Source organism: Salmo salar, unplaced genomic scaffold (assembly GCF_905237065.1).
Source record: "Salmo salar unplaced genomic scaffold, Ssal_v3.1, whole genome shotgun sequence".
Lineage (NCBI taxonomy): Eukaryota > Metazoa > Chordata > Actinopteri > Salmoniformes > Salmonidae > Salmo > Salmo salar.
The window spans coordinates 88,120-152,744 of NW_025548016.1; the positions used below are offsets into that span (position 1 = coordinate 88,120).

General features: G+C 46.1%; 2 protein-coding genes across 2 annotated transcripts; both read left to right on the top strand.

Annotated features, from left to right (window-relative positions):
* The first annotated feature begins 8,239 nt into the window (after positions 1-8,239).
* Positions 8,240-8,656, top strand: LOC123732583 (repetitive proline-rich cell wall protein 1-like). The gene has a single exon (XM_045711848.1). It carries the CDS (start codon positions 8,240-8,242, stop codon positions 8,654-8,656), a length of 417 nt encoding a protein of 138 aa, XP_045567804.1.
* Positions 8,657-33,638: 24,982 nt separating this feature from the next.
* irx4a (iroquois homeobox 4a) lies at positions 33,639-42,826 on the top strand. The gene is given in 6 exon segments (XM_045711849.1): positions 33,639-33,985; positions 34,531-34,782; positions 36,614-36,720; positions 38,815-38,860; positions 38,862-39,114; positions 42,024-42,826. Coding segments are annotated over 6 exon segments (1,374 nt in total). The 5' UTR covers positions 33,639-33,940; the 3' UTR covers positions 42,695-42,826.
* The last annotated feature ends 21,799 nt before the right edge of the window (positions 42,827-64,625 follow it).

Sequence of the window (64,625 nt, forward strand, 5' to 3'; positions counted from 1 at the left end):
ATAGGCTACATTATACCTTGTAGTTCTATATCTCACTTTTTAAAATGGAGTCTTATTTGACAATGTCACGGAATATTGCTGCCTTTGAGACAACTGGGAACGTTGGTGGTGTCAAAGGAAGGAACTAAAAACTGTCAAAGACTTTAGCCAACTAAATCAGAGACTGTTCTCTCTGCTAATGCACGGCAAGATGTACCGGAACACAAAGTCTAGAGCCAACAGGACCCTGAACAGCTTCTTCCCCCAAACCATATTACTGCTACTAAATAGTTAACCAAATAGCTACCTTGACTATCTTTACTGACTCTTTTTGCACTAATTATTTTGACTGTATGCACACACACTGGAGCCACACCCACTGGACTCTAGCCACACCCACTCTACTGATTCGCCGACAGAGATGGTCGCCTCGCTTTAGTTTTTTTTATGTATGTCACGGCTGTCTGAAGAACGGGACCAAAGTGCAGCGTGTGTATCGTTCCACATTTTATTTTCACTGTGAAACTCTAAATAAAGATAAATAAATAAACTAAGGAACAAAAACAACAAACCGTGACGAAGAGGTGCAACATACACTAACACAAAAACAATCTCCCACAAACCCAGGTGGGAAAAACAACTACTTAAGTATGATCTCCAATTAGAGACAACGATGACCAGCTGCCTCTAATTGGAGATCATCGCCAAAAAAACATAGAAATACAGAAACAAGAACATGACAACATAGAAAATCTAAACTAGACACAACCCTGTCACGCGCTGACCTAATCTACCATAGAAAATAAAAGCTTCTATGGTCAGGATGTGACAGTACCCCCCCCAAAGGTGCGGACTCTGAACGCAAAAACATCTAGCAAAAAATTTTACAAAAAAGGGAGGGTTAGGGTGGGTGTCTACCCTAACCCTCTGGTGCAGGACGAAGAACCCTCTCATCCTGCTTATCCGCCTGCATAGGAGGCGGCTCCGGTTCGGGGCGTAGCCCCCGCTTCTCCCGCTGATCCCTTCGCATTTGTGTCACCGGACCGTGGTTCATCGCCAGAGGCTCTGGACTGTCTCAGGAGGCTCCGGACTGTGGGCCGTCTCAGGAGGTTCCGGACTGTGGGCCGTCTCAGGAGGAACCGGACCATGGTTCATCGCCAGAGGCTCAGGACTGCAGACCGCCGCCGGAGACTCCGGACTGGGGGACGTCTCAGGAGGCTCTGGACTGTGGGCCATCTGTGGGGAATGGCACAGGTGGCGCCAGACTGGTAACACGCACCTCAGGGCGAGTGCGGGGAGCAGGAACATGACACACCGGACTGGAGAGACTCACTGAAGGCCTAGTGCGTGGAGCCGGGACAGGTGGCCCCAGACTGGTGACACGCACTTCTGGGCGAGTGCGAGGAGCAGGAACAGGGCATTCTGGGCTGTGGAGGCGCAGTGGAGGTCTGGAGCTGGGCTGGCACAATCCGTCCTGGCTGGTATCTAACCCTAACCCTAACCCTTTATTAAGTCTTTATATAGGTACTAGGTACCTAACCCTAACCCTAACCCTTTATTAAGTCTATATATAGGTACTAGGTACCTAACCCTAACCCTAACCCTTTATTAAGTCCTTATATAGGTACTAGGTATCTACCCTAACCCTAACCCTTTATTAAGTCTATATATAGGTACTAGGTATCTAACCCTAACCCTAACCCTTTATTAAGTCCTTATATAGGTACTAGGTACCTAACCCTAACCCTAACCATTTATTAAGTCTTTATATAGGTACTAGGTACCTAACCCTAACCCTTTATTAAGTCCTTATATAGGTACTAGGTATCTAACCCTAACCCTTTATTAAGTCTATATATAGGTACTAGGTACCTAACCCTAACCATTTATTAAGTCTTTATATAGGTACTAGGTACCTAACCCTAACCCTAACCCTAACCATTTATTAAGTCCTTATATAGGTACTAGGTATCTAACCCTAACCCTTTATTAAGTCTATATATAGGTACTAGGTACCTAACCCTAACCCTAACCATTTATTAAATCGTTATATAGAGACTGGTGCACTTCACAAAATAGATGGCATCATGAGGATATATTGAAGCAACATCTCAAGACATCAGTCAGGAAGTTGGTCCCAAATGGGTCTTCCAAATGGACAATGACACCAAGCATACTTCCAAAGTTGTGGCAAAATGGCTTAAAGACAACAAAGTCAAGGTATTGGAGTGGCCATCACAAAGCCCTGGCCTCAATCCCATAGAAAATTTGTGGGCAGAACTGAAAAAGTTTGTGCGAGCAAGGAGGCCTACAAACCTGACTCAGTTACACCAGCTCTGTCAGGAGGAATGGGTCAAAATTCACACAACTTATTGTGGGAAGCTTGTGGAAGGCTACCCGAAACGTTTGACCCAAGTTGAGCAATTTAAAGGCAGTGCTACCAAATACACTCAATTAGTATGTAAACTTCTGACCCACTGGGAATGTGATGAAAGAACTAAAAGCTGAAATAAATCATTCTCTCTACTATTATTCTGAGATTTCACATTCTTAAAATAAAGTGGTGATCCTAACTGACCGAAGACAGGGAATTTTTACTAGGATAAAATGTCATGAATTGTGAAAAACGGAGTTTAAATTTATTTGGCTAAGGTGTATTTAAACTTCCGACTTCAACTCTAGGTACTTGTGTAGGTCCTTTCTTACCAGATAAGTTATAATATCTGTGTTTATATTGATAAAAGGACAAAGAAACCTTTATACGTAACAATGTCAAAATGGGTGAAAACACTCCAAGTTTAGAGTCGCTAAAACTGGACACCATAAACACCATAAAACAACACATTCTTAGTCGAAATCTAATCTAAACCCTCCGCAGGAATAAACAGATTTTCATATTAGTGTTGAAAAATAGATGGAGTTGGGGACAGTAAAGGTGTTGTATTCAATATATGGGCTTTCATGTGCTAAATGGAATGTTATTCATATCTGAGTGCACAGTGTTTTGGGGTTATTCTGCAGGAGTTGCTTCCTGTACCATGGGACCCCATTCCTTTTACCGAGAGCCGTTTGAGAAAATCTCAACAGACCTTGATACAATTACTGAACCTTCCTCTCTCCAGCTTGTCTCTCGTGCCCCCCTCTCGCCCCCTCTGGCACCACTACAGACCTCACGGGGGAATAGCAGCGACTATTCAGAAGAAGATTTGGTCAGTCAGGCATCAAATGTAGGCCTCTTCTCACACATTCGCTGCCGTGGCGGCAGCGTCGAGGGACCTGTATTGTGCCTTTTCACACACTCCTCTCAGCGGACTTAGAAACCCTCAGCCCGGGGAAGAGAGGAGGAGAGAGAGAGAGGAGATAGAGAGACAGAGAAAGAAAGAAAGAAAGAAACAGAGAGACAGAGAGAGGGAGACAGAGGGAGAGAAAAAGAGACACATAGAGAGGGAGAGAGAGACAGAGGGGGAGAGAGAGAGAGGGAGCAAGAGAGAGACAGAGAGGGAGAGAGAGAGACAGAGACAGAGAGGGAGAGAGAGAGACAGAGAGGGAGAGAGAGAGAGAGAGAGACAGAGGGAGAGAGAGAGACAGAGAGGGAGAGAGAGAGACAGAGAGGAAGAGAGAGAGAGACAGAGAGAGACATAGAGAGAGAGAGACAGAGAGAGGGGGGAGAGAGAGAGGGAGAGAGACAGAGAGGGAGAGAGAGAGACAGAGAGGAAGAGAGAGACATAGAGAGAGAGAGACGAGAGAGAGAGACAGCTCCTGGGCTAAAGGAGTGTGACCTCCGGTGACCTCCAGTCTCTGTGCTTCAGGGGGTTTTAACCTGATGCTTCTTGTCTAGCTCCTGGACCTGGTTCCACCTCGGAGAGAAGAGGAGATTTCTACTGTTGACCCTCAATGGACACATGATGTTAATGGACAGGGGAAGTAGAGTGGGGCTGTGGTAGAGGTGGGGTGGAGTGGAGTGGGGCTAGGGTAGAGGTGGGGTGGAGTGGGGCTCGGGTAGAGGTGGGGCGGAAGGGGACTGGCATAGAGGTGGAGAGGAGTGGTGTGGGGTTGGGAGAGAGGTGGGGAGGAGTGGTGTGGGGTTGGGAGAGAGGTGGGGTGGAGTGGGATAGAGGTGGGGTGGACTGGGACTGGGATAGAGGTGGGGTGGACTGGGACTGGGACTGGGATAGAGGTGGAGTGGGGCTGGGATAGAGGTGGAGTGGAGTGGGACTGGGATAGAGGTGTGGTGGAATGGGGCTGGGATAGAGGTGGGGTGGGGCTGGGATAGAGGTGGGGTGGAGTGGGGCTGGGATAGAGGTGGGTGGAGTGGGGCTGGGATAGAGGTGGGGTGGAGTGGGACTGGGATAGAGGTGGGGTGGAGTGGGGCTGGGATAGAGGTGGGGTGGAGTGGGACTGGGATAGAGTTGGGGTGGACTGGGACTGGGATAGAGGTGGGGTGGAGTGGGGCTGGGATAGAGGTGGGGTGGAGTGGGACTGGGATAGAGTTGGGGTGGACTGGGACTGGGATAGAGGTGGGGTGGAGTGGGACTGGGATAGAGTTGGGGTGGACTGGGACTGGGATAGAGGTGGGGTGGAGTGGGACTGGGATAGAGGTGGGGTGGAGTGGGACTGGGATACAGGTGGGGTGGAGTGGGGCTGGGATACAGGTGGGGTGGAGTGGGGCTGGGATAGAGGTGGGGTGGAGTGGGGCTGGGATAGAGGTGGGGTGGAGTGGGGCTGGGATAGAGGTGGGGTGGAGTGGGACTGGGATACAGGTGGGGTGGAGTGGGGCTGGGATAGAGGTGGGGTGGAGTGGGGCTGGGATAGAGGTGGGGTGGAGTGGTGTGGGGTTGGAATACAGGTGGGGTGGAGTGGGGCTGGGATAGAGGTGGGGTGGAGTGGGGCTGGGATAGAGGTGGGGTGGAGTGGGGCTGGGATAGAGGTGGGGTGGAGTGGGACTGGGATAGAGGTGGGGTGGAGTGGGGCTGGGATAGAGGTGGGGCGGAGTGGGGCTGGGAAAAGGTGGGGCGGAGTGGGGCTGGGATAGAGATGGGGTGGAGTGGGATAGAGGTGGGGTGGAGTGGGGCTGGGATAGAGGTGGGGTGGGGCTGGGATAGAGGTTGGGTGGAGTGGGATAGAGATGGGGTGGAGTAGGATAGAGGTGGGGTGGAGTGGGATAGAGGTGGGGTGGAGTGGGGCTGGGATAGAGGTGGGGTGGAGTGGGACTGAGATAGAGGTGGGTGGAGTGGGGCTGGGATAGAGGTGGGGTGGAGTGGGGCTGGGATAGAGGTGGGGTGGGTGTTGTGTGGGGTTGGGATACAGGTGGGGTGGAGTGGGGCTGGGATAGAGGTGGGGTGGAGTGGGGCTGGGATAGAGGTGGGGTGGAGTGGGGCTGGGATAGAGGTGGGGTGGAGTGGGGCTGGGATAGAGGTGGGGTTGGGTGGGACTCGGATAGAGGTGGGGTGGAGTGTGGCTGGGATAGAGGTGGGGTGGACTGGGACTGGGATAGAGGTGGGTGGAGTGGGGCTGGGATAGAGGTGGGGTGGAGTGGGGCTGGGATAGAGGTGGGGTGGACTGGGACTGGGATAGAGGTGGGTGGAGAGGGGCTGGGATAGAGGTGGGGCGGAGTGGGGCTGGGATAGAGGTGGGGCGGAGTGGGGCTGGGTTAGAGGTGGGGTGGAGTGAGATAGAGGTGGGGTGGAGTGGGGCTGGGATAGAGGTGGAGTGGTGCTGGGATAGAGGTGGGGTGGAGTGAGATAGAGGTGGGGTGGAGTGGCATAGAGGTGGGTGGATTGGGATAGAGGTGGGGTGGAGTGGGGCTGGGATAGAGGTGGGGTGAAGTGGGGCTGGGATAGAGGTGGGGTGGAGTGGGATAGAGTTGGGGTGGAGTGGGATAGAGGTGGGTGGATTGGGACCTGAATTGAGTTGGGGTGGAGTGGGGCTGGGATAGAGGTGGGGTGGAGTGGGATAGAGTTGGGGTGGAGTGGGATAGAGGTGGGTGGAGTGGGATAGAGGTGGGGTGGAGTGGGATAGAGGTGGGTGGATTGGGATAGAGGTGGGTGGATTGGGACCTGAATTGAGTTGGGGTGGAGTGGGGCTGGGATAGAGGTGGGGTGGACTGGGACTGGGATAGAGGTGGGTGGTGTGGGATTGAGGTGGGTGGAGGCTGACTGGGGTAGAGGTTGGTGGAGTGGGGCTGGGATAGAGGTGGGGTGGAGTGGGATAGAGGTGGGGTGGAGTGGGATAGAGGTGGGTGGAGGCTGACTGGGGTAGAGGTTGGTGGAGTGGGATAGAGGTGGGTGGAGTGGGATAGAGGTGGGTGGAGGCTGACTGGGATAGAGGTGGGGTGGAGTGGGATAGAGGTGGGGTGGAGTGGGATAGAGGTGGGTGGAGGCTGACTGGGGTAGAGGTTGGTGGAGTGGGATAGAGGTGGGGTGGAGTGGGATAGAGGTGGGTGGAGGCTGACTGGGGTAGAGGTTGGTGGAGTGGGGCTGGGATAGAGGTGGGTGGAGTGGGGCTGGGGTAGAGGTTGGTGGAGTGGGATAGAGGTGGGGTGGAGTGGGATAGAGGTGGGTGGAGGCTGACTGGGGTAGAGGTTGGTGGAGTGGGGCTGGGATAGAGGTGGGGTGGAGTGGGGCTGGGATAGAGGTGGGGTGGAGTGGGGCTGGGATAGAGGTGGGGTGGAGTGGGGCTGGGATAGAGGTGGGGTGGAGTGGGATAGAGGTGGGTGGAGTGGGATAGAGGTGGGTGGAGGCTGACTGGGATAGAGGTGGGGTGGAGTGGGATAGAGGTGGGGTGGAGTGGGGCTGGGATAGAGGTGGGTGGAGTGGGATAGAGGTGGGTGGAGGCTGACTGGGGTAGAGGTTGGTGGAGTGGGATAGAGGTGGGTGGAGTGGGGCTGGGGTAGAGGTTGGTGGAGTGGGATAGAGGTGGGTGGAGTGGGGCTGGGGTAGAGGTTGGTGGAGTGGGGCTGGGATAGAGGTGGGGTGGAGTGGGATAGAGGTGGGTGGAGGCTGACTGGGGTAGAGGTTGGTGGAGTGGGATAGAGGTGGGTGGAGGCTGACTGGGGTAGAGGTTGGTGGAGTGGGATAGAGGTGGGTGGAGGCTGACTGGGGTAGAGGTTGGTGGAGTGGGATAGAGGTGGGTGGAGGCTGGCTGGGGTAGAGGTTGGTGGAGTGGGGCTGGGGTAGAGGTGGGTGGAGGCTGACTGGGGTAGAGGTTGGTGGAGTGGGATATAGGTGGGTGGAGGCTGGCTGGGGTAGAGGTTGGTGGAGTGGGATAGAGGTGGGGTGGAGTGGGACTGGGGTAGAGGTTGGTGGAGTGGGATAGAGGTGGGGTGGACTGGGACTGGGGTAGAGGTGGGTGGAGTGGGATAGAGGTGGGTGGAGGCTGACTGGGGTAGAGGTTGGTGGAGTGGGTGGATGTTGAGAAAGTTAAAACATTTATTTTTTGACCCCCTTTTTCTCCCCAATTTCTTGATTCCGATCTTGTCACATCGCTGCAACTCAGCAGCGGGCGGTGAAGGTCAAGTCATGCGTCCTCTGAAACATGACCTGCCAAACCTCGCTTCTTAAAATCGATAGGACCCCTTTTTTTCAATTTTCACCTAAAATGACATACCAAAATATAACTGCCTATATCTCAGGACCTAAAGCAAGGATATGCATATTATTAATATCATTTGAAACATAACACTTTGAAGTTTGTGGAAATGTGAAATGAATGTAGGAGAGTATAACACATTAGATCTGATAAAAGATAATACATAGAAAAACAATGCAGTTTGTAACATCATCTTTGAAATGCAATCGAAAGGCAATAATGTATTATTCCTGCCCAGGAGCCATTTAGATCTTGGCCACTAGATGGCATCAGTGTGTGTGCAAAGTTTTAGACTGATCCAATAAACTTGGAGTTGCATTTCTGTTCAAAATGTTGTATCAAGACTACCCAAATGTGCCTAATTGGTTTATTAATGCATGTTCATGTTCATAAATGTGTACTCTACTCAAACAATAGCACGGTATTCTTTCACTGTAATAGCTACTGTAAATTGGACAGTGCAGTTAGATTAACAAGAACTAAAGCTTTCTGCCAATATCAGATATGTCTATGTCCTGGGAAATGTTCTTGTTACTTACAACCTCATGCTAATCACATTAGCCTACGTTAGCTTAAACATCCCACAGGGGACCCACCCTCTAGAGTTTATTAACACCCACCTGATTCACCTGGAAGCCAACCGCAACCTGCAGGTGTCCAGCCAGCCAGCACGATGAGCCAAGCAAAGCCCCCTACAGCCAAACCCTCTACAGCCAAACCCTCTACAGCCAAACCCTCTACAGCCAAACCCTCTACAGCCAAACCCTCTACAGCCAAGCCCCCTACAGCCAAGCCCCCTACAGCCAAGCCCCCTACAGCCAAGCCCCCCTACAGCCAAGCCCCCTACAGCCAAACCCCCTACAGCCAAACCCCTACAGCCAAACCCCCTACAGCCAAGCCCCCTACAGCCAAGCCCCCTACAGCCAAGCCCCCCTACAGCCAAACCCCCTACAGCCAAACCCCCTACAGCCAAACCCCCTACAGCCAAGCCCCCTACAGCCAAACCCCCTACAGCCAAACCCTCTACAGCCAAACCCTCTACAGCCAAACCCTCTACAGCCAAACCCTCTACAGCCAAACCCTCTCCTAAACCGGACAACACTGGGCACCGCCCTACGGTACTCCCGGTCACGCCGCCCTACGGTACTCCCGGTCACGCCGCCCTACGGTACTCCCGGTCACGCCGCCCTACGGTACTCCCGGTCACGCCGCCCTACGGTACTCCCGGATCGAACCCCAGGCTGTAGTGACGCCGCGATGCAGTGCCTTAGACCACTGCGCCACTCAGGAGGCCCCGAGGGCATATATTTCAATTCATGGTTTTAGGACAGGCAGTGTGTTGAAAGCTTTTTCTTCAGGATTGAAAGGTATAAAGGTGTAAAGCTCCGAGGATTTAACCTCCATCAGTATTTATCACAAACCCTCCTCTCCTTCCTTCTTTCTTTCCTTCTTTCCTTCCTTCCTGTACTGCAGCAGTTGGTTGCTATAGCCATCAGACCCTAAGACCAGTCAATGCACTAACACAGCGATATGGCTGTATTCAATTCACTTTAACCGTTTAATCAATACCCGATAGATCCATGTTCCAGTTGATTATCATTCTAAATGTCCCTAATTGAGATTCAAGGTGTAGAAAGTACTCTGTCTATTTGACAGATTACATAAACTCTACAGTATATTCCAGACAGTTCCATAAAGGCAACAGAGAGAGCGATGTGACCTGGACAACTCGTCTCTGGTGTCACTCAGACATGTTCCGGAATCCTCGGGAGGATTATGTTCCAGAACTCGTCAAGATAAACAGAATTCACTTTGATCATGTGACCTGCTCCATAGAAACGGTTCTACCTAATGAATGGATAAAGATAAGGAAATCATTTGCCATCCTTAGGCTGACTGGGTGTGTGTGTGTGTGTGTGTGTGTGTGTGTGTGTGTGTGTGTGTGTGTGTGTGTGTGTGTGTGTGTGTGTGTGTGTGCGTGCGTGCGTGCGTGCGTGCGTGCGTGCGCGTGTGTGTGTGGGTGCGTGCATGCCAAGAGTGTGTTTTCACAGGGCTTATCAAACTGTGTCAAAATGTGTCGAGGGGAGCAGTCAAACAACTGGTCAACCTCTGAACATGTATTGGAAAAGAGGTGGGTTGCATGGTAAGATATGATATATGTTGCATGGTAAGATATGATATATGTTGCGTGGTAAGATATGATATATGTTGCATGGTGAGATATGATATATGTTGCATGGTAAGATATGATATATGTTGCATGGTAAGATATGATATATGTTGCGTGGTAAGATATGATATATGTTGCGTGGTAAGATATGATATATGTTGCATGGTAAGATATGATATATGTTGCATGGTAAGATATGATATATGTTGCATGGTAAGATATTATATATGTTGCATGGTAAGATATTATATATGTTGCATGGTAAGATATGATATTGAGCCTAGACAAGAGGTAAACATCCTGTCTTTACATTGAGAGATGGACAGATTGAGCCTAGACAATAGTCTGGTAAATACCCTGTCTTTACATTGAGAGATGGACAGATTGAGTCTAGACAATAGTCTGGTAAATACCCTGTCTTTACATTGAGAGATGGACAGATTGAGCCTAGACAATAGTCTGGTAAATACCCTGTCTTTACTTTGAGAGATGGACAGATTGAGACCACACCATGACACACTTGACACATCAAATCAAATCAACGTTTATTTGTCACATGCGCTGAATGCAGCAGGTGTAGTAGACCTTGCAGTCAAACGTTTACTTACAGGCTGTAACCAATAGTGCAAAAAAGGTATTAGGTGAACAATAGGTAAGTAAAGAAATAAAACAACAGTAAAAAGACAGACTATATACAGTAGCAAGGCTATAAACAGTAGAGAGGCTATATACAGTAGAGAGGCTATAAACAGTAGAGAGGCTATATACAGTAGAGAGGCTATATACAGTAGAGAGGCTATAAACAGTAGAGAGGTTATAAACAGTAGAGAGGCTATATACAGTAGCAAGGCTATATACAGTAGAGAGGCTATAAACAGTAGAGAGGCTATAAACAGTAGAGAGGCTATATACAGTAGAGAGGCTATATACAGTAGAGAGGCTATAAACAGTAGAGAGGTTATAAACAGTAGAGAGGTTATATACAGTAGAGAGGCTATATACAGTAGAGAGGCTATATACAGTAGAGAGGCTATATACAGTAGCAAGGCTATATACAGTAGAGAGGCTATATACAGTAGAGAGGCTATATACAGTAGAGAGGCTATATACAGTAGCAAGGCTATATACAGTAGAGAGGCTATATACAGTAGCAAGGCTATATACAGTAGAGAGGCTATAAACAGTAGAGAGGTTATAAACAGTAGAGAGGTTATATACAGTAGAGAGGCTATATACAGTAGAGAGGCTATAAACAGTAGAGAGGTTATAAACAGTAGAGAGGTTATATACAGTAGAGAGGCTATATACAGTAGAGAGGCTATATACAGTAGAGAGGCTATAAACAGTAGAGAGGTTATAAACAGTAGAGAGGTTATAAACAGTAGAGAGGTTATATACAGTAGAGAGGCTATATACAGTAGAGAGGCTATAAACAGTAGAGAGTTTATAAACAGTAGAGAGGCTATATTCAGTAGCGAGGCTACATGCAGACACCGGTTAGTCAGGCTGATTGTGGTAGTATGTACATGTAGATATGGTTAAAGTGACTATGCATATATGATGAACAGAGTAGCAGCAGCGTAAAAGAGGGGTTGGGGGGCCACACAATGCAAATAGTCCGGGTAGCCATTTGATTACCTGTTCAGGAGTCTTATGGCTTGGGGGTAAAAACTGTTGAGAAGCCTTTTTGTCCAAGACTTGGCACTCCGGTACCGCTTGCCATGCGGTAGTAGAGAGAACAGTCTATGGCTGGGGTGGCTGGGGTCTTTGACAATTTCTAGGGCCTTCCTTTGACACCGCCTGGTGTAGAAATCCTGGATGGCAGGCAGCTTAGCCTCAGTGATGTACTGAGCCGTACGCACTACCCTCTGTAGTGCCTTGCGGTCGGAGGCTGAGCAGTTGCCGTACCAGGCAGTGATGCAACCGGTCAGGATGCTCTCGATGCTGCAGCTGTAGAACCTTTTGAGGATCTCAGGACCCAGGCCAAATCGTTTTAGTTTCCTGAGGGGGAATAGGCTTTGTCGTGCCCTCTTCATGACAAACAAAATGGCGCTGGAAGAAATGGCAACTATTTGTAACTTATTTTGTCCATAATGTTTCTGCCACCGTATCTTACGGCAAAAAAAAGAGCTTCTGGATATCAGGACAGCGATCACTCACCTCGGATTAGACAAAGATTTCTTCCTTCAACAAACAAGACGCACAAGACATCCTCCTAACACCCGGCAGGGCCGACATCCACGTTATTTGCAAGAGGAAGCGACGCAGGTACAGAGGACAAAGAGCCGGATGCCTGGTCAGGTCCCGGAGAAGACGAGTGGAAAAGCTGCCGTTACCATCAATACTACTCGCCAACGTGCAATCATTGGACAATAAACAATAAACTATTCTGAGAATAGATAGGAAAACACACATACAGACATGATCACTCCTGCAGTAAGAATTTTCTCTGACATCTAAAGAACAGACAGTCTGAACAATACAACCCACTAAAATCATCTCCCAATATGCACATTTATAGAGGAATAATGAAGTCAAACCAAAGTGTTTTCCCTCTGTGGTGTGAATATTATTTAGCTTTAGAATAGAGTCTTGGCGGTGGTTATTACTGTGAGAAGGACAGGCAGGTAATGTTTCAGAATAATGCATGGTAATGTGCATATCAGCACTCCTGAGAAACAGCTTAATGTGGTCAGTCAGCTGGAAAATAAGGAGGAGAGGAGAAGGGGACAACTTCTCCTTCTCTATAGTATGATATAATAACATCATATAGCTCCACTCATTCCTCTTCACTTTGTTTTTCAAAGTAACCCTGAACTAAAAGAATGGGCTTCTCAGTCAATCTACCATCACACAGATTCACAATACACCTCCTCAGTCAATCTACCATCACACAGAATCACAATAAACCTCCTCAGTCAATCTACCATCACACAGATTCACAATACACCTCCTCAGTCAATCTACCATCACACAGATTCACAATACACCTCCTCAGTCAATCTACCATCACACAGATTCACAATACACCTCCTCAGTCAATCTACCATCACACAGATTCACAATACACCTCCTCAGTCAATCTACCATCACAATACACCTCCTCAGTCAATCTACCATCACACAGAATCACAATAAAAATATAAAAATACAATGTAATGATGAGAAGCAAATCTAAAGCATTCGGACAAATTGAAAATTGAAGTGATCCATTGTCAGTCAACAAACGAGCCATTGCAATGCTCCCTAACACACACAGGAGAGAGGAGGAAAGACAGAACTTCCTGCTGCATAACAACGAGGCCTGTCAATCAGGGTGTGTTTCTATGTGTCCCTGCTCCTATTTAGCCTGTCCCACCGTCACCCCCCCAGCAGTGTCCCTCCCTGTCCCCTCATCACCCCCCCAGCAGTGTCCCTCCCTGTCCCACCCTCATCACCCCCCCAGCAGTGTCCCTCCCTGTCCCACCCTCATCACCCCCCCCAGCAGTGTCCCTCCCTGTCCCCTCATCACCCCCCAGCAGTGTCCCTCCCTGTCCCACCCTCATCACCCCCCAGCAGTGTCCCTCCCTGTCCCACCCTCATCACCCCCCCCAGCAGTGTCCCTCCCTGTCCCACCCTCAATACCCCCCAGCAGTGTCGCTCCCTGTCCCACCCTCCTCACCCCCCAGCAGTGTCCCTCCCTGTCCCACCCTCAATACCCCCCCAGCAGTGTCGCTCCCTGTCCCACCCTCCTCACCCCCCAGCAGTGTCCCTCCCTGTCCCACCCTCCTCACCCCCAGCAGTGTCGCTCCCTGTCCCACCCTCCTCACCCCCAGCAGTGTCCCTCCCTGTTCCAGGCCCACAGACAGCAGTGTCCCTCCCTGTTCCAGGTCCACAGACAGCAGTGTCCCTCCCTGTTCCAGGCCCACAGACAGCAGTGTCCCTCCCTGTTCCACCCCAGGCCCACAGACAGCAGTGTCCCTCCCTGTCCCACCATCACCCCCCCAGCAGTGTCCCTCCCTGTCCCCTCATCACCCCCCCAGCAGTGTCCCTCCCTGTTCCACCCTCATCACCCCCCCAGCAGTGTCCCTCCCTGTTCCACCCCAACACCGTGCAGGACGTTTGGCATTTACCAGAGAACACCAAGATTGGCAAATTCGCCACTGGCGCCCTGTGCTCTTCACAGATGAAAGCAGGTTCACACTGAGCACGTGACAGACGTGACAGAGTCTGGAGATGCCATGGAGAATGTTCTGCTGCCTGCAACATCCTCCAGCATGACCGGTTTGGCAGTGGGTCAGTCATGGTGTGGGGTGGCATTTCTTTGGGGGGCCGCACAGCCCTCCATGTGCTCGCCAGAGGTAGCCTGACTGCCATTAGGTACTGAGATGAGATCCTCAGACCCCTTGTGAGACCATATGCTGGTGCGGTTGGCCCTGGGTTCCTCCTAATGCAAGACAATGCTAAACCTCATGTGGCTGGAGTGTGTCAGCAGTTCCTGCAAGAGGAAGGCATTGATGCTATGGACTGGCCCGCCCGTTCCCCAGACCTGAATCCAATTGAGCACATCTGGGACATCATGTCTCGCTCCATCCACCAACGCCACGTTGCACCACACACTGTCCAGGAGTTGGCGGATGTTTTAGCCCAGGTCTGGGAGGCTGAATACAACAGCTGTAGAGCTTACCGTGAAATGCTGAATACAACAGCTGTAGAGCTTACCGTGAAATGCTGAATACAACAGCTGTAGAGCTTACCGTGAAATGCTGAATACAACAGCTGTAGAGCTTACCGTGAAATGCTGAATACAACAGCTGTAGAGCTTACCGTGAAATGCTGAATACAACAGCTGTAGAGCTTACCGTGAAATGCTGAATACAACAGCTGGAGAGCTTACCGTGAAATGCTGAATACAACAGCTGTAGAGCTTACCGTGAAATGCTGAATACAACAGCTGGAGAGCTTACCGTGAAATGCTGAATACAACAGCTGGAGAGCTTACCGTGAAATGCTGAATACAACAGCTGTAGAGCTTACCGTGAAATGCTGAATACAACAGCTGGAGAGCTTACCGTGAAATGCTGAATACAACAGCTGGAGAGCTTACCGTGAAATGCTTACTACAACAGCTGTAGAGCTTACCGTGAAATGCTGAATACAACAGCTGTAGAGCTTACCGTGAAATGCTGAATACAACAGCTGTAGAGCTTACCGTGAAATGCTGAATACAACAGCTGTAGAGCTTACCGTTAAATGCTGAATACAACAGCTGTAGAGCTTACCGTGAAATGCTGAATACAACAGCTGTAGAGCTTACCGTGAAATGCTGAATACAACAGCTGTAGAGCTTACCGTGAAATGCTGAATACAACAGCTGGAGAGCTTACCGTGAAATGCTGAATACAACAGCTGTAGAGCTTACCGTGAAATGCTGAATACAACAGCTGTAGAGCTTACCGTGAAATGCTGAATACAACAGCTTTAGAGCTTACCGTGAAATGCTGACTACAAGCCATTACCTAAAGGCTAGGGGCCCCGCTAGCAGGACAACTTCCGATGAAACTGGAGGGCGCGCAAATCAAATAAATAATCATACCACAGCAGGGCCATCACTAGACAGACCACAGCAGGGCCATCACTAGACAGACCACAGCAGGGCCATCACTAGACAGACCACAGCAGGGCCATCACTAGACAGACCACAGCAGGGCCATCACTAGACAGACCACAGCAGGGCCATCACTAGACAGACCACAGCAGGGCCATCACTAGACAGACCACAGCAGGGCCATCACTAGACAGACCACAGCAGGGCCATCACTAGACAGACCACAGCAGGGCCATCACTAGACAGACCACAGCAGGGCCATCACTAGACAGACCACAGCAGGGCCATCACTAGACAGACCACAGCAGGGCCATCACTAGACAGACCACAGCAGGGCCATCACTAGACAGACCACAGCAGGGCCATCACTAGACAGACCACAGCAGGGCCATCACTAGACAGACCACAGCAGGGCCATCACTAGACAGACCACAGCAGGGCCATCACTAGACAGACCACAGCAGGGCCATCACTAGACAGACCACAGCAGGGCCATCACCACACAGACCACAGCAGGGCCATCACTAGACAGACCACAGCAGGGCCATCACTAGACAGACAGCAGCAGGGCCATCACTAGACAGACTACAGCAGGGCCATCACTAGACAGACCACAGCAGGGCCATCACTAGACAGACTACAGCAGGGCCATCACTAGACAGACAGCAGCAGGGCCATCACTAGACAGACTACAGCAGGGCCATCACTAGACAGACCACAGCAGGGCCATCACTAGACAGACCACAGCAGGGCCATCACTAGACAGACCACAGCAGGGCCATCACTAGACAGACAGCAGCAGGGCCATCACTAGACAGACCACAGCAGGGCCATCACTAGACAGACCACAGCAGGGCCATCACTAGACAGACCACAGCAGGGCCATCACTAGACAGACCACAGCAGGGCCATCACTAGACAGACCACAGCAGGGCCATCACTAGACAGACTACAGCAGGGCCATCACTAGACAGACCACAGCAGGGCCATCACTAGACAGACCACAGCAGGGCCATCACTAGACAGACTACAGCAGGGCCATCACTAGACAGACCACAGCAGGGCCATCACTAGACAGACCACAGCAGGGCCATCACTAGACAGACCACAGCAGGGCCATCACTAGACAGACCACAGCAGGGCCATCACTAGACAGACCACAGCAGGGCCATCACTAGACAGACAGCAGCAGGGCCATCACTAGACAGACAGCAGCAGGGCCATCACTAGACAGACCACAGCCCGGCCATCACTAGACAGACCACAGCAGGGCCATCACTAGACAGACTACAGCAGGGCCATCACTAGACAGACTACAGCAGGGCCATCACTAGACAGACCACAGCAGGGCCATCACTAGACAGACCACAGCAGGGCCATCACTAGACAGACCACAGCAGGGCCATCACTAGACAGGTCGATGAAATGTATCACTTCACATTGTTCATGTTGCCTTCCAGACAGCCACACAACCAAAGAACAACATCCATAACCGACCTGCCCAATCAGCATCCACCCAAACATCTATCTAACCAATCAGCATCCACCCAGACATCTATCTAACCAATCAGCATCCACCCAGACATCCATCTAACCAACCAGCATCCACCCAGACATCCATCTAACCAATCAGCATCCACCCAGACATCTATCTAACCAATCAGCATCCAGTGAACCCAAGCATGTACCCAAACAGACTCAGCATCCACCCAGACATCTATCTAACCAATCAGCATCCAGTGAACCCAAGCATGTACCCAAACAGACTCAGCATCCACCCAGACATCTATCTAACCAATCAGCATCCAGTGAACCCAAGCATGTACCCAAACAGACTCAGCATCCACCCAGACATCTATCTAACCAATCAGCATCCAGTGAACCCAAGCATGTACCCAAACAGACTCAGCATCCACCCAGATATCTATCTAACCAATCAGCATCCAGTGAACCCAAGCATGTACCCAAACAGACTCAGCATCCACCCAACTCCACCATGGATCAAAACGAACCCCAGCCAGGAGCAGCCATGCAGTAGAGCCACATACACAGACCAGCCGGGTGCCATCCAGGGCCTGTAAACCCCAGCCCCAAACCTTCCAATCTACAGTACAAGACAGAACCAGACAGGATAGAGCTACAACCTTCCTATCTACAGTATAGTACAGTTCAGTACAGGACAAAACAAGACAGGACAGAACTAAAACATTCCTATCTACAGTACAGTACGGGACAGGACAGGACAGGACAGGACAGAACAGAACTAAAACAATCCTATCTACAGTACAGTACGGGACAGGACAGGACAGGACAGGACAAGATAGACCTAAAACAATCCTATCTACAGTACAGGACAAGACAGGATGGACCTAAAGCATTCCTATCTACAGTACAGGACAGCACAAGACAGGACTGAACTAAATCATTCCTATCTACAGTACAGGACAGCACAAGACAGGACTGAACTAAATCATTCCTATCTACAGTACAGTACGGGACAGGACAGGGCAGGACAGGACAGGACAGGACTGAACTAAATCATTCCTACCTACAGTACAGTACGGGACAGGACAGGATGGACCTAAAACAATCCTATCTACAGTACAGTACGGGACAGGACAGGGCAGGACAGCACAAGACAGGACTGAACTAAATCATTCCTATCTACAGTACAGTACGGGACAGGACAGGACAGGACAGGACAGGACAGAACTAAATCATTCCTATCTACAGTACGGGACAGGACAGGGCAGGACAGGACAGGACAGGACTGAACTAAATCATTCGTATCTACAGTACAGTACGGGACAGGACAGGATGGACCTAAATCATTCCTATCTACAGTACAGGACGGGACAGGACAGGACAGGGCAGGACAGGACAGGGCAGGACAGGACAGGGCAGGACAGGACAGGGCAGGACAGACCTAAATCATTCCTATCTACAGTACAGTACGGGACAGGGCAGGGCAGGACAGGACAGGGCAGGACAGGACAGGACAGGACAGGACAGACCTAAATCATTCCTATCTACAGTACAGTACGGGACAGGACAGGACAAAACAAGACAGGACAGAACTAAAACCTTCCTACCTACAGTACAGTCCAACTTTAAACCCTGTCTCTCCCACTGAACACAAAGTCTCCCTCTCTCTTTCCTTTGTCTAGAAATAGAGCCGCAGACAGACAGCGTGTTTCTCCTTCCATCAGCTGCATTATAAAGTCCTGATTCCATATTCCTCCCCATAATGCGGGAGATACACTGTGAGTGGGTGAGTTTGTGATTATCCCGGAAGATGTAGCCCAGGCACTTACAATTATTTATTCATAATGCACCTACTGAACACAAATGCACTTTATTGTCTCATTCTGCATCTTATTTTAGCGCTAAACCAGGAGAAGGTCTGCTTTAATGACAGAGCCATGTTAATATGACAGTGGTTCGGCCTGAGGATGAGATGGAGGCATGATGTGGAAACCCAATCACAAGTTCCTTCAATCACAGAGACAGAGAACAACCAAGCATTTGAATATTCTGACCTGAAAGTATTACACATTTAAAATGTTAATCTATTAACATGTAGTTTCTTTTTGTAGCTCTCCATTTTGGTAATTTCTGCATAAAAGCAGCCAGGGAACGAGTCAGTACCTCGAGCAGCTATAAGCAGAATATAATTCTTCAACCGGCCATCTCCCCCTTTACAGTCTGTCAATAGAGGATACATTATGCCTGCTTCCCTATCTATTCTCCTCTACATTATGCCTGCTTCCCTATCTATTCTCCTCTACATGATGCCTGCTTCCCTACCTCTTCTTCTCTACATTATGCCTGCTTCCCTATCTATTATCCTCTACATTATGCCTGCTTCCCTACCTCTTCTTCTCTACATGATGCCTGCTTCCCTACCTCTTCTCCTCTACATGATGCCTTCTTCCCTATCTATTATCCTCTACATTATGCCTGCTTCCCTACCTCTTCTTCTCTACATTATGCCTGCTTCCCTACCTCTTCTCCTCTACATTATGCCTGCTTCCCTACCTCTTCTCCTCTACATTATGCCTGCTTCCCTACCTCTTCTCCTCTACATTATGCCTGCTTCCCTACCTCTTCTCCTCTACATTATACCTGCTTCCCTACCTCTCCTCTGCATTATACCAAAACCCTGTGTCAAACATTTACATCAAAAGGTGCAAAGTTATCGGCAAAGACACAAAACAACCTCATTAAATATTTTTTCTTGATCAAATAACTTAAAAACAATCACTTTTTGTGCAGTATTGATTTACCATCCTTACAAACCACCTAATGTAAAAAACGAATGACTGTATTGTACATCGGCTGGTCATCTAGGTTTTTATTGTTTTTACATAAAAGGCTGTAAAAACACCAGGAAAACAGCTCCAAGTGATTTTTATTTATGAAGTCTGTTCGCAAATATTCCCACGTATATCAGAGAGACACGTGATCGTACGCGCGTGAATCGACACCTTTTTCCTCCCCTGAGTATTCATTACACCCAACCAGCCGCTCAGGAAACAATGGGCCCGCGGCTGGATCTAGTTGTTGATCCCTGCTGTTGACTTCTATCACCTTGAAGAACAACACTGACCAATACAGGAACTGAGTACATTGAAGAACAACACTGACCAATACAGGAACTGAGTACATTGAAGAACAACACTGACCAATACAGGAACTGAGTACATTGAAGAACAACACTGACCAATACAGGAACTGAGTACATTGAAGAACAACACTGACCAATACAGGAACTGAGTACATTGAAGAACAACACTGACCAATACAGGAACTGAGTACATTGAAGAACAACACTGACCAATACAGGAACTGAGTACATTGAGACATCAAGTGGTTTGTGATGATGTGGCTCAGTTGGTCGAGCACGGCGCATGTGATACTATAGTTGTTGGGGGACCTGTATGAAAATGAACGCAATCACTACTGTAAGGTGCTCTGGATAAGAGCGTCTATGGAAAAGAAATGAATAGACCGTTTCAGTTCTCACTTACAAATAAGTTGCATTTGCAAAGTATTTAAAGAAACTGGAAAACACATAGCAAACAACTATTATAAGATGAACTGTCTTGTACAGACAATTATCAGAATCATGTTGCAAATGTTGGTAAAGACTCAAATACATTTAGTTTAAAACTTTTCACACAAGTAGTACACTGGGCTTTTACGAGTTGTAACGGCCGTCGTCGGAATGAGACCAAAGCGCAGCGTGGAAAGTGTTCATGATGTTTTATTTTCACCAAAAACACTCAAACAAAAATGAAACGAAAGCGCACAGTTCTGTCAGGTAAGATACGAAACAGAAAACAACACAAAACACAGGAGGGAAACGGCTGCCTGAGTATGGTTCCCAATCAGAGACAACCATAGATAGCTGCCTAAGTATGGTTCCCAATCAGAGACAACCATAGATAGCTGCCTAAGTATGGTTCCCAATCAGAGACAACCATAGATAGCTGCCTGAGTATGGTTCCCAATCAGAGACAACCATAGATAGCTGCCTAAGTATGGTTCCCAATCAGAGACAACCATAGATAGCTGCCTAAGTATGGTTCCCAATCAGAGACAACCATAGATAGCTGCCTAAGTATGGTTCCCAATCAGAGACAACCATAGATAGCTGCCTAAGTATGGTTCCCAATCAGAGACAACCATAGATAGCTGCCTAAGTATGGTTCCCAATCAGAGACAACCATAGATAGCTGCCTAAGTATGGTTCCCAATCAGAGACAACGATAGATAGCTGCCTAAGTATGGTTCCCAATCAGAGACAACCATAGATAGCTGCCTAAGTATGGTTCCCAATCAGAGACAACCATAGACAGCTGCCTAAGTATGGTTCCCAATCAGAGACAACCATAGATAGCTGCCTAAGTATGGTTCCCAATCAGAGACAACCATAGATAGCTGCCTAAGTATGGTTCCCAATCAGAGACAACCATAGACAGCTGCCTAAGTATGGTTCCCAATCAGAGACAACCATAGACAGCTGCCTAAGTATGGTTCCCAATCAGAGACAACCATAGATAGCTGCCTAAGTATGGTTCCCAATCAGAGACAACCATAGATAGCTGCCTAAGTATGGTTCCCAATCAGAGACAACCATAGATAGCTGCCTAAGTATGGTTCCCAATCAGAGACAACCATAGATAGTTGCCTAAGTATGGTTCCCAATCAGAGACAACCATAGATAGCTGCCTAAGTATGGTTCCCAATCAGAGACAACCATAGATAGCTGCCTAAGTATGGTTCCCAATCAGAGACAACCATAGATAGCTGCCTAAGTATGGTTCCCAATCAGAGACAACCATAGATAGCTGCCTAAGTATGGTTCCCAATCAGAGACAACCATAGATAGCTGCCTAAGTATGGTTCCCAATCAGAGACAACGATAGATAGCTGCCTAAGTATGGTTCCCAATCAGAGACAACCATAGATAGCTGCCTAAGTATGGTTCCCAATCAGAGACAACGATAGATAGCTGCCTAAGTATGGTCCCCAATCAGAGACAACCATAGATAGCTGCGTCTGATTAGGAACCATACTCGGCCAAAAACAAAGAAATAGACAACATAGAATGCCCACCCCACATCACACCCTGACCTAACCAAATAGAGAAATAAAACGTCTCTCTAAGGTCAGGGCGTGACAGTACCCCCCCCCCCCCCAAAGGTGCGGACTCCCGGGCCGCAAACCTGAACCTATAGGGGAGGGTCCGGGTGGGCATCTACCCTTGGTGGCGGCTCCAGTTTGGGGCGTAGCCCTGCTCCGCCCCGCTGATCCCTCCGCTTTTGTGTAACAGGACCGTGGATCGTCGCCGGAGGAACCGGACCGTGGATCATCGCCGGAGGCTCCGAACTGGGAACCCCCGCTTGAGGCTCTGGACTGCGGACCGTCGCTGGAGACTCTGGACTGCGGACCGTCGCTGGAGGCTCTGGACTGGGGACCGTCGCTGGAGACTCTGGACTGCGGACCGTCGCTGGAGGCTCTGGACTGCGGACCGTTGCTGGAGGCTCCTGACTGGGGACCGTCGCTGGAGGCTCTGGACTGCGGACCGTCGCTGGAGGCTCTGGACTGCGGACCGTCGCTGGAGGCTCTGGACTGCGGACCGTCGCTGGAGGCTCTGGACTGCGGACCATTGCTGGAGGCTCTGGACTGCGGACCGTCGCTGGAGGTTCTGGACTGCGGACCGTCGCTGGAGGCTCTGGACTGCAGACCGTCGCTGGAGGCTCTGGACTGTGGACTGTCGCTGGAGGCTCTGGACTGTGGACTGTCGCTAGAGGCTCCTGACTGGGGACCGTCGCTGGAGACCGGGTGCGCGGAGCTAGCACAGGATATACTGGGCCGTGGAGGCGCACTGGAGGTCTGGAGCGTAGGGCTGGCACAACCCGTCCTGGCTCTATGCTCACTTTAGCCCGGCAAATGCGGGGCGCAGGCAACGAGCGCACCGGGCTGTGAACGCGCACCGGAGATATGGTGCGCATCACCGCATAACACGGTGCCTGACTGGTCACACGCTCCCCACGGTAAGCACGAGGAGTTGGCTCCTGTCTCAAACCCTGACTCCACCAATCTCCCCGTGTGCCCCCCCCCCCCCACGGTAAGCACGAGGAGTTGGCTCCTGTCTCAACCCTGACTCCACCAATCTCCCCGTGTGTGTTACCCACCCCACATTTTTTTTTTTGCTGCCTCTCGGGCTTCCGTTGTTGCCGTGCTAATTCCTCGTAACGTCGCCGTTCTGCTATCGCTGCTTCTATCTCCTTCGGACGGCGATACTCCCCGGCCTGCCTCCAGGGTCCTTTCCCATCTAGGATTTCTTCTCAGGTCCATTCGTCCTGACCACGCTGCTTGGTCCTTTGGTGGCGGTTAGTTCTGTAACGGCTGTCGTCGGAATGAGACCAATGAGACACCCCCTCTTCCCCTTACTATCTCTCACTAATTTAATCCCCCTCTTCTCCTTACTATCTCTCACTAATTCAATCCCCCTCTTCTCCTTACTAGCTTTCACTAATTCAATCCCCACTCTTCCCCTTACTATCTCTCACTAATTCAATCCCCCCTCTGCCCCTTACTATCTCTCACTAATTCAATCCCCCCTCTGCCCCTTACTATCTCTCACTAATTCAATCCCCCCTCTTCTCCTTACTATCTCTCACTAATTCAATCCCCCCTTTTCCCCTTACTATCTCTCACTAGTTCAATCCCCCTCTTCCCCTTACTATCTCTCACTAATTCAATCCCCCCCTCTGCCCCTTACTATCTCTCACTAATTCATCCCCCCCTCTTCTCCTTACTATCTCTCACTAATTCAATCCCCCCTTTTCCCCTTACTATCTCTCACTAGTTCAATCCCCCCTCTGCCCCTTACTATCTCTCACTAATTCAATCCCCCCTCTTCCCCTTACTATCTCTCACTAATTCAATCCCCCTCTGCCCCTTACTATCTCTCACTAATTCAATCCCCCCTCTTCTCCTTACTATCTCTCACTAATTCAATCCCCCCTTTTCCCCTTACTATCTCTCACTAGTTCAATCCCCCCCTCTTCCCCTTACTATCTCTCACTAATTCAATCCCCCCTCTGCCCCTTACTATCTCTCACTAATTCATCCCCCCTCTTCTCCTTACTATCTCTCACTAATTCAATCCCCACTCTTCCCCTTACTATCTCTCACTAATTCAATCCCCCCTTCTTCCCCTTACTGGCTCTCACTTTGCTTTGATGGAAAATGCACTTACTATGACTGAGAGTTGTTGTCCCACCTAGCTATATTAAGATGAATGCACTAACTGTAAGTCACTCTGGATAAGTGAATGTATATACTGATTGTTTCCTGTTATTCACTTGGATCTATTAGGCTGTTAATTAAACATCCATGTTTGTTTCTTTACTACAATACATTCAGCCCCCCAACCTCTGGTAGCTAACTGTGAAAAGTTGGAATGTGCTGTTTCCAACACCTGCCAGTTTACCAGTCAGCCTGGGGGCCTGAGGCTTGGGGTCAGTTTACCAGTCAGCCTGGGGGGCTGAGGCTTGGGGCCAGTTTACCAGTCAGCCTGGGGGGCTGAGGCTTGGGGTCAGTTTACCAGTCAGCCTGGGGGGCTGAGGCTTGGGGCCAGTTTACCAGTCAGCCTGGGGGGGTGAGGCTTGGGGCCAGTTTACCAGTCAGCCTGGGGGGCTGAGAGGCTTGGGGCCAGTTTAGCAGTCAGCCTGGAGGGCTGAGAGGCTTGGGGCCAGTTTACCAGTCAGCCTGGGGGCCTGAGGCTTGGGGCCAGTTTACCAGTCAGCCTGGGGGCTGAGGCTTGGGGACAGTTTACCAGTCAGCCTGGGGGCTGAGGCTTGGGGCCAGTTTACCAGTCAGCCTGGGGGGCTGAGAGGCTTGGGGCCAGTTTACCAGTCAGCCTGGGGGACTGAGGCTTGGGGGCCAGTTTACCAGTCAGCCTGGGGGACTGAGGCCTGGGGTCAGTTTACCAGTCAGCCTGGGGGGCTGAGAGGCTTGGGGCCAGTTTACCAGTCAGCCTGGGGGGCTGAGAGGCTTGGGGCCAGTTTACCAGTCAGCCTGGGGGGCTGAGGCTTGGGGCCAGTTTACCAGTCAGCCTGGGGGGCTGAGAGGCTTGGGGCCAGTTTACCAGTCAGCCTGGGGGACTGAGGCTTGGGGCCAGTTTACCAGTCAGCCTGGGGGACTGAGGCCTGGGGTCAGTTTACCAGTCAGCCTGGGGGCTGAGAGGCTTGGGGCCAGTTTACCAGTCAGCCTGGGAGGCTGAGAGGCTTGGGGCCAGTTTACCAGTCAGCCTGGGGGACTGAGGCTTGGGGCCAGTTTACCAGTCAGCCTGGGGGGCTGAGAGGTTTGGGGCCAGTTTACCAGTCAGCCTGGGGGACTGAGGCCTGGGGTCAGTTTACCAGTCAGCCTGGGGGACTGAGGCTTGGGGCCAGTTTACCAGTCAGCCTGGGGGGCTGAGGTTTGGGGCCAGTTTACCAGTCAGCCTGGGGGACTGAGGCCTGGGGCCAGTTTACCAGTCAGCCTGGAGGGCTGAGAGGCTTGGGGCCAGTTTACCAGTCAGCCTGGAGGGCTGAGAGGCTTGGGGCCAGTTTACCAGTCAGCCTGGGGGACTGAGGCTTGGGGCCAGTTTACCAGTCAGCCTGGGGGCCTGAGGCTTGGGGTCAGTTTACCAGTCAGCCTGGGGGACTGAGGCTTGGGGCCAGTTTACCAGTCAGCCTGGGGGGCTGAGGTTTGGGGCCAGTTTACCAGTCAGCCTGGGGGACTGAGGCTTGGGGCCAGTTTACCAGTCAGCCTGGAGGGCTGAGAGGCTTGGGGCCAGTTTACCAGTCAGCCTGGGGGGCTGAGGCTTGGGGCCAGTTTACCAGTCAGCCTGGGGGGCTGAGGCTTGGGGCAAGTTTACCAGTCAGCCTGGGGGGCTGAGGGGCTTGGGGCCAGTTTACCAGTCAGCCTGGGGGGCTGAGGCTTGGGGACAGTTTACCAGTCAGCCTGGGGGGTTGAGGGGTCCTATTCAGACAACATGCCTGCTGGGTGTTTGAAGAGGAGAAAGATTCATTGGTATATGTAGCTTTTGAAGAAGGTTCATTGATGCATTTACACATTGTTTATACATATACTGTATCTAGAGATTGAGTACTTACATGAAATCCATAAGAAACTGCACTATCAAAACAGCATCAAACACCTGCACTGTGACAGTGAAATAAACAGTAACGTTTAGATCAATATTCCATCAATATTCCATTTGGTCATAAAGAGATCAATATTTAATTTGGTCATAGAGACTACACAGGCTAATGTTTTACCAGACAAGCAGAATTTCTAACCTTGGATAGCCTGTTCTGTTCTGTTTGACCCGAGACCATGAGACAGCACTGAGGCAGCACTGAGACAGCAGAGAGACAGCCCTACCATAGACCAGCCCTACCATAGACCAGCCCTACCATAGACCAGCCCTACCATAGACCAGCCCTACCATAGACCAGCCCTACCATAGACCAGCCCTACCATAGACCAGCCCTACCATAGACCAGCCCTACCATAGACCAGCCCTACCATAGACCAGCCCTACCATAGACCAGCCCTACCATAGACCAGCCCTACCATAGACCAGCCCTACCATAGACCAGCCTGGGACCAGCTCCAGGGTATTAGTGCTAACACTGTCAGAGTACAAACCTTCCACTGCACCTGTCCTCTAACATTCAGCTCAGCTCTGCATCTTCATAGAATAGTCATATGTTCGAGTTAGGTCTCAGAATAGTCATTTAGCTTTACATTAGGGTTAGGCCTCAGAATAGTCATTTAGCTTTACATTAGGGTTAGGTCTCAGAATAGTCATTTAGCTATACATTAGGGTTAGATCTCAGAATAGTCATTTAGCTTTACATTAGGGTTAGGTCTCAGAATAGTCATTTAGCTTTACATTAGGGTTAGATCTCAGGATAGTCATTTAGCTTTACATTAGGGTTAGATCTCAGAATAGTCATTTAGCTTTACATTAGGGTTAGGTCTCAGAATAGTCATTTAGCTTTACATTAGGGTTAGATCTCAGAAGTCATTTAGCTTTACATTAGGGTTAGATCTCAGAATAGTCATTTAGCTTTACATTAGGGTTAGGTCTCAGAAGTCATTTAGCTATACATTAGGGTTAGGTCTCAGAATAGTCATTTAGCTTTACATTAGGGTTAGGTCTCAGAATAGTCATTTAGCTTTACATTAGGGTTAGGTCTCAGAATAGTCATTTAGCTTTACATTAGGGTTAGGTCTCAGAATAGTCATTTAGCTTTACATTAGGGTTAGGTCTCAGAAGTCATTTAGCTTTACATTAGGGTTAGGTCTCAGAATAGTCATTTAGCTTTACATTAGGGTTAGGTCTCAGAAGTCATTTAGCTATACATTAGGGTTAGGTCTCAGAAGTCATTTAGCTTTACATTAGGGTTAGGTCTCAGAAGTCATTTAGCTTTACATTAGGGTTAGGTCTCAGAATAGTCATTTAGCTTTACATTAGGGTTAGATCTCAGGATAGTCATTTAGCTTTACATTAGGGTTAGGTCTCAGAATAGTCATTTAGCTTTACATTAGGGTTAGGTCTCAGAAGTCATTTAGCTTTACATTAGGGTTAGGTCTCAGAATAGTCATTTAGCTTTACATTAGGGTTAGGTCTCAGAATAGTAATTTCGCTTTACATTAGGGTTAGGTCTCAGAAGTCATTTAGCTTTACATTAGGGTTAGGTCTCAGAAGTCATTTAGCTTTACATTAGGGTTAGGTCTCAGAATAGTCATTTAGCTTTACATTAGGGTTAGGTCTCAGAATAGTCATTTAGCTTTACATTAGGGTTAGGTCTCAGAATAGTCATTTAGCTTTACATTAGGGTTAGGTCTCAGAATAGTAATTTAGCTTTACATTAGGGTTAGGTCTCAGAAGTCATTTAGCTTTACATTAGGGTTAGGTCTCAGAAGTCATTTAGCTTTACATTAGGGTTAGGTCTCAGAATAGTCATTTAGCTTTACATTAGGGTTAGGTCTCAGAAGTCATTTAGCTTTACATTAGGGTTAGGTCTCAGAAGTCATTTAGCTTTACATTAGGGTTAGATCTCAGAATAGTCATTTAGCTTTACATTAGGGTTAGGTCTCAGAATAGTCATTTAGCTTTACATTAGGGTTAGATCTCAGAAGTCATTTAGCTTTACATTAGGGTTAGGTCTCAGAATAGTCATTTAGCTTTACATTAGGGTTAGGCCTCAGAATAGTCATTTAGCTTTACATTAGGGTTAGGTCTCAGAAGTAATTTAGCTTTACATTAGGGTTAGGTCTCAGAAGTCATTTAGCTTTACATTAGGGTTAGGTCTCAGAATAGTCATTTAGCTTTACATTAGGGTTAGGTCTGAAGCCACTGAAACTGATTTAATGAATGTGTGATGTCCCTCAACACCTCTAGCTACTTCAGTAAGGCCCAGGCAGCTCAGCTACAAACTCAAGAGGACTGCTGTGAAATTAGACACAAAATATCTTATTCATTTCAGACTGAGTCATAGAGTTGTTTCTACACCAAAGCGTAGTCATAACAGACCCTTATTCAAACGTGTATGCATCTACAAGACTAATACAAGTGAAAGACTTTATAATTAAGTGTTGCATACATTTATTGCATTACAATGTATGATTAATTCAACAAGCTCTCAGTCTCACATCAGAATTAGATGTTAATAAAATGTCGAAGTTGTTCCAAACATCAAATGTCAAAGTGTTTGGTTTCTTTTCTGTGTCATTCCAATGATACGGTTAGGCACAACTCCGAATTCTTTAGGTTGGGCATTAACTCCGAATTCTTTAGGTTGGGCATTAACTCAGAATTCTTTAGGTTGGGCATTAACTCCGAATTCTTTAGGTTGGGCATTAACTCCGAATTCTTTAGGTTGGGCATTAACTCTGAATTCTTTAGGTTGGGCATTAACTCCGAATTCTTTAGGTTAGGCATTAACTCCAAATTCTTTAGGTTGGGCATTAACTCCGAATTCTTTAGGTTGGGCATTAACTCCGAATTCTTTAGGTTGGGCATTAACTCCGAATTCTTTAGGTTGGGCATTATCTCCGAATTCTTTAGGTTGGGCATTAACTCCGAATTCTTTAGGTTGGGCATTAACTCCGAATTCTTTAGGTTGGGCATTAACTCCGAATTCTTTAGGTTGGGCATTAACTCCGAATTCTTTAGGTTGGGCATTAACTCCGAATTCTTTAGGTTGGGCATTAACTCCGAATTCTTTAGGTTGGGCATTAACTCCGAATTCTTTAGGTTGGGCATTATCTCCGAATTCTTAAGGTTGGGCATTAACTCCGAATTCTTTAGGTTGGGCATTAACTCCGAATTCTTTAGGTTGGGCATTAACTCCGAATTATTTCGGTTGGGCATTAACTCCGAATTCTTTAGGTTGGGCATTAACTCCGAATTCTTTAGGTTGGGCATTAACTCCGAATTCTTTAGGTTGGGCATTAACTCCGAATTCTTTAGGTTGGGCATTAACTCCGAATTCTTAAGGTTGGGCATTAACTCCGAATTCTTTAGGTTGGGCATTAACTCCGAATTCTTTAGGTTGGGCATTAACTCCGAATTCTTAAGGTTGGGCATTAACTCCGAATTCTTAAGGTTGGGCATTAACTCCGAATTCTTTAGGTTAGGCATTAACTCCGAATTCTTTAGGTTAGGCATTAACTCCGAATTCTTTAGGTTGGGCATTAACTCCGAATTCTTTAGGTTGGGCAATAACTCCGAATTCTTAAGGTTGGGCATTATCTCCGAATTCTTAAGGTTGGGCATTAACTCCGAATTCTTTAGGTTAGGCATTAACTCCGAATTCTTAAGGTTGGGCATTATCTCCGAATTCTTAAGGTTGGGCATTATCTCCGAATTCTTAAGGTTGGGCATTAACTCCGAATTCTTTAGGTTGGGCAATAACTCCGAATTCTTAAGGTTGGGCATTAACTCCGAATTCTTAAGGTTGGGCAATAACTCCGAATTCTTAAGGTTGGGCATTATCTCCGAATTCTTAAGGTTGGGCATTATCTCCGAATTCTTAAGGTTGGGCATTAACTCCGAATTCTTAAGGTTGGGCATTAACTCCGAATTCTTTAGGTTGGGCATTAACTCCGAATTCTTTAGGTTGGGCATTAACTCCGAATTCTTAAGGTTGGGCATTAACTCCGAATTCTTAAGGTTGGGCATTAACTCCGAATTCTTTAGGTTAGGCATTAACTCCGAATTCTTTAGGTTAGGCATTAACTCCGAATTCTTTAGGTTGGGCATTAACTCCGAATTCTTTAGGTTGGGCAATAACTCCGAATTCTTAAGGTTGGGCATTATCTCCGAATTCTTAAGGTTGGGCATTAACTCCAAATTCTTTAGGTTGGGCATTAACTCCGAATTCTTTAGGTTGGGCAATAACTCCGAATTCTTTAGGTTGGGCATTATCTCCGAATTCTTAAGGTTGGGCATTAACTCCGAATTCTTCAGGTTAGGCATTAACTCAATGGTTAAAGTAAGGGTTCAGGTTTGAGGCTTAAAACTAAAATATAAAAAATAACGTTGTATCGCTGGATTCGAACACGCAACCTTCAGCTAGAACCAGATGCTCACACACATCCGCCACTGCCTCCACAAACCAGTTTTAAGACTAATAGCACTAACTGTTGCCCCAAGTTACCGGTTTTCCACGTCATCTCCCGTCTTCAGAACATGGATGGCTAACGAATACTGACTTGTACCACCGGTGGCCTGCCTGGATTAATTGACATATTGAGATCCAATTAAATGTTTAACCTTTATTGGTCCGAAGAATATACGAATGTTACTGTAAATTGCAATCTATCCTCATAAAAGGAGCATCTTGGTATCTTTTTTTTCTTCTCCAATATGTATAATAATTCCATGATACAGAGACTTTCATGGCGACATTAACATTTTGTAAATTGTTTGACAGTCAGTCTCACTAGTGGGAAGTGGTGTTGAAGCGAGGTTCTCCTGTACTGCGCTGCTCTCCCAGTGTTCTGGCTGCGTCATTAATCAACCAGAGAAATTATCAAGTGACAGGTTTATGAATTGAATGTTATAGAAACTGGAAACTCAAGTTAACGATGCATTTAACAAGACTCAACAATTATTACAGTAGCGCAACGATAGGTCCACTCTCTCGGGATATACAGACCTATCCACTCAAATGCATACATTTATAAGAGCATTGAGTCCAAGTTGACAAAAAATAAACGGTTTTCCCCCCCCTCAGAAACATCGCAAATTTGCAGATAAATATTATGACATGTTATTTATATGCATTGTTTTATTTAAGAGTAAAACAGATATGACAAACTGTATAAACGCTAATCCATTAATTCCAGAGAAGGCAGTTCAGGTGATTAATGCGAGTCCTGAGTGATGGATGCTGTCGAAATAAGATACGTTTATCTGTCTTCATTTATATAGTAAGATTAAAGCCATTATTCACTTTATGATAAGACTGATAGATAATGATCTATTATCATTTACATTTAAACTCCAATGAACTGCTGCCAACCAACCTCACATACAGTACATCCAATAGGCCTGTTACCATATTGTTGTACATTAAAGTACACTTCATAACAATCATATACCGCTCTACATTAAATGGACGCCGTCTGTCACAGAAGAGCGCTGTCTTTTTTTAAACGCTAAACCAGAATGAACCTCTGAGCAGCCTTCATTCCGGTCTAAAAGGATATACTGGGTCATCTAAATATTTCATAGGGACGTGATAACACAAGCAGGATAATGAAAATGGATACGGAGAGGCCGCCTGGACAATACAGTTTACTGCACACGTCCATCAAAACGTCCCTGTCTTTTCCATTGTGGAACACATGAGTACAGCAAAGCCCAGGTTTTAGATGATCTAATGTGGTTAAATAGATTTTACTATAATATCCAAGCAAACAGTATGGGTTATGAAATCACAAAAACGAGGTTAGTTTTAGATGTCATTATTCGTAATAAAAAATTGGAAAACTAAAATATCAATGAGGGCAAAGGTAGATTAATTTGAAAGAACCCCCAGGTGTGTGTGTGTGTGTGTGTGTGTGTGTGTGTGTGTGTGTGTGTGTGTGTGTGTGTGTGTGTGTGTGTGTGTGTGTGTGTGTGTGTGTGTGCCAAAAACCTCCAGTTTCTCAAATCAACGGAAACATGTCGTCAAAACCAAGTGATGTAAAATTTGCCCCAAAATGACCTAAAGCCCAATATTTTGTTTAATATGTATTTAGTCTTGGCTTGTTTTATCCAGTTGATTTCGTTGAGATTCAAATGTATTTTGTAATGAATTTGAACAATGACTTTGTTTTTTTATTAAACGCCGCCAAAAAAGTTTGAATAATTATGTTTGAATAATTATGTTTGAATAATTAAGTTTGAATAATTAAGTGTGGCTTCTGGTGTCATTTACAGTTTAATGCAAATGAAAAGTCCTGTCAGGTCGGTGTCGTCCTCTGACCTGACGCTCATGTTCCCGGTAAATGTTAAATGTGACTGTTTTGGTCTGAGGAGGTGTCACACTAATTCAATTGATCGACAGAACGCTCTGTTTATAAACTCTACAAGAAACTTGCCTCATTCAGTCTTAACTTAATTTGAGCACAGGTTCTTTCATCTGTAGATGCGCGGTAATTATGCTGTGGGTAGCCTATGATATTGTGTTGGCGGGTCTCGAGGTAGCCATCCATCACCCTTCTCGAGCTGTCACCCAGGGCTTGGCGTTCCAGCTGGGAACAGAGGAGAACATCATCATTAATTTGAGTGTGACCCCGCGGGCTATTCACATGTCTGAACCCAGGCTTCTCTAAGCAAGTCAGCACACCATGGAACCCGTCTCTGTCCGCTGCCCCACCCAGCTGAGACCCAGACCCAACCCGGCCCCAGAGCAGACCCAGCCCGGCCCCAGAGCAGACCCAGCCCGGCCTTAAAGTAGAACCAGACCCACATCACACACCCAGCCCGCTGACACTCCACACATTAAAGTTATTGGAGAAACGACTTCGAGCTTTAGGCTGGGAAATTAACGGAGAGCAAACTCCGACTCTGTCATTTTGCCAAGAGGAGAATAACACGAGAGGGAAATTGTGGAAGTGTGATACCATTTTTCTTCTTCTTCAGAGATTGAACGTACATTTGAACGTTTTATGAAGATGAAGTTGAACGTAATTGCAGTGGTATTTATCGTAATCAATGTTAATTGGTGTCATCCAAATAATGACCAAATCTCAAGGGAACCAAGTGAAGATGGGGCCATGATGAGATCAAATAACACGTTAAAGTTCACTAGATTTATTTGTATTATTGGCAAAGATGTTAAAATACTACAAATCTCCCGTGTTTGTTTGGTGAACTATCCACATTGAAATAGTCTCCATATGTATATGTTTATTAATGGGCTATATAATTACTAACGGGATTAATTATAATTACAATCAGACATGTTCCTCCTGGTTCACATGTTTAATTGCACCTATTAGATATACATCGAGATAAGAAATGGTATATTTAAAATCATGGGTTCATTGATTGATTGAATTTCAATCCGGTTAAATGTCACCAAGTCTTTGTCCCGCTCCCTATTACTGGTTCGATGTTTCTCACCAGAAATGCGTGTTGAAGTTTCAGTCTAGACTGAGTGGCTTCTTCTGACGTCAGAGGCACTGGTGTTTAAAACAACCTGCATCTGGGCGGACGTGTTTTATAATACTTTCTTTTTTTTATATAAAGCAAAATATGTATTTCTGACATCAAAGTCATCAATCTGGACAAATATATTTCACTGTCTTAATTCATTTGCACATTAGAAGAGTTAAAAAGACCAGGGGAAAAGAGAGGGCGCATTTTGGAGAGTCGTTTTTGGGGGCATTTTAACAAATTAAACATGGTAGTGTGGCTCGCCCTATAAGCCTCCAGCCCTACTGCATGTGCTTACCAATCAATTGGTACATTGAAACAGTGCAAGGCTACGTTACTATAGCGAGGAGACCTGAAGGCTCGCTTTATCTCCGCATATTGGGACCTCTCCACAATGTCATATCCACAATTCGGATATCCCTACTCGTCTGCACCACAAGTAAGTTACCTTCTTCGCTTATCAACTGAATATTCGGTCAGATTTCATCACTATTGATTCTTACATTGATTAAATGTTGATCATGTGATTCACTTTCAACAAGAAAGGAGACAGCATTGTATCTTTAATGCACTGTATCGGAATTGTATTATGTTACCGTAAAGGGCTCGTGATACCTGCTCTTTGAACGGTAACGGTAAGGAGGGTAACCAGGACCAGGCGCAGTCCGACCTATCGTGAAGTGATTTTTGCCAGATAATAACCTCGGAACGTGTGCCATGTTTTTCATCTGATATCCCACATGCCGACCTGTTTTGTGGACGTGCGGTGCTGTTGTGTCGGGGGCTGGATAGAAAACCCAACTGGTGTCTTTTTGGCAATCATCCATAACATGTCTTTTGGGGATCTGGAAACATTTTACATATTTTAATTATAAAGGGTTGTTTTGCAATTAGCCTAAACATCAATACCACATATTCACGGTATTCTTTAATAAAATTGCCCACTGTACGTTGTAAATAAATTGTTATGTTCTTGCATTTCAGTTCCTCATGACAACCAACTCTTTGACAACTTGCTGCGAGTCAAGCGGCAGAAGCAGCGCTGACTCCAGGGTGACCGCCTCCGCCCAGACGCCGGTCTACTGCCCAGTGTACGAGAGCCGGTTGTTGGCCACCGCCAGGCACGAGCTGAGCTCCGCAGCTGCTCTGGGGATGTATGGGAACCCGTACACCGGGAGTCAAGGCTATGGAAATTACGTTACTTATGGAACCGACGCGTCCGCTTTCTACTCGCTGGTATGGTTACTATAATATAGTATGATATCGTAATAATTCTACTCATCTCTCTATGGCAGTGACGCTGTATCTATAGCATGTAACCTATAGTCACAGAGCTGTATCTATATAGCATATAGCCTACAGTCACAGAGCTGTATCTATATATAGCCTACAGTCACAGAGCTGTATATATATAGCATATAGCCTACAGTCACAGAGCTGTATCTATATATAGCCTACAGTCACAGAGCTGTATATATATAGCATATAGCCTACAGTCACAGAGCTGTATATATATAGCATATAGTCTACAGTCACAGAGCTGTATCTATATAGCATATAGCCTACAGTCACAGAGCTGTATCTATATAGCATATAGCCTACAGTCACAGAGCTGTATATATATAGCATACAGCCTACAGTCACAGAGCTGTATCTATATAGCATATAGCCTACAGTCACAGAGTTGTATCTATATAGCATATAGCCTACAGTCACAGAGCTGTATCTATATAGCATATAGCCTACAGTCACAGAGCTGTATATATAGCATATAGCCTACAGTCACAGAGCTGTATATATAGCATATAGTCTACAGTCACAGAGCTGTATCTATATAGCATTTAGCCTACAGTCACAGAGCTGTATCTATATAGCATATAGCCTACAGTCACAGAGCTGTATATATATAGCATATAGCCTACAGTCACAGAGCTGTATATATATAGCATATAGTCTACAGTCACAGAGCTGTATATATATATAGCATATAGCCTACAGTCACAGAGCTGTATATATATAGCATATAGCCTACAGTCACAGAGCTGTATCTATATAGCATATAGCCTACAGTCACAGAGCTGTATCTATAGCATATAGCCTACAGTCACAGAGCTGTATATATATAGCATATAGCCTACAGTCACAGAGCTGTATCTATATAGCATATAGCCTACAGTCACAGAGCTGTATCTATAGCATATAGCCTACAGTCACAGGACGCCGCTTTACGCACACGGTCTGACTGTTCTTGATGCACAAAACCTGTCTTCACGGTGAAACAACTGCAGGCTATGACTGAATAGCCAAGTGCAACTTTTAATGAAAATGTTGAGTTTGGCAAGTGAAAGTGTCAGGTGAAAATATGTACTGTAAACTGCAATATGACACCTATGTTAAGAATGGATTTTTTTTAATGTTACTACAACTTATACTGCAGTGTGCTCGATTATGTATCTGTCATTGTTTCCCTGTATTCATTAGTTAGAATGCCTACAATAACACAGATATAACTTGACTTTGCTATTGAACACCATGTTTAGTTACTGTTATTGTGTTTGTGTTGAAATGGGAACACTAGACTTTATGAGTGAAATTATTAAAAACAGTATACATGTTATTAAGAAACAGTATACATGTTATTAAGAAACAGTATACATGTTATTAAGAAACAGTATACATGTTATTAAGAAACAGTATACATGTTAATAAGAAACAGTATACATGTTAATAAGAAACACTATACATGTTAATAAGAAACAGTATACATGTTAATAAGAAACAGTATACATGTTATTAAGAAACAGTATACATGTTATTAAGAAACAGTATACATGTTATTAAGAAACAGTATACATGTTAATAAGAAACAGTATACATGTTATTAAGAAACAGTATACATGTTATTAAGAAACAGTATACATGTTAATAAGAAACAGTATACATGTTAATAAGAAACAGTATACATGTTATTAAGAAACAGTATACATGTTATTATATATATAAGTATAACAGTCCATTAATGTCAATAGTGTCACGTTTTCCTGACTGACAGTCTGTCTTGTTGCAGGGGACATTCGATACCAAAGATGCAACAGTGCCCGCGCATGCAGGGATAACCCAGGCTACAGCTTACTACCCCATTGACCCCACTCTGGGACATTATCAATACGACAGGTATGGTTACTATAATAATATTAATAATATAATAGTAATAATAATAACTGTGTACCTTACACTTGCACAGTACTAATATGACAGGTATGGTTATTATAATAATATTAATAATAATCATAGAAATCATAATATTCACCATAATAATCATAATCATAATAATAACAATAATGATAACAGTAATAATAATAGCAATCATAGTAATAATAATAACAATCATAATAATAATAAATAGTATTATTAATAATAATACAAATAATAATGATGATAATAATATTCATAATAGTAATAATAATATAGGGATAATATAATGTTGTATATTATAATAATAGTAATAATAATATAGGGATAATATAATGTTGTATATTATAATAATAGTAATAATAATATAGGGATAATATAATGTTGTATATTATAATAATAATAATAATATAGTGGTAATATAATATAATGTTGTATATTATAATAATAATAATATAGTGGTAATATAATATAATGTTGTACATTATAACAATAATAATAATAATATAGTGGTAATATAATATAATGTTGTACATTATAATAATAATAATATAGTGGTAATATAATATAATGATGTACTATCTGTGTGATCCTACTCTGCACAGTACCAATATGAGTTAGCAACATTACACACATAATAATGTTCTGTCAAATGGAAGCCCATTTCCCAATCCTTCATATGTGTGTTCACTGACACGAGTCACCTTACCTCTAAATTAACAACTATTAGAAAAAACCCTGTCTATTACAGTACTGGCTTCCATATGGTCTCGAATATCATGCCTGATCAAATTCATAGGATTAGTTGATGAGTTGCCAAACTCGAAACTGTTCTTATTGAAGTGTATAATAGGCTTACATGAACTCCACTAGAGAAGTTGGATATAGTTATATCCCTGGGCTTAGCCTCAAGGAGAACCCAGAGTGCTGAATATTACACTAATGCTTTAGGCCCTTTCACCTGGGGCTGCATCATTACACTCAATCAGACAATTCTCCAGTCTGTTTTCCCCAGTCTTCTGGGTGGAGAGAAAGCTAAGCTAGCCTAGCGGTGCCCTGTGTTTACTCACCTAACAGTCAGTCTTCTGGGTGGAGAGAAAGCTAAGCTAGCCTAGCGGTGCCCTGTGTTTACTCACCTAGCAGTCAGTCTCTGAATGGAGAGACAGCTAAGCTAGCCTAGCGCTGCCCTGTGTTTACTCACCTAGCAGTCAGTCTTCTGGATGGATAGAAAGCTAAGCTAGCTTAGCGGTGCCCTGTGTTTACTCACCTAGCAGTCAGTCTCTGAATGGAGAGACAGCTAAGCTAGCCTAGTGCTGCCCTGTGTTTACTCACCTAGCAGTCAGTCTTCTGGATGGAGAGAAAGCTAAGCTAGCTTAGCGCTGCCCTGTGTTTACTCACCTAACAGTCAGTTTTCTGGATGGAGAAAGCTAAGCTAGCTTAGCGGTGCCCTGTGTTTACTCACCTAGCAGTCAGTCTTCTGGATGGAGAGACAGCTAGCCTAGCGGTGCCCTGTGTTTACTCACCTAGCAGTCAGTCTTCTGGATGGAGAGAAAGCTAAGCTAGCTTAGCGGTGCCCTGTGTTTACTCACCTAGCAGTCAGTCTTCTGGATGGAGAGAAAGCTAAGCTAGCTTAGCGGTGCCCTGTGTTTACTCACCTAGCAGTCAGTCTTCTGGATGGAGAGACAGCTAAGCTAGCTTAGCGCTGCCCTGTGTTTACTCACCTAACAGTCAGTCTTCTGGATGGAGAGACAGCTAAGCTAGCCTAGCGGTGCCCTGTGTTTACTCACCTAGCAGTCAGCCTTCTAGATGGATAGACAGCTAGCCTAGCGCTGCCCTGTGTTTACTCACCTAGCAGGGCTTGAGCTCACTCATATAGGGGCATTATTCTTTTGCAAAAGCTCCCCGGAGGTATGTTGGGCTGCAGTGTACTGCTGGATGAATCAACACTATGCATTTCTAATGGACAGGACACAATGAGTTGTTATCTTGCCTCTCTTCTGCTACAGGACCCTATATATAGATATATAGGCCTACTGTTACAAAGAGACATTGTTGTAACAACATCTTCACTACTAGATATGGCTGTATGGACGGAGGGACCAGGAGGAAGAACGCCACCCGGGGAGACAACCAGCACCCTGAAGGCCTGGCTACAGGAGCACAGGAAGAACCCTTACCCCACTAAGGGAGAGAAGATCATGTTGGCCATCATTACTAAGATGACCCTGACGCAGGTATCCACCTGGTTCGCCAACGCCAGGAGGAGGTTGAAGAAGGAGAACAAGATGACGTGGCCTCCGAGGAACAAGGGTTCTGATGAGAAGAGATATGATGAGGATGACGAGGAGAACATCAACAGTGAGAACAACGATGATGGTCAGTCCTGGTTCTTTATGTAACACACTAACAGGTGAATAGTCCTGGTTCTTTATGTAACACATTAACAGGTGAATAGTCCTGGTTCTTTATGTAACACACTAACAGGTGAATAGTCCTGGTTCTTTATGTAACACACTAACAGGTGAATAGTCCTGGTTCTTTATGTAACACACTAACAGGTGAATAGTCCTGGTTCTTTATGTAACACACTAACAGGTGAATAGTCCTGGTTCTTTATGTAACACACTAACAGGTGAATAGTCCTGGTTCTTTATGTAACACACTAACAGGTGAATAGTCCTGGTTCTTTATGTAACACACTAACAGGTGAATAGTCCTGGTTCTTTATGTAACACACTAACAGGTGAATAGTCCTGGTTCTTTATGTAACACACTAACAGGTGAATAGTCCTGGTTCTTTATGTAACACACTAACAGGTGAATAGTCCTGGTTCTTTATGTAACACACTAACAGGTGAATAGTCCTGGTTCTTTATGTAACACACTAACAGGTGAATAGTCCTGGTTCTTTATGTAACACACTAACAGGTGAATAGTCCTGGTTCTTTATGTAACACACTAACAGGTGAATAGTCCTGGTTCTTTATGTAACACACTAACAGGTGAATAGTCCTGGTTCTTTATGTAACACACTAACAGGTGAATAGTCCTGGTTCTTTATGTAACACACTAACAGGTGAATAGTCCTGGTTCTTTATGTAACACACTAACAGGTGAATAGTCCTGGTTCTTTATGTAACACACTAACAGGTGAATAGTCCTGGTTCTTTATGTAACACATTAACAGGTGAATAGTCCTGGTTCTTTATGTAACACACTAACAGGTGAATAGTCCTGGTTCTTTATGTAACACACTAACAGGTGAATAGTCCTGGTTCTTTATGTAACACACTAACAGGTGAATAGTCCTGGTTCTTTATGTAACACACTAACAGGTGAATAGTCCTGGTTCTTTATGTAACACACTAACAGGTGAATAGTCCTGGTTCTTTATGTAACACACTAACAGGTGAATAGTCCTGGTTCTTTATGTAACACACTAACAGGTGAATAGTCCTGGTTCTTTATGTAACACACTAACAGGTGAATAGTCCTGGTTCTTTATGTAACACACTAACAGGTGAATAGTCCTGGTTCTTTATGTAACACACTAACAGGTGAATAGTCCTGGTTCTTTATGTAACACACTAACAGGTGAATAGTCCTGGTTCTTTATGTAACACACTAACAGGTGAATAGTCCTGGTTCTTTATGTAACACACTAACAGGTGAATAGTCCTGGTTCTTTATGTAACACACTAACAGGTGAATAGTCCTGGTTCTTTATGTAACACACTAACAGGTGAATAGTCCTGGTTCTTTATGTAACACACTAACAGGTGAATAGTCCTGGTTCTTTATGTAACACACTAACAGGTGAATAGTCCTGGTTCTTTATGTAACACACTAACAGGTGAATAGTCCTGGTTCTTTATGTAACACACTAACAGGTGAATAGTCCTGGTTCTTTATGTAACACACTAACAGGTGAATAGTCCTGGTTCTTTATGTAACACACTAACAGGTGAATAGTCCTGGTTCTTTATGTAACACACTAACAGGTGAATAGTCCTGGTTCTTTATGTAACACACTAACAGGTGAATAGTCCTGGTTCTTTATGTAACACACTAACAGGTGAATAGTCCTGGTTCTTTTTATCAAGGCAAGTCATTTAAGAACAAATTCTTATTTACAATGACGGGGATTCGATCTAGCAACCTTTCGGTTACTTGTCCAGCACTCTAACCATTAGGCTACCTGCCGCTCCTACACTCTAACCACTAGGCTACCTGCCGCCCCTCCACTCTAACCACTAGGCTATCTGCCGCCCCTCCACTCTAACCACTAGGCTACCTGCCGCCCCTCCACTCTAACCACTAGGCTACCTGGCGCCCCTCCACTCTAACCACTAGGCTACCTGCCGCCCCTCCACTCTAACCACTAGGCTACCTGCCGGCCCTACACTCTAACCACTAGGCTACCTGCCGGCCCTCCACTCTAACCACTAGGCTACCTGCCGCCCCTCCACTCTAACCACTAGGCTACCTGCCGCCCCTCCACTCTAACCACTAGGCTACCTGCCGCCCCTCCACTCTAACCACTAGGCTACCTGCCGCCCTCCGCTCTAACCACTAGGCTACCTGCCGCCCCTACACTCTAACCACTAGGCTACCTGCCTCCCCTCCACTCTAACCACTAGGCTACCTGCCGCCCCTACACTCTAACCACTAGGCTACCTGCCTCCCCTCCACTCTAACCACTAGGCTACCTGCCGCCCCTACACTCTAACCACTAGGCTACCTGCCTCCCCTCCACTCTAACCACTAGGCTACCTGCCGCCCCTCCGCTCTAACCACTAGGGTACCTGCTGCCCCTCCGCTCTAACCACTAGGCTACCTGCTGCCCCTCCACTCTAACCACTAGGCTACCTGCTGCCCTTTATGCATCACATTAACAGTGGAATAGTCCTTTACCAGAGGAAGTATGAACCTAAATGTATCATGGAAATGGCCTAATGGCCGAATGGAAATGAAACAACTTTGGGCTGCTTTAGGATGTTTTTTAGATACATTAAAAAGTGAACTCAAAAGCTTGAATGCCCCAGATACACATTCATCTAGTTACCACAATGTTACCATGTTATTACCCAGTTATTCTGCTGTAATGCAAAGTGCTATGAAACTGCATGGACTTCTACCTCAACTTCTTTGAATAGGCATATCTGCTAGGCCAAAGCTCCTTTCAATAATGTGATGCTAAATGCTTAAATTACATTAACAGTGATACTTTTATTAGAGTTTGATTCCCCTCTTATCGCTGATGTCTCATGTCTGTTCATTTCCAGAGAAAGATAAAGATCTCGCGCTGAGTGACCTGGACGACTTCGACCTGATAGAATCAGAGAGCTCGGAGTGCGAGCTCAAACACCGGTACCTCATGAACACTCACATGACGACAACTGACTGTTCGGACGAGCATCTGAAGGACACATCTTTAAAGATCAGCATACCCGTGTCCCTGGGCGGGGAGCAGCAGCTCAGTAAAACCTCACCAGACGGCTGCAACAGCCGGCAGGGGAAAGCTTGTTACCAACAACAGATACTGGACGGCAAACCACGGATATGGTCGTTGGCCCAGACGGCCACGTCTCTGAACCAGGCGGAGTACCCGTCCTGTATGTTGAGATGTCAGCCTCAGCCGGGCCTGCCCGCCTCTCCGGCCGTCTCCTCCCCTATCACGGTTCTAGACAGACGGCAGGACTCTCCCGTTACAACTCTCAGAAACTGGGTGGATGGGGTTTTCCACGACCCGTTGTTCAGACACAGTACTTTGAACCAGGCCCTTACCAACACCACGGTCTCATGGACCACGACCACCAAGGGTTCGATACTAGAGACGGACGCTCTGGAACGTTCTGTTGGGAGCGTCAAAGGACTTCCGTCTCTACAGCACCAAGACTCCACGAAGGACAATATGAATTTCCCTAAACCTGTCAACAAACACTTCTGCTCTTAACACACCAAACCTGCTATAGTTTATTATTCTGTGGGGGTTACTTTTTTTGTTGTTGCAAGGATATATTTACGTAATTATATTGGCATTTCACTGGTGAAACTTCCAAACAGGATTCGTTTGAGCGTATTGCTATTTCGTTAAAAAGCACGTAGGCCTGCCTACAATCTACTGTATCTAAATGTATAACTGACAGTTAACATTATAAATATGTTTTTTTTTTTACGTTATTATTTTTCTTATAGCATGCAGATGTTAATAATTTCTATTAAACATTCTTTAAAAAGCAGCCGTCATTAATCGATGGTTTGTGAGTATCACTGATGAAAGAAAAAGTCACAAATCACCAGTTCTCCTAAAATTGAAGGAGTTTCAAGTTTGTTCACAAATAAAACGTCGGTTTCTGATGAGATTGTGGTCAGATTGCGTCAATGCTGGTCGCTGTCCAATGTCCTGAAATTATAGGCTATAACGTTTTCGAATTTGCGATAACAAAATGATCTTTGCGTCTTCGTGGCCTTATCTTTAGCTTATCCTATCTTTTCATTTGCTTTTGTCGCCGTTAAGAGATCGTCCGAAGTAGAGAAATATAATGTTTACCATATCTTTCTAGCAAGTGTTGCTTTATAGGCCTATTCACAGGGACCTATTTCTTCAAACACGCAGAATTCAAGCCAATAATGACTGACAGTACATAAAACGTTATGTTTTTTAAAGCTGTTAAATCTATAATCATAAATGTAGTTTTTGAGTCAGTCAACGTCTCCTCTCTCACAGTGACAGGGGGTTGGGAGAGGGAGAGAGAGAGAGAGAGAGAGAGAGAGAGCCTTCAACATTAATACCAGCGGGCGGGAGATGTGGCTTATTACTCCGCCATAAACAGCCTATAATTGGGATATATTGCTTCATAGCTCTGTCAGACTATCGATCTCCACTCCTCCTGATAATATGATGGAGACATCTAAACATGATCTTTGATCTCTGATCCAGCTGGAAGAGGGCTCACTTATTCCATGTGGCCGCTAATATTGGCAACAGCCGAGATCATCTGGAGTCAAGTTTTCATCCAGACACGAACCCCTCCATGCTGAGTGCTCTCAGCCGCCTGCTGAAGGGCTTTACCAGAAGACACGTCTTGGAGTGAAAAGGGCAACGGAACCTGAATTAGTTGTTCTAGATAAAAGGGCAAAAATAAAGAGTGGAGGGTACTTGACAGTAATGGCCTGTGTGAGATCCTGGGGGACAGCGGGCCTGAGAGGGGAAGAACCCCTCAGAGAGAAAGCTGCTCCGAGAGAGATGAGGCGTTTTAATGTGAAGCCAAACGATTGAGATCTTCCCTGGAACAAGGAGAACAGAGCTGCCGGCTGGACAAAGTATTTATCCCGTCTGGATGTTTTTATTTGTTCTGCCAGACCAGTTTTACCTCCAGCACCATATTGATACTGTAGCAGGATAGAGAAGTTGACGTTATACCGAAACACAACAGGCCTTTACAATTCAATAGCAACTGAAATACAAGAGACAGCAATGTGACTTGGTGGTAACATTTAACAAGCATGTTATTCATTTTATTTTAGGGACTAAAACAGGTATGATGTCTTCATTTCAATGAGCACATGGGAAACAAGATGCTTTCGAGATTTGTGTCAAATATAAAATAAAAAATAGGCTACAGATTTTACAATTGGTCACCGATAAACTGAAAGATCAATTCATATTTGTAAGATAATAATATTGAGGACAATTCTACTGATCTTTTTCACCAAAGTGGCTATTTCCCTTTTCTATTTCAGCAGAAAGAGAGAGAGAGAGGGAGAGAGAGGGAAATGTTTTTTAACAGGCAGACCAAATCATTCATCCGTAGCGAATTCAAACACACAGAGGAGCGGAGGGTAAATTAGCAGCGCTGCTTTCTACATAGAGACCAAATAAAAGTGTAATCAGCGACGCGTTGCTTTTCATTAAGCGGGTTTGACAGGAGCATATTCCGCTTCGACAGGGGAGCAGGACCCAGGAAATAAACTACTGTCAGACTCAGAGTCATAAGATAATTCCTTCAGCTCCATTAACAACTCTTAGCCGCAGGAAACGGGCTCCCAGAAAACATCTCCAAATCTAAAAGCTTTATCGACCTGCAGCCCTCTGCTGATGGTTCCGAGAGGCTTTTTCAACTTAAGGGACGTCGCCGTCCAGCAGAGGTAATAGACTTTGACACAACGCATTAACTGGGAAATAAGACGGAGGAGAAGAGCAGCCCCAGTTAAACGACACTTAAACGTTACCTATTAGAGGTTTAAAACTTAAATAAGATGTAAGCCCAAGGTGCCTCCAGACACACATTATAATCAAATAGCTTATCATCGAATGTAGAAATTATTAGGGACAAATAAGAGCAGACATATACCGTAGGTCTGTCTAACGTCTGAGGAACACAAGTAAGCAAACGGTCCTTTTAGAAATATTATATTGTGGATGTTTGAAATAATGTATTTCTTATCTATAGTGTAATTACAGTTGAGACCACAATGTCAAGGATAATTTGTAGACAACATAAATGACGGACCAGGAGATTTATTCACTTAATTTGAGGATCAACTGATTCCCTGACGCTGTGGTGTATAACTGAAACAAATAGGACCCGTCTGTTTCTTATAGCTGTATAATATGCTGTATGTGTATGAATAGAGTACAAATAAAAACAGATCGGACGATGTATTATTAATGATGAAAATGTTTCAAAATATTCTCAGGATTCAGGAAATTTGGTCCAGAAGTGTTTGCGCCAACACACTGTCTCCCCAGAGAACACAGATCACATTAATACGACAGTCATAAATATATTTACACATCATTACACTCGCAATAATGAGTGTGTTTCTGTATAGCACTTTGTGACATCGGCTGATGTAAAAAGGGCTTTATAAATTCATTTGATTGATTGATTGATTGCTACTTTAATTTACCTTTTAATCTATTAATTCGATTTTCTGGAATTAAGTGTGCAAAAAGGGGTTTGAGAAAATATTTAATGAAGAGGAAGACTGCGAGACTTTTTTGTTGAAAGTATGTTCACCTGAAACGTGTCTTTATTCCAACTGCTGCAAAAAACACACACAGATCATCACAATAAACACATTCCAAAGGCCCAGAGGTGAATAATCAGAGCCCCCAAATACTTCCTCCACTTCGACTGTCCTCCATGAGTTGGTCAAAATGTTCCTTATTTAGAGATGGCGAGAGAATGAACTGGAAAGAGATATTAGCTGCTTATAGGGTTAGATATGAGATGGTTAGATATGGGATGGTTATAGGGTTAGATATGAGATGGTTAGATATCAGATGGTTAGATATGAGATGGTTAGATATGAGATGGTTATAGGGTTAGATATGAGATGGTTATTGGGTTAGATATGAGATGGTTAGATATGAGATGGTTATAGGGTTAGATATGAGATGGTTATTGGGTTAGATATGAGATGGTTAGATATGAGATGGTTATAGGGTTAGATATGAGATGGTTAGATATGAGATGGTTAGATATGAGATGGTTATAGGGTTAGATATGAGATGGTTAGATATGAGATTGTTAGATATGAGATGGTTAGATATGAGATGGTTATAGGGTTAGATATGAGATGGTTAGAGGGTTAGATATGAGATGGTTAGATATGAGATGGTTATAGGGTTAGATATGAGATGGTTAGATATGAGATGGTTAGATATGAGATGGTTATAGGGTTAGATATGAGATGGTTTGATATGAGATGGTTATAGGGTTAGATATGAGATGGTTATTGGGTTAGATATGAGATGGTTAGATATGAGATGGTTAGATATGAGATGGTTAGATATGAAATGGTTATAGGGTTAGATATGAGATGGTTAGATATGAAATGGTTATAGGGTTAGATATAAGATGGTTAGATATGAGATGGTTATAGGGTTAGATATGAGATGGTTAGAGGGTTAGATATGAGATGGTTAGATATGAGATGGTTAGATATGAGATGGTTAGATATGAGATGGTTATAGGGTTAGATATGAGATGGTTAGATATGAGATGGTTAGATATGAGATGGTTACAGGGTTAGATATGAGATGGTTAGATATGAGATGGTTATAGGGTTAGATATGAGATGGTTAGATATGAGATGGTTAGATATGAGATGGTTAGATATGAGATGGTTAGATATGAGATGGTTATAGGGTTAGATATGAGATGGTTAGATATGAGATGGTTATTGGGTTAGATATGAGATGGTTAGATATGAGATGGTTAGATATGAGATGGTTATAGGGTTAGATATAAGATTGTTAGATATCAGCTGGTTAGATATGAAATGGTTATAGGGTTAGATATGAGATGGTTAGATATGAAATGGTTAGATATGAGATGGTCCTCAACAGACCGTACTAGTAGCCATTCAGACCAGAGCCCAGAGCCCAGAGCCCATGCTGCAGACCCTGTTAGTGTCCTATCAGCCCAGAGCCCATGCTGCAGACCCTGTTAGTGTCCTATCAGCCCAGAGCCCAGAGCTCAGAGCCCAGAGCCCATGCTGCAGACCCTGTTAGTGTCCTATCAGCCCAGAGCCCAGAGCCCGTGCTGCAGACCCTGTTAGTGTCCTATCAGCCCAGAGCCTATGCTGCAGACCCTGTTAGTGTCCTATCAGCCCAGAGCCCATACTGCAGACCCTGTTAGTGTCCTATCAGCCCAGAGCCCATGCTGCAGACCCTGTTAGTGTCCTATCAGCCCAGAGCCCGTGCTGCAGACCCTGTTAGTGTCCTATCAGCCCAGAGCCCATACTGCAGACCCTGTTAGTGTCCTATCAGCCCAGAGCCCATACTGCAGACCCTGTTAGTGTCCTATCAGCCCAGAGCCCATACTGCAGACCCTGTTAGTGTCCTATCAGCCCAGAGCCCATGCTGCAGACCCTGTTAGTGTCCTATCAGCCCAGAGCCCGTGCTGCAGACCCTGTTAGTGTCCTATCAGCCCAGAGCCCATACTGCAGACCCTGTTAGTGTCCTATCAGCCCAGAGCCCATACTGCAGACCCTGTTAGTGTCCTATCAGCCCAGAGCCCATACTGCAGACCCTGTTAGTGTCCTATCAGCCCAGAGCCCATACTGCAGACCCTGTTAGTGTCCTATCAGCCCAGAGCCCAGAGCTCAGAGCCCAGAGCCCATGCTGCAGACCCTGTTAGTGTCCTATCAGCCCAGAGCCCAGAGCCCGTGCTGCAGACCCTGTTAGTGTCCTATCAGCCCAGAGCCCATACTGCAGACCCTGTTAGTGTCCTATCAGCCCAGAGCCCATACTGCAGACCCTGTTAGTGTCCTATCAGCCCAGAGCCCATACTGCAGACCCTGTTAGTGTCCTATCAGCCCAGAGCCCATACTGCAGACCCTGTTAGTGTCCTATCAGCCCAGAGCCCATACTGCAGACCCTGTTAGTGTCCTATCAGCCCAGAGCCCATGCTGCAGACCCTGTTAGTGTCCTATCAGCCCAGAGCCCATACTGCAGACCCTGTTAGTGTCCTATCAGCCCAGAGCCCATGCTGCAGACCCTGTTAGTGTCCTATCAGCCCAGAGCCCGTGCTGCAGACCCTGTTAGTGTCCTATCAGCCCAGAGCCCATACTGCAGACCCTGTTAGTGTCCTATCAGCCCAGAGCCCATACTGCAGACCCTGTTAGTGTCCTATCAGCCCAGAGCCCATACTGCAGACCCTGTTAGTGTCCTATCAGCCCAGAGCCCATGCTGCAGACCCTGTTAGTGTCCTATCAGCCCAGAGCCCGTGCTGCAGACCCTGTTAGTGTCCTATCAGCCCAGAGCCCATACTGCAGACCCTGTTAGTGTCCTATCAGCCCAGAGCCCATACTGCAGACCCTGTTAGTGTCCTATCAGCCCAGAGCCCATACTGCAGACCCTGTTAGTGTCCTATCAGCCCAGAGCCCATACTGCAGACCCTGTTAGTGTCCTATCAGCCCAGAGCCCAGAGCTCAGAGCCCAGAGCCCATGCTGCAGACCCTGTTAGTGTCCTATCAGCCCAGAGCCCAGAGCCCGTGCTGCAGACCCTGTTAGTGTCCTATCAGCCCAGAGCCCATACTGCAGACCCTGTTAGTGTCCTATCAGCCCAGAGCCCATACTGCAGACCCTGTTAGTGTCCTATCAGCCCAGAGCCCATACTGCAGACCCTGTTAGTGTCCTATCAGCCCAGAGCCCATACTGCAGACCCTGTTAGTGTCCTATCATACTGCAGACCCTGTTTAAAAAAATAAAAATATTTCACCTTCATTTAACTTCTCTAGGGTAGGGGGCAGTATTTTGACGTCCGGATGAAAGGCGTGCCCAAATTAAACTGCCTGCTACTCAGACTCAGAAGGTAGGATATGCATATTATTAGTAGATTTGGATAGAAAACACTCTGAAGTTTCTAAAACTGTTTGAATGATGTCTGTGAGTATAACAGAACTCATATGGCAGGCAAAACTCTGAGAAAAATCCAACCAGAGAGTGGGAAATCTGAGGCTGTAGTTTTTTCAAGTGATTGCCTATCTAACACACAGTGACTTAAGGTTCATTTCGCACTTCATAAGGCTTCCACTAGATGTCAACAGTCTTCAGAAAGTTGTTTGAGGCTTCTGTGGTGAACAGAGAGCGAACAAAGGACGTTGGAAGTTGTTGACTCAGGAAAGGCGCTCGTTCATTGGCGCGCGTTCATGTGAGAGGTAGCTGTGTTCCATTACATTTTTCAAGACATTGGAATCGTCCGGTTGGAATATTATTTAAGTTTTATGTTAAAAAGACCCTAAAGATTGATGCTATACATCGTTTTACATGTTTCTACGAACGTAAATATAACTATTTTTGACTTTTCGTCGTGACATTTTTGGCGTGCTTCATACATTTGGAGTAGCTTACTGAACGCGTAAACAACAAGGAGGTATTTGGACATAAATTATGGACTTTATCGAACAAAACAACATTTATTGTGGACCTGGGATCCCTGGGAGTGCATTCTGATGAAGATCATCAAAGGAAAGGGAATATTTATAATGCTATTTATGATTTTAGATGACTCCAAAATGGCGGGTATCTGTATTTGCCTGCTGTTGTTTTCTGAGCGCAGTACTCAGATTAAGTGTGCTTTCCCCCGTGAAGCTTTTTTGAAATCTGTCACAGCGGTTGCATTAAGGAGATGTTTATCTATAATTCTTTGAATAACAATTTAATATTTTATCAACGTTTATGATGAGTATTTCTATAAATTAATGTGCTCATTCACCGGAAGTTTTTGAAGGAAAAACATTTCTGAACATTACGAGCCAATGTAAAATGGGGTTTTTGGATATAAATATGAACTTTATCGAGCAAAACATACAGGTATTGTGTAACATGAAGTCCTATGAGTGCCATCTGATGAAGATCATCAAAGGTTAGTGCTTAATTTTAGCTGTATTTCTGGTTTTTGTGACTCCTCTCTTTGGCTGGAAAATGGCTGTGTTTTTTTGTGTATAGGCGCTGACCTAACATAATCATATGGTTTTCTTTCACTGTAAAGCCTTTTTGAAATCAGACACTGTGGCTGGATTAACAAGAAGTAAAGCTATAAAATGCTGTATAATACTTGTATGTTAGAGGAATTTTAATTATGAGATTTTGGTTGTTTTGAATTTGCCGCCCTGCTATTTCATTGGCTGTTGAATAGTGTGTCCCGCAGGTGGGACGGTCACGTCCTACATACCCAAGAGAGGTTAACCAGGTAGGCCAGTTGAGAACAAGTTCTCATTTACAACTGCGACCTGGCCAAGATAAAGCAAAGCTGTGTGACACAAACAACAACACAGAGTTACACATGGGATAGACAATAGACAAACGTACAGTCAATAACACAATATATAAATATATATACAGTGTGTGCAAATGTAGTAAGATTAGGGAGGAACTATTGGATATAAGAGCAACGTCAACTCACCAAGGGTAGTGAGGTCTGCACAACGCATCACCGGGGGTAAACTACCTGCCCTCCAGGACACCTACAGCACCCGATGTAACAGGAAGGTCAAAAAGATCATCAAGGACAACAACCACCCGAGCCACTGCCTGTTCACCCCGCTATCATCCAGAAGGCGAGGTCAGTACAGGTGCATCAAAGCTGGAACCGAGAGACTGAAAAACAGCTTCTATCTCAAGGACATCAGACTGTTAAACAGCCATCACTAACATTGAGTGGCTGCTGCCAACATACTGACTCATCTCAAGCCACTTTAATAATGAAAAATTGATGAAATAAATGTATCACTAGCCACTTTAATCAATGCCACTTTATATAATGTTTACATACGCTACATTACTCATCTCATATGTATATACTCTACGCTATACCATCTACCCTGTCTTGCCTATGCCGTTCGGCCATCGCTCATTCATATATCTTTATGTACATATTCTTATTCATTCCTTTACACTTGTGTGTATAAGGTAGTTGTTATGAAATTGTTAGATTACTTGTTAGATATTACTGCATGGTGAGAACTAGAAGCATTTCGCTACACTCGCATTAACATCTGCTAACCATGTGTATGTGACAAATAAAATTTGATTTGATTTTGATTTGAGGTAAGGCAATATATAGGCCATAGTGGCGAAATATTTACAATTTAGCATTAACACTGGAGTGATAGATGTGCAGATGATGATGTGCAAGAAGAGATACTGGGGTGCAAAAGAGCATAAAAAAATATCGATATGGGGATGAGGTAGTTTGGTGGGCTGTTTACAGATGGGCTGTGTACAGGTGCAATGATCGGTAAGCTGCTCTGACAGCTGACGCTCAAGATTTTCAAGAAGTAAGTGAATATTTAATCGCTATTTGTGAATTTATGAAACCTGTCCCTGTTGAAAAATATTTTGATGTGTGGCGCTGTCCTCAAACAATCGCATGGCATGATTTCGATGTAAAGCCTGTTGTAAATCTGACAGTGCAGTTAGATTAAGAAGAATTTAAGCTTTTAACTGATATAAGACACGTGTATATTCCTAAATGTTTAATATCCATAATTTTATGATTATTTATTTGAATTGCTCGCCCTCCAGTTTCACTGGAAGTTGTCCCACGAGGGATGCCTAGCATTACCCTTGCCTAACGATTGCGTCTGAAGCTGGGCTTGCAGCATGGTTGTCCTCGCCATAAGGCAATCGTTCTCCTGTATATTATGAGTACAGCGACTGCAATTAGAAGGTATAATGTTAATGTTACTACTTAGTGTCGGCTGGTGGAGGTCGTGTAGAACCGTGTCCAGATAAAGAGTCCGGGGTGAAAAAGTTGAATGAAAAAAGTAGAGCGAGGGAAAAATAAAAAATATAAAAAGGTCATTAAAAATTAATAACCGTAAAGCTGGCAGGTAGCAAAGAAACGTTAGCAACAAACCGCACAGCAGCACGTAAACAAGTCTACTGTTTTGCTAGCACTGACTTAAATCTTTTTCGTGATTCATCCAATGGCATTGAGGAGTATACCACCTCAGTCACCGGCTTCATCAATAAGTGCATCGACAACATCGTCCCCATAGTGACCGTACGTACATATCCCAACCAGAAGCCATGGATTACAGGCAACATCCGCACCTTGCTAAAGACTAGACTAGAGCTGCCGAGTGATGCGAACCTACCAGACGAGCTAAATGGTTTTTATGCTCGTTTCAAGGCAACCAACACTGAAGCATACATGAGACTACAAGCTGTTCCGAACAACTGTGTGATCGCCCACTACATATCCGATGTGAGAAAGACCTTTAAACAGGTCAACATTCACAAGGCCACAGGGCCAGACGGATTACCAGGATGTCTACTCAGAGCATGTGCTGACCAACTGGCAAGTGTCTTCACTGACATGTTCAACCTGTCCCTGACCGAATCTGTAATACCAACATGTTTCAAGCAGACCACCATAGTCCCTGTGCCCAAGAACACCAAGGTAACTAAATGACTACTGACCCGTGGCACTACGGTAGCCTGCCTAAATGACTACTGACCCGTGGCACTACGGTAGCCTGCTTAAATGACTACCGAAACGTAGTACTCACGTCTGTAGCCATGAAGTGTTTTGAAAGGCTGGTCATGGCTCACATCAACACCACTATCCCAGAAACCCTAGACTCACTCCAATTTGCATACCGCCCCAACAGATCCACAGATGACGCAATCTCTATTGCACTCCACACTGCCTTTTCCCACCTGGACAAAAGGAACACCTACGTGAGAATGCTATTCATTGATTACAGCTCAGCGTTCAACACCATAGTGCCCTCAAAGCTCATCACTAAGCTAAGGACCCTGGGATTAAACACCTCACTCTGCAACTGGATCCTGGGCTTCCTTACGTGCCGCCCCCAGGTGGTAAGGGTAGGTAACAACACATCTTCCTCGCTGTTCCTCAACACGGGGGCCCCTCAGGGGTGCATACTCAGTCCCCTCCTGTACTCCCTGTTCACCCATGACTGCATGGCCAAGCACGACTCTAACACCATCATTAAGTTTGCCGATGACACAACAGTGGTAGGCCTGATCACCGACAACAATGAGACAGCCTATAGGGGAGGAGGTCAGAGACCTGGTCTTATGGTGCCAGGACAACAACCTCTCCCTCAACGTGATCAAGACAAAGGAGATGATTGTGGACTACAAGAAAAGGAGGGCCGGGCATGCCCCCATTCTCATCGATGGGGCTGTACTGGAGCAGATTAAGTCATACCTACATGTACATATTACCTAAATTACCTCGACTAACCTGTACCCCTGCACATTGACTCTGTACCGGTACCCCCTGTATATAGCCTCCACATTGACTCTGTACCGGTACCCCCTGTATATAGCCTCCACATTGACTCTGTACCGGTACTCCCTGTATATAGCCTCCACATTGACTCTGTACCGGTACCCCCCTGTATATAGCCACCACATTGACTCTGTACCGGTACCCCCTGTATATAGCCTCAACATTGACTCTGTACCGGTACCCCCCTGTATATAGCCTCCACATTGACTCTGTACCGGTACCCCCTGTATATAGCCTCCACATTGACTCTGTACCGGTACCCCCCTGTATATAGCCTCCACATTGACTCTGTACCGGTACCCCCTGTATATAGCCTCCATATTGACTCTGTACCGGTACCCCCTGTATATAGCCTCCACATTGACTCTGTACCGGTACCCCCTGTATATAGCCTCCACATTGACTCTGTACCGGTACCCCCTGTATATAGCCTCCACATTGACTCTGTACCGGTACCCCCTGTATATAGCCTCCATATTGACTCTGTACCGGTACCCCCTGTATATAGCCTCCACATTGACTCTGTACCGGTACCCCCTGTATATAGCCTCCACATTGACTCTGTACCGGTACCCCCTGTATATAGCCTCCACATTGACTCTGTACCGGTACCCCCTGTATATAGCTTCCATATTGACTCTGTACCGGTACCCCCTGTATATAGCCTCCACATTGACTCTGTACCGGTACCCCTGTATATAGCCTCCACATTGACTCTGTACCGGTACCCCCCTGTATATAGTCTCCACATTGACTCTGTACCGGTACCCCCTGTATATAGCCTCCACATTGACTCTGTACCGGTACCCCCTGTATATAGCCTCCATATTGACTCTGTACCGGTACCCCCTGTATATAGCCTCCACATTGACTCTGTACCGGTACCCCTGTATATAGCCTCCACATTGACTCTGTACCGGTACCCCCTGTATATAGCCTCCACATTGACTCTGTACCGGTACCCCCTGTATATAGCCTCCATATTGACTCTGTACCTGTACCCCTGTATATAGCCTCCACATTGACTCTGTACCGGTACCCCCTGTATATAGCCTCCACATTGACTCTGTACCGGTACCCCCTGTATATAGCCTCCATATTGACTCTGTACCGGTACCCCCCCTGTATATAGCCTCCACATTGACTCTGTACCGGTACCCCCTGTATATAGCCTCCACATTGACTCTGTACCGGTACCCCCTGTATATAGCCTCCACATTGACTCTGTACCGGTACCCCCTGTATATAGCCTCCACATTGACTCTGTACCGGTACCCCCTGTATATAGTCTCCACATTGACTCTGTACCAGTACCCCCTGTATATAGCCTCCACATTGACTCTGTACCGGTACCCCCCTGTATATAGCCTCCACATTGACTCTGTACCGGTACCCCCTGTATATAGCCTCCATATTGACTCTGTACCGGTACCCCCTGTATATAGCCTCCACATTGACTCTGTACCGGTACCCCCCTGTATATAGCCTCCACATTGACTCTGTACCGGTACCCCCTGTATATAGCCTCCACATTGACTCTGTACCGGTACCCCCTGTATATAGCCTCCACATTGACTCTGTACCGGTACCCCCCTGTATATAGCCTCCACATTGACTCTGTACCGGTACCCCCTGTATATAGCCTCCACATTGACTCTGTACAGGTACCCCCTGTATATAGCCTCCACATTGACTCTGTACCGGTACCCCCTGTATATAGCCTCCACATTGACTCTGTACCGGTACCCCCTGTATATAGCCTCCACATTGACTCTGTACCGGTACCCCCTGTATATAGCCTCCATATTGACTCTGTACCGGTACCCCCCTGTATATAGTCTCCACATTGACTCTGTACCGGTACCCCCCTGTATATAGCCTCCACATTGACTCTGTACCGGTACCCCCCTGTATATAGCCTCCACATTGACTCTGTACCTGTACCCCCTGTATATAGCCTCCACATTGACTCTGTACCGGTACCCCCTGTATATAGCCTCCACATTGACTCTGTACCGGTACCCCCTGTATATAGCCTCCACATTGACTCTGTACCGGTACCCCCTGTATATAGCCTCCACATTGACTCTGTACCGGTACCCCCTGTATATAGTCTCCACATTGACTCTGTACCGGTACCACCTGTATATAGCCTCCACATTGACTCTGTACCGTAATACCCTGTATATAGCCTCCACATTGACTCTGTACCGGTACCCCCTGTATAGAGCCTCCACATTGACTCTGTACCGGTACCCCCTGTATATAGCCTCCACATTGACTCTGTACCGGTACCCCCTGTATATAGCCTCCACATTGACTCTGTACCGGTACCCCCTGTATATAGCCTCCACATTGACTCTGTACCGGTACCCCCTGTATATAGCCTCCACATTGACTCTGTACCGGTACCCCCTGTATATAGCCTCCACATTGACTCTGTACCGGTACCCCTGTATATAGCCTCCACATTGACTCTGTACCGGTACCCCCTGTATATAGCCTCCACATTGACTCTGTACCGTAATACCCTGTATATAGCCTCCACATTGACTCTGTACCGGTACCCCCTGTATATAGCCTCCACATTGACTCTGTACCGGTACCCCCTGTATATAGCCTCCACATTGACTCTGTACCGGGTACCCCCTGTATATAGCCTCCACATTGACTCTGTACCGGTACCCCCTGTATATAGCCTCCACATTGACTCTGTACCGGTACCCCCTGTATATAGCCTCCACATTGACTCTGTACCGGTACCCCCTGTATATAGCCTCCACATTGACTCTGTACCGGTACCCCCTGTATATAGCCTCCACATTGACTCTGTACCGGTACCCCCTGTATATAGCCTCCACATTGACTCTGTACCGTAATACCCTGTATATAGCCTCCACATTGACTCTGTACCGGTACCCCCTGTATATAGCCTCCACATTGACTCTGTACCGGTACCCCCTGTATATAGCCTCCACATTGACTCTGTACCGGTACCCCCTGTATATAGCCTCCACATTGACTCTGTACCGGTACCCCCTGTATATAGCCTCCACATTGACTCTGTACCGGTACCCCCTGTATATAGCCTCCATATTGACTCTGTACCGGTACCCCCTGTATATAGCCTCCACATTGACTCTGTACCGGTACCCCTGTATATAGCCTCCACATTGACTCTGTACCGGTACCCCCTGTATATAGTCTCCACATTGACTCTGTACCGGTACCCCCTGTATATAGCCTCCACATTGACTCTGTACCGGTACCCCCTGTATATAGCCTCCATATTGACTCTGTACCGGTACCCCCTGTATATAGCCTCCACATTGACTCTGTACCGGTACCCCTGTATATAGCCTCCACATTGACTCTGTACCGGTACCCCCTGTATATAGCCTCCACATTGACTCTGTACCGGTACCCCCTGTATATAGCCTCCATATTGACTCTGTACCTGTACCCCCTGTATATAGCCTCCACATTGACTCTGTACCGGTACCCCCTGTATATAGCCTCCACATTGACTCTGTACCGGTACCCCCTGTATATAGCCTCCATATTGACTCTGTACCGGTACCCCCCTGTATATAGCCTCCACATTGACTCTGTACCGGTACCCCCTGTATATAGCCTCCACATTGACTCTGTACCGGTACCCCCTGTATATAGCCTCCACATTGACTCTGTACCGGTACCCCCTGTATATAGCCTCCACATTGACTCTGTACCGGTACCCCCTGTATATAGTCTCCACATTGACTCTGTACCAGTACCCCCTGTATATAGCCTCCACATTGACTCTGTACCGGTACCCCCCTGTATATAGCCTCCACATTGACTCTGTACCGGTACCCCCTGTATATAGCCTCCATATTGACTCTGTACCGGTACCCCCTGTATATAGCCTCCACATTGACTCTGTACCGGTACCCCCCCTGTATATAGCCTCCACATTGACTCTGTACCGGTACCCCCTGTATATAGCCTCCACATTGACTCTGTACCGGTACCCCCTGTATATAGCCTCCACATTGACTCTGTACCGGTACCCCCTGTATATAGCCTCCACATTGACTCTGTACCGGTACCCCCTGTATATAGCCTCCACATTGACTCTGTACCGGTACCCCCTGTATATAGCCTCCACATTGACTCTGTACCGGTACCCCCTGTATATAGCCTCCACATTGACTCTGTACCGGTACCCCCTGTATATAGCCTCCACATTGACTCTGTACCGGTACCCCCTGTATATAGCCTCCATATTGACTCTGTACCGGTACCCCCTGTATATAGTCTCCACATTGACTCTGTACCGGTACCCCCCCTGTATATAGCCTCCACATTGACTCTGTACCGGTACCCCCTGTATATAGCCTCCACATTGACTCTGTACCTGTACCCCCTGTATATAGCCTCCACATTGACTCTGTACCGGTACCCCCTGTATATAGCCTCCACATTGACTCTGTACCGGTACCCCCTGTATATAGCCTCCACATTGACTCTGTACCGGTACCCCCTGTATATAGCCTCCACATTGACTCTGTACCGGTACCCCCTGTATATAGTCTCCACATTGACTCTGTACCGGTACCACCTGTATATAGCCTCCACATTGACTCTGTACCGTAATACCCTGTATATAGCCTCCACATTGACTCTGTACCGGTACCCCCTGTATAGAGCCTCCACATTGACTCTGTACCGGTACCCCCTGTATATAGCCTCCACATTGACTCTGTACCGGTACCCCCTGTATATAGCCTCCACATTGACTCTGTACCGGTACCCCCTGTATATAGCCTCCACATTGACTCTGTACCGGTACCCCCTGTATATAGCCTCCACATTGACTCTGTACCGGTACCCCCTGTATATAGCCTCCACATTGACTCTGTACCGGTACCCCCTGTATATAGCCTCCACATTGACTCTGTACCGGTACCCCCTGTATATAGCCTCCACATTGACTCTGTACCGTAATACCCTGTATATAGCCTCCACATTGACTCTGTACCGGTACCCCCTGTATATAGCCTCCACATTGACTCTGTACCGGTACCCCCTGTATATAGCCTCCACATTGACTCTGTACCGGTACCCCCTGTATATAGCCTCCACATTGACTCTGTACCGGTACCCCCTGTATATAGCCTCCACATTGACTCTGTACCGGTACCCCCTGTATATAGCCTCCACATTGACTCTGTACCGGTACCCCCTGTATATAGCCTCCACATTGACTCTGTACCGGTACCCCCTGTATATAGCCTCCACATTGACTCTGTACCGGTACCCCCTGTATATAGCCTCCACATTGACTCTGTACCGTAATACCCTGTATATAGCCTCCACATTGACTCTGTACCGGTACCCCCTGTATATAGCCTCCACATTGACTCTGTACCGGTACCCCCTGTATATAGCCTCCACATTGACTCTGTACCGGTACCCCCCCTGTATATAGTCTCCACATTGACTCAGTACCGGTACCCCCTGTATATAGCCTCCACATTGACTCTGTACCGGTACTCCCTGTATATAGCCTCCACATTGACTCTGTACCGGTACCCCCTGTATATAGCCTCCACATTGACTCTGTACCGGTACCCCCCTGTATATAGTCTCCACATTGACTCTGTACCGGTACCCCCTGTATATAGCCTCCACATTGACTCTGTACCGGTACCCCCCTGTATATAGCCTCCACATTGACTCTGTACCGGTACCCCCTGTATATAGTCTCCACATTGACTCTGTACCGGTACCCCCTGTATATAGTCTCCATATTGACTCTGTACCGGTACCCCCTGTATATAGCCTCCACATTGACTCTGTACCGGTACCCCCTGTATATAGCCTCCACATTGACTCTGTACCGGTACCCCCTGTATATAGCCTCCACATTGACTCTGTACCGGTACCCCCTGTATATAGCCTCCACATTGACTCTGTACCGGTACCCCCTGTATATAGTCTCCACATTGACTCTGTACCGGTACCCCCTGTATATAGCCTCCACATTGACTCTGTACCGGTACACCCTGTATATAGCCTCCATATTGACTCTGTACCGGTACCCCCTGTATATAGCCTCCACATTGACTCTGTACCGGTACCCCCCTGTATATAGCCTCCACATTGACTCTGTACCGTAATACCCTGTATATAGCCTCCACATTGACTCTGTACCGGTACCCCCTGTATATAGCCTCCACATTGACTCTGTACCGGTACCCCCTGTATATAGCCTCCACATTGACTCTGTACCGGTACCCCCTGTATATAGCCTCCATATTGACTCTGTACCGGTACCCCCTGTATATAGCCTCCACATTGACTCTGTACCGGTACCCCCTGTATATAGCCTCCACATTGACTCTGTACCGGTACCCCCTGTATATAGCCTCCACATTGACTCTGTACCGGTACCCCCTGTATATAGCCTCCACATTGACTCTGTACCGGTACCCCCTGTATATAGCCTCCACATTGACTCTGTACCGGTACCCCCTGTATATAGCCTCCATATTGACTCTGTACCGGTACCCCCTGTATATAGCCTTCACATTGACTCTGTACCGGTACCCCCTGTATATAGCCTCCACATTGACTCTGTACCGGTACCCCCTGTATATAGCCTCCACATTGACTCTGTACCGGTACCCCCTGTATATAGCCTCCACATTGACTCTGTACCGGTACCCCCTGTATATAGCCTCCACATTGACTCTGTACCGGTACCCCCTGTATATAGTCTCCACATTGACTCTGTACCGGTACCCCCTGTATATAGCCTCCACATTGACTCTGTACCGGTACCCCCTGTATATAGCCTCCACATTGACTCTGTACCGGTACCCCCTGTATATAGTCTCCACATTGACTCTGTACCAGTACCCCCTGTATATAGCCTCCACATTGACTCTGTACCGGTACCCCCTGTATATAGCCTCCACATTGACTCTGTACCGGTACCCCCCTGTATATAGCCTCCACATTGACTCTGTACCGGTACCCCCTGTATATAGCCTCCACATTGACTCTGTACCGGTACCCCCTGTATATAGCCTCCACATTGACTCTGTACCGGTACCCCCTGTATATAGCCTCCACATTGACTCTGTACCGGTTCCCCCTGTATATAGTCTCCACATTGACTCTGTACCGGTACCCCCTGTATATAGCCTCCACATTGACTCTGTACCGGTACCCCCTGTATATAGCCTCCACATTGACTCTGTACCGGTACCCCCTGTATATAGCCTCCACATTGACTCTGTACCGGTACCCCTGTATATAGCCTCCACATTGACTCTGTACCGGTACCCCCTGTATATAGCCTCCACATTGACTCTGTACCGGTACCCCCTGTATATAGTCTCCACATTGACTCTGTACCGGTACCCCCTGTATATAGCCTCCACATTGACTCTGTACCGGTACCCCCTGTATATAGCCTTGTTACTGTTATTTTATTCTTTAATTATTTGTCATTTTTCAAATTTCTCCTTCTTTCATTTTCATTTATTTGTTTACTTCAGTTTATTTAGTAAACACTTTAACACTTATTTTTTTCTGAAAACTACATTGTTGATTAAGGGCTTGTAAATAAGTATTACACTGTAAGTTCTACACCTGTTGTATTCGGCGCATATGACAAATAACATTTTATTTAATTTCACACGTTATCCAGATACTGACTGTTAGCATGTGGTGGTCTATATCAGCTTTCCACCAGAATGGGCTTTAGTTGAGGCAGATGAACCTGTAGCCATATTACTTCAACAGTATTTAACATGAGCTCCTCTCTAAGCTTTACAGGAATGTGGTTCTGAATTTAAACAGCCACACCTCCACCTTTGACATGTTTGTCTTTTCTGTAGATCTTATAACCATGTATTGCTACCACTGTATCATTAAAGTTATTATCTAAGTGAGTTTCAGAGATTGCCAGAATATGAATGTCATCTGTTACTAGTAAATTATTGATTTCATGAACCTTGTTTCTTAAGATCCATATGTTAACTTGAGCTATTTTTAACACTTTTCTGGGATGCTTGATTATTAGTCTTGCTGGCAAGCTGGTAGTGTGTGTTGAATTTAGTCTACTGTGTTCTCTGGCTTGGATAATCATTTCTATGGAGGAACTTCCTGAAGTTGAAACATTGACCAGGCACTTAAACATAAAGCACTAAGTTAAATTAAACTGCTGATTTTTTTTCTTGTGACACAATGATTTACTGGGAAGCTTAGCAGAGGTAGACATGCTTTGGTTATTTTTTTAGTGCAGGGTGAGCTGCACACAGTGGACTTCCTACTAGTGCACACTGCCTCAGTGCTAACAGTATTACTCTGGTTCATAGGCATATGATTACTGCATACAATAGCTGTAGGATCAGAAGAGGCATTCAGGGCAGTTAGAGGGAAATACATTTGGTTACTTACATTGTGTCTTCCAAAGCCCCTGGGATAATGTACATTTGCTGAAGCATTATGACAACTCAGCAACACAATGGTAGGGTTTAACTGAGCTTAGCTTGGGTCATTGATAAGTCATTGTCTCACTTCAGCCTTATAATGCTGTGAAAGGATCCAGGAACCCAAATGATTTGGGTGGATCCCATCCTCCTTAAAATACGAGCTTTGTTTCCAGAAGGTATCAACATTGTCAATAAATGTTACACCCACAGAGCTGCAATATTCTCGTAGTCAGTTATGGAGGGATAAAAGTCTGCCGAACAGTTCAATGCTACGATTTAGGCAGTGCAGAGGAGAAACTATTATGGGGCGTTTGTTGGTGTCAAGTAGAGACCATATCATTTCTTTAAAATCCCTCTTCAGCTGTTCTGAGCTGCCTTTATAATGTAATTTGACCCCACATGACCCATGACAGTATCAGCCCCCGGTGACTGACTCACAGCCTCAGGAAGCAACCTGGTGAAATCCTGAACTTTGACCAGGAAAACACAAAGACTTTGCCCCAGGTACAGAGATATGCCTCACCATCAAACTCTATATCACAATAGCAAGAATGATCCGGCCTCTGCCGTGTCTTAAAAGAAGATTGCGAGCCCAGAGCCACAGAACTCACCTATGATGAGGGATGCTGAGACATCGGCTACGTGCAGGCCACAACAGCCAAAGGGACAGAGCTCTGATCCGGAGAGTGGTGGTTCAGGCTGTGTGCAGGACACAACAGCCAAAGGGATAGAGCTCTGATCCAGAGAGTGGTGGTTCAGGCTGTGTGCAGCACACAACAGCCAAAGGACAGAGCTCTGATCCAGAGAGTGGTGGTTCAGGCTGTGTGCAGGCCACAACAGCCAAAGGGACAGAGCTCTGATCCAGAGAGCACGGCCCAGCGGAATGGGGGCCGCGGTGGTCCAGGCTGTGCCCAGGCAGTTGATTGACTAGGACAGGGAGAGGTAGCTGGAGGGGCGTCCAAAGCCATGGAGGGAACACCCAAGCCCCCAGCAGAAGACAGCTGGTACAGGGGCTCAAAGTCTTAACTCCAGACGCAGGGGGAAAAGGCAGGCGTGCCGAGAATGATTCTTCTCCTTTATTTTGGTTCCGACAGGCATCCATTTACGCTCACCTGGAGTCTAACAATGAGCAGCCAAGTTTTGGTTCAAGCTAGTAGAGGGGTGCAATGGCAGAAATTGATCATAGTCCAGGAAGGCCCCATTATAATCCTCTTGGATGTTTTGATAGGAAGCATTTAAAGATGCCGATAGTCTGATAGAATCCATATTCAGTTCAAGGCACCTGGTCAAATGTTTTATTTCTTCATAAAGAGTAATAATCCTTTCTTTAGCTGCATCCAGGTCAATTTCTTTTTCACAAATTAAGGATTCCAGAGGACCTTTCGCCGTGACAACTACGAACATGTGGCAGATTATACATATTCAAATGAGCTTTCACTGCTGCACGCCGACAGTCCAAGGGAACAAACATTTCCTGTGTCATGACGTTGCCCTCTTTGAGTACAGGGAGGACAGTTGACCCCTTCCCCCTTGCACCATCCCCCAACCTACCTCCCCCCCACCCAGGCCCTGTGTGAAGGGGTGGTAAAATTCTAGAGGAGAATCTCCTGCCACATGGCCCAGTTGAGACACAGAGGGGTTTCATAGAGAGACACAGGAAATTCTTCCAACTCACAGATTTGGGGAACCGAACGACATTTATGTTCTGGAGAAGGTAGAAAAGATTGGTGAAGAATCCAGCTACGAACTGGTCCGCTTGGTACAATTTTGTGATACTCAGAAGAGACAATATAGCCATATTACCATAATACTGGTTATATAATAGCCTCAGCTATGGGACTTGCATCTAAATGGTTGTATAAAATGTATTAACCTCTCTGGGCTAGGTGCCATTTGAGAGATTCCTTTACAGGAAGTGGCCTGTCTGACCATTTCTTGAACTTCTTTTCCATCTCTATCATTTACTAAGGATCTCTGCTCTAACGTGACACTTCCCACGTCGTCCATAGGCGCTCAGAGCCCGGGAAAAAACAGAATGTCGTCATTCCAGCCCCAGGCTGAAACACATTATCGCCTTTCTCAAGTGGCCGATCAAGGGACACTGGGCTTATGCGCGTGACCCGACCGCCCCCGCCTTTGGGATTTTTTCCTCTGTTTGCCGAAAAGGAGATTCCCTGTCGGAATATTATCGCTTTCCACGAGAAAATGTCGTAAAAATTGATTTTAAACAGCGGTTGACATGCTTCGAAGTACGGTAATTGAATATTTAGAATTTTATTGTCACGAATTGCGCCATGCGCGCGACACTTCTTTACTATTTCGGATAGTGTCTGGAACGCATCGAACAAAATGCCGCTATTCGGATATAACGATGGGATTATTTTGGACCAAACCAACATTTGTTATTGAAGTAGCAGTCCTGGGTGTGCATTCTGACGAAGACAACAAAAGGTAATCAAACTTTTATAATAGTAAATATGATTATGGTGAGTGCTAAACTTGCCGGGTGTCTAAATAGCGAGCCCGTGATGCCTGGGCTATGTACTTAGAATATTGCAAAATGTGCTTTCACCAAAAAGCTATTTTAAAATCGGACATATCGAGTGCATAGAGG

What these genes read in the sequence shown, in the direction of transcription:
- LOC123732583 (XM_045711848.1), top strand. Translation starts at nt 8,240, where the DNA reads ATGAGCCAAGCAAAGCCCCCTACAGCCAAACCCTCTACAGCCAAACCC.